Source organism: Oncorhynchus tshawytscha, linkage group LG01 (assembly GCF_018296145.1).
Source record: "Oncorhynchus tshawytscha isolate Ot180627B linkage group LG01, Otsh_v2.0, whole genome shotgun sequence".
In the NCBI taxonomy this organism is placed as follows: domain Eukaryota; kingdom Metazoa; phylum Chordata; class Actinopteri; order Salmoniformes; family Salmonidae; genus Oncorhynchus; species Oncorhynchus tshawytscha.
The window spans coordinates 78,088,813-78,160,216 of record NC_056429.1 but is presented as its reverse complement, the minus strand read 5'-3'; the positions used below and the strand labels follow the sequence as shown (position 1 = coordinate 78,160,216).

Genomic DNA, 71,404 nt, shown 5'->3' with positions numbered 1-71,404 from the left:
GGGGAGGATTGATCAGAGGTCCTTCAAAAGGGGGGTGGCCCACCCCTGGTGTAGATGAAGGGGAGGAGACCAGTTAAATAAGGATTTTTAAGCCTTGAGACATGGATTGTGTGTGTGTGTGCAATGTTTTGAGTGTGACGAACTGCGCCGCTGTTGGACTTTTCATGCGCAACAATTTCCTGTGTGTATCAAGAATGGTCCACCTCCCAAAGGTCATCCAGCCAACTTGACATAACTGTGGGAAGCAGTGGAGTGAACATGGGCCAGCATTCCTGTGGAACGCTTTCTATACATTGTAGAGTCCATGCCCTAATGCTGTTCTGAGGGCAAAAGGGGTGCAACAAAGTATTAGGAAGTTTTTCCAAATGTTTTGTACACTGTATATAACGGTGGCATATGAATGCATTTCTAATGGGTATAGAGTAGCCTTAACAATGCAATTATCACAACATAAGTTGTAATATGGCTTTTTTCCCCCTGGTTTGGTTCACCCATGATTTACACACACCGCTGCTGCAGCCCGAAGCACAGCTCAGGCCTGTTTTGATTTTGTCATAAAAAAAAAGATTTCTTCTCCTGTGCTAGAGTCTGCACTAGAATGGTCCGACTACACAATATTATGTCGGGCGCATTAAGTGATGCTCTGTATCAGTTGTTTTCATGATTTTGGATAGGAAGTATTAGAGAGAAAAAAATCTCAACTGAAGGCCTAAGTCCAATAGTCACGGTCCGCCACTTTCATTATTTTACCCAGATTTTAGTAGAGATGCAGAGAAGCATATTTAGTTCCTTTAAAAAAAATAACCACCCTCAGGAGGGTACAGACAGCTCGAGGTATGCTTAGATATGTAGAAAAATAGACATTTGTTTACATACATTATGGGTCTAGATTGCAGGAAAAGGCTGTTTTCAAGTGTTTGAAAAACGCTAAATTCTCAAACTTACGGTTGGGAGGCCTAGCACTCCTACAGACCACCCCCCAGCCATCCTCACGTACTTTGGGCCCCCTCAGATTTTTGGGGTGTATGACGCCCCTGCACACCCATGTCCACTTGTATGGAGTAAAGGTAAGCCTACATGCTTCATGTCATGTAGGACACTTGTGACAGTTTTCCAAAGTACCTCTGTAACAGTTTCTTGGTCCTCCAACATACATCCCATCAGGCCGTGGTACACCTGCAGCTACACACAGGGGTTCAGGTGCATTTCCTGTCCACCTGGAAGGATTTCTCTGACCACATTGCCATGGCAACCAAAGCAGTAGCTGAGGCCCCATTCAAGTGAGTGAGCTGCTGTGACAGATAAATGGTCAACTGTGTAATTTCAATATAGAACCACTCAATCAGTAAGTCATTAAAATATACACCTGTGCAGAGTTGTAAAGGAGTAACATCTCATATATTGTGTGTTTGTGTGTGTGTCTGTCTCCAGACGAGAGAGGGAGAAGACAGGCTTCTCGTTCTACCTGGAGAGTGAGTGGGCTGGAGGCCAGAAAGTGGACAAGGCTGGGAAAGGACTGCTGCAGGTCTGGAAGAGACAGATCCAGCAGCTGAACAGAGTCAGCCAAGATATGGCCTCTGCCATCCTCGCTGCCTACCCCTCTCCACAGCTACTCAACCAGGTAAAATCACACATAATACGTACACACACATACAGCATGTGTTTTCCCCACACTGAATCTCACAATTGCTCTCCGCATTGTGATGTCGTTGGCAGGCGTACAGTCAGTGCAAGTCAGAGCGTGAGAAACTGTCACTGCTATCGGACCTCCTGATTCGCAGAGGGGAGGGCGTGACTTCCACAACTCGCCGGGTTGGTCCTGAGCTCTCCAAGCGTCTCTGCCAGGTGATGACATCATCAGACCCCCAGCAGACCCTGGACTCCACGCTTTGACCCTTTTATGATGTCATGCATCTGACCAGTGACCTCAGTAGTGGAGGAGTGGAGTTGGACTGATGTTTTAAATCTGTGTTCTTCATCACTGGTCTTCAGCCCTGCCTCTGGGGACCTATATGATGTGTAGGCTTTTGCTCCAGCTCAGCACTAACGCACTTCATTCAACTAATCAAGGACTTTGTGATTGGCTAATCCATTGAGTCAGACATGTTAGTTCGGGGCTGGAACACATATGTGGGTCCTCAGGAACAGGTTTGAAATACACCCCGTGAACTATGGAGCACAGTGACATTTGGATTTCAATGTTGATTTGGATAGTGTCCCGTTTTATGACATCCACCTTGGTTTGTAATATACTTTTTATTTTATTAAAGCGTCTAATACAATCATGGGATTTTGACCAAAATAGATAGTCAATAATAGACACCACCTACATTACATAGCACACAAGTGGGTTAGAGAAACCTGTACTTTAAATAAGACTAGTGAGTTGTCTCTGCTGCTCTTTTTTTGCTGTTTCTAAACTTTTCCCTATCTTTGGATTAGGTATATTCAAACGTTTAGACAAGAGCACCACAATAACTCTAAATCAAACCAGAGTTTCTAAAAAAAAAATATTTAAAAAAAGGTGTTTTGTGGTTTATTTCCAAATGACAACAATGTTACAATGAACAGGGGAAATATCAGGGGAAAATATCAAATGTTCCTCATCTTGTACTTGCAAAAATATTAATTAACAGTACATGGTTTATTAGTGACTCCAGTGTGGAAAGTATGTGAGTATTTATCTGGTTGAGTAGAGTTGAGTTCACAGAAGATTGTGACTCTGAATACTCAGGTCAGGTGTTCCTCCAGGACACATGAGGCTACTCTAGTTTAAAGTTGTATGTACAGGATACAGATGGTGTATATACTGTCCAATGAAATTCTTACTTGCATGTTCCTTCTTGACAATGCAACAACTATAAGAATAATAAAAGATAAGGATATGAACATAAAGTAAATGGCTCCGTAGAATAGAATATATTGTGTAGCATGAGTATAATACAGGAAGGCACTATTTAAAATACCACATTTACACATGAATTGGGGGGGAGGGGGGAAGTGCCGTATTAAATTGTGCAGTATTGGCTACCTGGCACAAAGTCACTGAATCAACCACAAATGTTGGTTAGAGGGGCTCGAATGTGTACAGATGGGTCAGTGTGCCAGAGAAGACACTGTAGAAAGACAAAATGCCAGCTGTCCAGTCCAGATACTCTTACTCTGTTGGAGCTGGGGTAGAGTTCTGGGATGTGCGCATACTTGTTGTGCCTGACACTAACTACTAGTCAGAGACCAGGAGTTGTCATTGTTTCCAAGCACAGCTTAATTATTCCATCCCCACTGGCTGATTCCTTTTATATCAAACCAAATGAAATTTTATTGGTCACATACACATATTTAGCAGATGTCACAAACACATATTTAGCAGATGTCACAAACATATTTAGCAGCTTAATGCTTGTGTTCCTGGCTTCAACAGTGCAGTAGTATCTAACAATATACACAAATCTAAAAGTAAAAGAATGGAATTAAGAAATAAATATTAGGATGAGCAATGTCGGAGTGGCATTGACTAAAATACAGTATATACATATGAGATGAGTAAAGCAGTATGTAAACATTATTAAATTGACTAGTGTTCCATTATTAAAGTGACCAGTGATTCCATTTCTATAGTGCAGCAGGCTTTAAGGTCAAAAATCACATTTGTCACATACACATGGTTAGCTTGTGCTTCTACTTCCGACATTGCAGTAATAACCAACGAGTAATCTAACCTAACAATTCCAAAACTACTACCTTATACACACAAGTGTAAAGAGATAAAGAATATGTACATAAAGATATATGAATGAGTGATGGTACAGAACGGCATAGGCAAGATGCAGTAGATGGTATTGAGTACAGTATATACATATGAGATGAGTAATGTAGGGTATGTAAACAAAAGTGGCATAGTTTAAAGTGGCTAGTGATACATGTATTACATAAAGATGCAGTAGATTATATAGAGTACAGTATATACATATGAGATAAATAATGTTGGGTATGTAAACATTATATTAAGCAGCATTGTTTAAAGTGGCTAGTGATACATTTTCCATCAATTCCCATTATTAAAGTGGCTGGAGTTGAGTCAGTGTGTTGACAGCAGCCACTCAATGTTAGTGGGGGCTGTTTAACAGTCTGATGGCCTTGAGATAGAAGCTGTTTTTCAGTCTCTTGGTCCCTGCTTTAATGCACCTGTACTGACCTCGCCTTCTGGATGATAGCGGGATGAACAGGCAGTGGCTCGGGTGGTTGTTGTCCTTGATGATCTTTATGGCCTTCCTGTGACATCGGGTGGTGTAGGTGTCCTTGAGGGCAGGTAGTTTGCCCCCGGTGATGCGTTGTGCAGACCTCACCACCCTCTGGAGAGCCTTACGGTTGTGGGCGCTCTCAGGAAGGTGCCGGGTGTTAGCCGGCTAGAGATGGCCTTGAGATATAAGCTGTTTCAGTCTCTCGGTCCCAGCTTTGATACACCTGCACTGACCTCGCCTTCTGGATGATAGCGGGTTGAACAGGCCCTTGCTTGGGTGGTGGATGTCCTTGATGATCATTTCGGCCTTCCTGTTACATCAGGTGCTGTTGGTGTCCTGGAGGGCAGGGAGTGTGCCCCCGGTGATGCGTTGGGCAGACCGCACTACCCTCTGGAGAGCCCTGTGGTTGTGGGTGGTGCAGTTGCCGTACCAGGCGGTGATATAGCCCGACAGGATGCTCTCAATTGTGCATCATTAAAAGTTTCTTAGGGGCCAAGCCAAATTTCTTCAGCCTCCTGAGGTTGAAGAGGCGCTGTTGCGCCTTCTTCACCACAATGTATGGGTGGACCATTTCAGATTGTCAGTGATATGTACACCAAGGAACTTGAAGCTTTCCACCTCCACTGCGGTCCCATAGGGGTGTGCTCCTTCTGCTGTTTCCTGAAGTCCACAATCGGCTCCTTAATTTTGTTGACATTCAGGGAGAGGATATTTTCTTGGCACCACTCCGCCAGGGCCCTCACCACCTCCCTGTAGGCTGTCTCGTCACTGTTGGTAATCAGGCTTACTGTTGTCTGCAAACGTATATGTCACTGCCACGGTACATCTTCCCTCACTCCACTCTGCCTCCCAGTAACATCGGCTCACACAGCACCTGCCTCTTGTGGGTAAACCTGTGACCATACCATGGATGTGTTCTGCTTAATTAATTAATTACTTAAAAATCATACAATGTGATTTTCTGGATTTTTGTTTTAGATTCTGTCTCTCAGAGTTGAAGTGTACCTATGATAAAAATGACAGACCTCTACATGCTTTGTAATTAGGAAAACCTGCAAAATCGGCAGTGTATCAAATACTTGTTCTCCCCACTATATATATATATATATATATATATATATATATAATTGTTGATACACATTTTTTTTATTAGGATTCAATGGAGAAACTCATTTTTGATTTTGACAATTCAAATGTATCAATAATTGTAATTTTATTTATCAATATTTGGAATGGAATTATCTATATAAAAAACGGTTTGATATAAACATGTGATTTGTTTATATCGATAATTACATTTTATATATTTTTTTATCAATTGTCAAATCCACATGTGCTAATATTTTTGGCTTAAATTGTAAATATGCTAATCAGCTTCTAGTACCTTGAATGCCAATGAAGAGGGTGGTCTTCAACTACCTCTGGAGGTGGTCAGCAAGATCTAATCACAATCAGATCACAATATGTCTTTTGATTGTCTACACCTGTCGAAATGTGTACACAATCAGAATGTGGCCAACATCAGTACAATGGACGCATGTTAGAACCAGGTATAAATGGGGCTAGGTAGTATGCAATCAAATATTTATAAAAATAAAAAAAATCTTTCACTTTAGAAATGTGAAGTAGGTAGTCTAATTTAATAACTGTTTTGGCCGCTCTTCTTGTTCCCACGTCCAATGCCAACGCAAAATCTAATATTTGAAAACAGGCTACAAATAGGCCAGTAATAGCATAATTTAAACTACAAATGTGTTGGAGATGCATGCAGAGAAGGACTATGATGGAGTTGCAGCAGAAGAATGCAGTGCATGGCAAGGTATAATGTGTAGGCCTAATTCTCTGCTTCCATCTGGCCACTCTAGTGTAAAGGCCTGATTGGTGGAGTGCTGCAAAGATTGTTGTCCTTCTGGAAGGTTCTCCCATGTCCACAGAGGAACTCTGGAGCTCTGTCAGACTGACCATCGGGTTCTTGGTCACCGCCCTGACCAAGGCCCTTCTACTCTGATTGCTCAGTTTGGCCAGGCGGCCAGCTCTTGGAAGAATCTTGGTGGTTCCAAACTTCTTCCATTTAAGAATGATGGAGGCCGCTGTGTTCTTGGGGACCTTCCCCCAGATCTGTGCCTCGACACAATCCTGTCTCGGAGCTCTACGACAATTCCTTCAACTTCATGGCTTGGTTTAGCAGGACAGTTGACAGGTATGTGCCTTTCCAAATCATGTCCAATCAATATAATTTACTACAGGTGGACTTCAAGGATGATCAATGGAAACAGCATGCACCTGAGCTCAATTTTGAGTCTCACAGCAAAGGATATTTACTTACTTAAATAAGGTATTTCTGTCTATTATTTGTAATACATTTGCGGCTGCAGGGCGCCCTTATGTAGGCCTGGGACCAATTTATTTATTTTTTAGTTACTCAGTCGGGGTCTCAACTTACTGTTGAGAGTTAGAGTAATAGAATATGCAATGTGTAATTTTGAAATGTATCGACAATGTATGGACAGTCACTCAACTAGCCCATGTCAGCAATATTTTTTTTAAAAACATTGCGTGTTAGTCTACTGGCCAGCTATCTAAACTTCTAGTAAGCAGGGTCGATTTACCGACAACAGTGGTCCCCATTGATCATCAGTTATCATATTAAAAACCTCAAACATTTGCCTCCAAATATGGACCGTGGGGATTCCCCAAAGGGCATAAGGTGAGGGTAAGTGGACGAGGGTGTGTCTTTTATGACTTTGAAACACAACCTTAGGCTGCATTTCAAACTCAAGTCGACAGCCCTCGGCCCTAAACCCTCAGATCAGACGTGTCCACTTCATTTGAGGGCTGAGGGGATAGGGTATGTCTTTTAAGTGTTTGTAATGCAGCCCTGGAGTTTGGACTGCAACCATGATTGATCGCACACTCCAGAACAGTAGGTGGCGGCATGCACCTTAAACGTATGTTCGCGGACCGCCATGATATAATAGAAGAAGAATAAGGAAGTAGCTATTTTTTCAGAGGTAAGTAGCCAGTTAGTTAGCTAGCTAGCTAGAAAACTGACAACTGTAACGTTAGCTACTAAAACATGACAACATGGCACAGATTTCGTTATGGAAAGTCTCTCATGAAAGATCTCATCAACAGCATATCTAACAAATGCCAATGAGATTACGTCTAGTTAGCTAGTAAGTAGCTAGCTGCCTAGTTTTGCTGACATGAATGAATAGCTAGCTCGTGAAGTTGTCTCTAGCTAGCTGTTCCAACGAAAGAAAATCCAAATAAATGCTTTGTCAGCAAATAACATACAATTATCCATAGCAGACGGATAGTTAGCTAGATAACTAACGTTAGTTTATGTTTGTGTCGCCTGTCGTGTCAGTCAGGTAACACTCATCATGAGAATAAACGAAGATACCTTACTGGAGGGGAAAAGCGTCGTACTGGTGCCTTACAACGCAGATCATGTACCCAGGTAGGAAAACCTGTAATTTGTTCAATTCACTGTCATTGATTGTCCCGCTGTAATTGCTTATTCTAGTCGTGAAATGACGTATTCATTGTGTTTGTTTTGTTGCAGAATGTAATAACTAGCAGTAGTTTATTGTATATGCTTGCACTTATACATTATTTACCTGCATCTGTTTTTCACCATTTACCTTTTATCTACCTGTTTTCCCGCCTGTGTGGTTGCAGCTACTACCCGTGGATCAGCTCTCCTATCTTTATCTACCTGTCCCTTTCTGCACCCGTGACCTGTGCATGTATCTTATCTACCTCTCCATGACAGATACCACCAGTGGATGGGCTGTCCTGAGCTGCAGCAGCTGACTGCATCTGAGCCGCTGACTCTAGAGCAGGAGTATGACATGCAGAGGAGCTGGAGGGAGGATGATGACAGTGAGCCTTCGTCATACACTATCTCACACACACACAAGCTGTGGTATTTTAAGGCGCTCTTTAGGATGGTCTCTACACTTTAACGCCCTTATTGTAGTCACTCTGTCTTGCTCTCTCTCTCTCATGAATGTTTCATGTAATGTAGGGTCTTGACCCAGTAAAGGGGATTTTAAAATACATTTTTTAGTTTGTTTTGATTCCCAAACTCTGTTTTTCAGAGTGCACCTTCATCATCCTGGATAAACAACGGTGGGCGGACCCTGCCGTACAGGAAGAGCAGTGCATGGTGGGAGATGTCAACATCTTCCTGACGGACCCCAGTGACTCCTCCCTCGCTGAGCTGGAGATCATGATCGCAGGTCACACACACACACACCTATAATAAATGTGTAATAAACATGCTACAACAAGGGTGCACAATTTCACTTGTTCCTTGTTTGTACTCAGTTTGTCAATTAATATAATTGGTCACATACTCCTGGTTTTGTATCAGTCACACAGCTCTTGCATGTCCTGTGTAGAGCCCAGTTACAGAGGCAAAGGCCTGGGAAAAGAGGTCACACGGATGATGATCTGCTATGGTACGTACAGATATTTCACTATGACATAAATTTAGATTCATATTGAGATTTTAAAACGTTTGGAATTTAGAATCAGGGTTTTGGAACATTGTGATTTTGCTGCCATAGTAACAGCTGTGCTGTGTTCTGTTGTCAGGGGTGACCAAACTTGGGATCCGGAAGTTTGAGGCAAAGATCGGTCTGGACAACAAAGTCAGCATTGCCATGTTCAAAAGGTTCCACTTCCACGAGGTAAGCAGGGTTTTATATATGGTGTTAATCACATCCCCTACTAGGGGAAACCTTTATAAACAACTGCAATATGTTGGTCATCCTTACTTTAGTTATTTAAAGAGGGATTATTATAGCTCTGTATATCAGTTCAGTTTCCCCAACTCAAAGGCTACGTTGAAAACACTGAAATTGTTCAAGTGTATTTATTGTATATGCAGTCAGAGTACCTCATTTCTCTAGGTCTTTTCCAAAGTATGATACTCTTGTAGCTGTATATTCACCCTAACCCCTAGCCCTTGACTTCTGCCCCCTGCAGCTGTCAGTGAGCGAGGTGTTCCGGGAGGTCACCCTGGGCATGACGGTGGACCAGGCGGTGCGGACCCGGCTGCTGGGGGACATGGCCTTCATGCAGGAGAGAGAGTACAGGAAGGACCGGGACAGCCGGCAGGAAGTGACGTCGTCACACGCCACCCTGTGAACCACTGCTGCTACAGATTCGCTACCCTCCTTCCCGAAGTGTGCGTTCATTCACTCCCCCCTCATTTAGAAAGCATTGGATGGGTGTAATCATGGGTTAGACTAGAGGAACTTTAACACATTTCCTACATCTGTCCATTCCTTTTAAATCCATAGGGGGAAGGGGCAGTGTACAGGTGCACACTTCGAGGAGAAGAAACAGAATTTGGCTTTGGTAGAAGATGCGCTTAGGCACAGATCTAGGATCAGCACCCCCTCCCCCAATCTTAACCATTAGGGAGGGAACGTAAGACTGACCCTAGATCAGCGCTTAGGGGCAACTTCCTCCTGTCAGACAAAGGCATTCTGGGTACAGTCGAATACCTGGAATGGAGAGTTTAATTGGGCGAAGGACCCCATGGCCTGTGGCTGCTATAGGCTACCGTTGAACGGAACTTTGTGTTGTTTATACATGGCCGGGGAAAACTCCAGGCCTCAAATGTAATAACCATAATAATAGTTAATGGCTACTCGGTGGGTCTAAAAACGACTCCCTGAACTCTATTCACGCTTGCTATCTAGACTCCACAGAGCACAGTAGATTTTCTGATGGTGATACGCCCTGTCAGAAACACTGTTCATAGAAGTACAGTTTTCACCCATATAATGGGACAAAGTTATTTGTATTTTGCTTGGATGATAATGTATTGTAGAGCTTGTAGTCAGTAGTCATCTACCTATTCCAATCGTGTCAAGTGTCTTACGTCTTTTATTTTTACAGAAATGTATATTTGCCGTCCAAGGTTGTTTGTCAGTGTTTTGTAACTCTACAAATGTACTATGTAGATATTAAAATTGCCAAAGTGGTAAGAGGTTTTTCCCCCAATTATATTTATGGGTTTTCCATTGATTCAATCAACTGAGACATGCCATGATGCTCCATTCTCATGTACACGTCTCTAAACAAAGACCATTCTAAAGCTTATAGCCATTTATTAATGTTGACAGTCCTTGAGCAGAGATGATGCATTACAAAAGAGTGTAGCCAATTTACCCCAGATCTAAGATGCACAGGCGGGGCCTGTCACTATTGCCCAATCCCAAATCAACCCCCACCTTTTACACCCTGTGCACCAGTGTAGACTTGAAAGGAATAGGACAGGTATAAGAAGTATATAGTTGCTTCATCTTGCCCTCTATTAGGCAAGTGAATTTCAGTCATATTGAATGCCAGTACACCTATCCAGATCTACAGTGGCTGGGAGTTGACTTGGGAGTATGCATGTGTCACAGGGCAAGTCTCCAATCACACCCTATTCCTTTTTAATAGTGCACTATTTTGGACTAGAGTCACATACTGTAGGGAACTAGGGTGTAAGTGAATTTTGACGCAGACAGCCACTTGTTAAAAACAGAGCGCATACAAAGAGGGGAAACCAGGAGCAACGACAGGACAATTCCATAGGAATTTAAGCTGATCGTCAATTTTTCATTCTCGTCAGTTCATCCTCAGTTTTCTACCGTTTCCACGGGTTCCGTTGCCGTGGGTACGACTCCGAGCGGCTCCAGGAGTTGTGGCACCAGAGAGGACAGTTTCTGCAGCAGCTCTCTGGCTCTGATATCCACTTCCTCCACCAGCTTTCTGACTCTTACATCTACTTCCTGTTCCCGGACCCAGGAGAGGCCGTCATCCACAGCAACATTGATTGGCACACAGACTGCCTCCTCCTTTAGCCCCGTTAGTTGACACACCCCCACGACGCCAGCCAATCCCAGCAGGAGGAGCTTGAACAGCAGGCCAATAAGAGAGCGTCTTTGGGCTTTGGGGGCGGATTCAGCTGCTTTCTTATCTGGAAAGAGAGATGGGAGTAAGTGACGTGTGCTGTGTAGTCAACATGTGAGCTGCACGACTATATTAAGGACAACCTGGAACACGCCCATTGCATACCTGCTGCTATCTGTCCATTCCTCTTCTTCTTCTCCTCTTTTCTCTTATTCTTCTGTTCCTGGATGGCCAAATCAGCCATGTGAGCGTTGTACTCCTTCCTCTTCCTCTCCTTCTCCTCTGCCTTGTCTCGTTTACGCGCCTCCTTCTCTTTTGCCTCCCTCTCTCTCTGCTTCATCTCTTTCTTCTTCTCCAGTTCTGGAGGGATGGACGAAAGAAAACAGATTAAGTTACAAATGTGCCAATCAGTTTATATCCCGAACCCAAACTGTAACAAGATTGAAACTCTTAAGCTTTGATGTTCACTTTCTATCATGTTCAATGTACTGAGTGTACAAAACATTAGGAACACCTTCCTAATATTGAGTTGCACTCCCTGTTGCCCGCAGAACAGCCTCAATTCGTCGAGGCATGGACTCGAGGTGTCAAGCGTTCCACAGGGATGCTGGCCCATGTTGACTCCAATGCTTGTGTCAAGTTGACTGGATGTCCTTTGAGAGGTGAACCATTCTTGATATACACGAGAAACTATTGAGTATGAAAAACCCAGCAGCGTTGCAGTTCTTGACACACTCAAACTGGTGCGACTGGCACCTACTACCATACCCCGTTCAAAGGCACTTAAATATTTTGTCTTGCCCATTCACACAATATATGTCTCAATTCTCTCAAGGCTTAAAAATCCTTCTTTAACCTGTCTCTTCCCCTTCATCTACACTGAAGTGGATTTAACAGGTGACATCAATAAGAGATCGCTTTCACCTGGTCAGTCCATGTCATGGAAAGAGCAGGTGTTCCTGCCCCGTGGCTTCCGTTAAAGTTTTTTGTCTCATTCAATGATTACCCAGTGAGGAATAATAATGTTTTTTGAATTTAATCAAATTCCACACTATAAGCATGGAAAGCTATATAGTCAGTAATATCAGCTGCTCTGCGCTAACAATGTTAAAACACTATGAAATAACACAAGCGAACCCATAGCCACTAGGGCAGGAAATGGCAGCCTATTCCCTACATAGGGCTCTGGTCAAAAGTAGTGCACTATGCTTTGGTCATAAGTACTGCACAACATAAGGAATTGGGTGTCATTCTAGACACAGACCTAGGTTGACTGACCACTGGCACCTGCATTGTAATACCCACCTTTGTCCTTTAGGAAGCGCCGCTCCCTCTCTTTGTCCACCTCGTCCTGAAGGATCCTCATGTGCTGGAGAACCTACAATCACATTGTAGTCTAAATGATATTGCACCATGCTGGAACCAAATAACCCTAGTCTGTCCCAACATTTCCTTCCTCCCCATTCTCCCTTAATTTCTCATTTCTTCATCTCTACTTCCCTTCCTACCTCTTATTCTCTCCCTCAGTCCATATTTTCCTCCCTACCTCCCTCTGCTTCTTTTAACAATGAATAAGCTTTATTACCAACTTCCATTGTCCTCCAAGAGTTGTGGAATCTCCTCTACTTCTCTCTGCCTCCCTTCCCACCGCCTCCCTCCCAGTCTTACCCTGGCAGCACATTGTTTACACTGTTTCTCATCCAGACAGTCTCCAGCAGCTTTCGCCAGGTTGATTTCCAGAGGGTTGTCCTTTAGATCCAGCCACTTCAGGTTCTACACACACACAACAGCAAAAAATAAGCCTGAGATTGTGTGAATTGTTTTCTGTCTTCAACCTCTGTCCATATGCCACTGTGGTCATGTTGGAGTTTACTAAGTTTACAGAGTTCAAAGATAGCTGGCTTATCCTTATTGTGGAGTTGACTGTATAGTCTTGGACATGAAAGTATGACTCATTGTTTTTAAACCTGTTTGTAATGAACTAACAATAGAAATGTCTGATTGTTGTAAAATGTTATAATTGGCTGATTACAGTTAGCCTTTCCTACTGTTGATGGTCGGATTCAAAGTTTATTCCCAGGGCTTTACTAATGTTTCTGCCAAAAGGTTAAGTATCAGTAAATATGACTATATATTATAGAATTAAGCAGATTACTATACTAATGATGTTGTTAATGAATAATAGTGTTGAAAATGCCAGGAGAATAGAGGGACTTTAGGGACACGGGGCGAATGTTTTTCGGAGCAGCAGGGTAGCCTAGTGGTTAAATCGTTGGGCTAGGAACCAAAAGATAGCAAGTTCAAACCCCTGAGCTGACAAGGTACAAATCTGTCGTTCTGCCCCTGAACAGGCAGTTAACCCAATGTTCCTAGGCTGTCATTGAAAATAAGAATGTTCTTAACTGACTTGCCTAGTTAAATAAAGGTAAAATAAAAATAAAAATTTGAAGCTTGTTGGAGCATGGGAACACTATGCCCCTCTGGCTTGAGACATTACCACAATCAAATGGTTGCATAAACAGGTTCTCTGGGCTGTCTGTACACTGAGTGTGTCAAGGTCTATTTTTCCTCTTATTTAAAAATGTAAGTCATCACCAACTCATTTTGCCTAGTCAGCATTTCCACATACACAAATTATGCCCACTTAGTTGGAACTGGTGATTGCTTTGAGAAACATTCTCTCTAGTTCTTAGTCCAACTTATTTCCAGCAGAATTGCATCAATGAACATGGGCCTTACATTGTGCTGTAGTTTGCCTGCTATAACTATTACTCTAGAAGAGCTTGGTGCAGATATGTTTCATTATCTGTGTCTTTCTGTAACATGGGTTACAATGGTGAAACATGCTTCCCCATTAAAAATGTTATGTTCAGTGATTAGATACGGTTTAGTATTGTGAGGTCCCTGGCAATTCCCAGCCCTAGTTGGAGTTTGTTACCCACCTTGAGCTGGGAGAAGCTGACAGGCAGAATGGTCAGCTTGTTGTTGTACAGGTCCAGGTGTTGCAGGTTGCCAAGGCGACCCAGATCATCAGGTAGAACGGTCATGAGGTTCTTACTAAGGTCCACCTTGACCAAGTGACTCAGGCTGCAGAACTCCAGCTGGAGACACACACACACATACTGTTATGTACAGTGTAATAATAATCTCTCCACTCCTATTGCAATGATCCACTGACAGGAGACAGTGGAATATCTGCACAAGTTCAACACTCAAGGTACTGTACACTACTTCTGCTACCCCCTACACGTCTTCTCTCCTGCTCTACCCACATCTCTCCTCCTTTACTTCATTATAGTACAACTCCTTGACCATCCAGCTGGGTTGGCTACTATACATTAGTCAGTGACATTAGCCAGTTGTCTTCAGGTGGGAGCAACAGGGTGAGCAGGCTTTAGTTCCAGCCCAGCACTAATACAACTGACCGAACTGAAGGCTGTGGTGACAAGCATTTGGCTTTGGAGCTGGGTTCATTCTTGCCTAATAAATCAGAATGCAGTTTCCATCCAATTGGCGACAGATTTTCATGCAAATATTCTAAAATCTGCATAAAGTAAATATGCACATTTTCCCACCAGTGGTGTGTTGCCACCAAACTGACTTGTTGCGGATAAAAAGCAGTGTGTGATGACGTAGTGCACATAAAAGGTACTTTAAATCGCTTACATTTTCATGTACCAAATAAAAAGTTCAATGTGTTTCCAACTCTACTGATAATTTTGTCACAAACTGTTGCGTTAAATAGCAAATGTGCCCATTCTGGTCTTGGAAAGTGTGCATAGCCCACAGCTCGCAGATACAGTGCTGGTAGGCTAGCCTACAAAATGAGATTATAATGGATAAGAGATTATTTTTACTCGTCAAACGGCTGCCAAAGATAGATCGATCATGTCACCAGAATAAGACCCTCAATATTTATTGGAAAGGAGCAACAAACTCATCACCGTGCACTTTCACCATCCTGTGAAGTTGATCATCACATATTTTATCTGAAGCCTAATAAACTGCATGCTTCGTACTGGGAGGACAACACAAATGTCATCACGTGACTTCAAGTTTGCTTCTATATGATGGTTATTATATAAATATTTGGGTATTAAGGGGTTTCCACCGCCCTTTCTCGCATACATTGTTTTTTCTATGTAAATGTGTGTGGCTATGCTGTACACAATGGAAAGAATCACCACCTTTGGGACTAGGTTAACTCAAGGTTACTCACAGGCAGGGAGGTGATATTGTTGCAGGACAGGTCCAGGACTGTGACTTTAGGGAAGGCAGCCTGAAAACACACACAAGTGTATGACAACATGACTATTCCATACCAGTTGCGCCTTGTGGGAGGAGCTAAAGGAGGACAGGCTCATTGTAATGGATGGAATAAATGGAACGGTAATCAAACACATGGAAACCACACGTTTGACTCCATTCCATTGGTCATTCCAGCCATTATTATGAGCCTGTCCTCCTGTAGCTCATTCCACCAGCTTCCACTGTTGCCTACAATATGGCTTTATAAAGGTAACGTGTGTGTCGTTGTGGGCCTACTAGTTCTTTAACAGGAACTTCAGTGAGGTTACAGAGACTCAGATCCATCTCGTTGCCATCGATTTTGTCCTTCAGATTCAACACCTTGTTTTTACTCATCCTGAGTTTTGGCTGGGGGAGAATACACACGATGTTGTAAACAGAAACTTTCATAGCTAATAGACTAGCTAACTGACATGGTGATTATGGTTTGCTAGCTGCTGTAGCCCACCTAGCCAACAAGCTATTTAACGTAAACTACGTTGTTGCAATGTTATTATTTTACTGTCGTTGTAATCACTTCTTAGCTAAACTGAGTAACGTTAGTTAGCTGCAAATTGACTTTCTTTTGTTGGTCGCTACAGTGACACCACAGCAAAGTAACCTTTTCTTTGTAACGTTAGTCAAAGTACTCACATGTTTCACTGCGATAGCACAACTGTTTAAGAGTCTTAGACCTTCTATTCCTACTAATAAATACTTCACGAATCTCTACTTTAAAGACAGTTGGCAAAATATTCGTACAGTGCGATTAAATCGCTGACAAATATCATTTGTGTGGCGTTCGTTGTTACAATGAAAATTCCACGTCATTGATTGAACTCGTAGTCCAGTTGACGGTGGGGCAATGACGCGACATTTCAGAGCATTATCGTCACCTACAGCTTTGGAGGAGCAACTGGCAAGTCTCTCACACGAACACACACAGGAAGGTTTTTTTTTTTTGATGTTTAGCATAGTCTACAATACAATTATTTAGTTGAAAAATGACATGAAAAGCACACATTTTATTATAACCAGGAACAAAGTTGGGTAACATAAGTACTTTTTCTATAGTGCTTGAAAGGGAGATACCTTGTCCGTTGTACAGCTGAATGCCTTTAACTGAAATGTGTCTTCCGCATTTAACCCAATCCCTCTGAATCAGAGAGGTGCAGCGGGCTGCCTTAATCGACATCCACATCTTTGGCCTCCAGGGAACAGTGGGTTAACTGCCTTGCTCGGGGCAGAATGGCAGATTTTTACCTTGTCAGTTAGGGGATTCGATCCAGCAACCTTTTGGTTACTGGCCTGGTGCTCTAACTACTAGGCAGGGTACACTGATATCTTCTTAATTTGTATTTATTTAGCCAGGATAGTCCACTCAGTAACAATTGCCACTGTTTTCCAGGGAGTCTTGGGTTCCAAAGAATCAATTAAAAAACACCATACACAGAAGCATATACAGCACCGGAGGTTCGGGCACTGTAATTGGGGAGGACGGGCTTGTGGTAATGGCTGGAGTGGCAATTAGTGGAATGATATAAAAAACATACCATTTGCCATTCCATGGATGGGTGGAGACTCCCACCTGAACAGATCTGACGTATTCAGGCATATTCAGGCTGTTTGTGCCTTGAAAACAGTCACTAGGCTGTTGTAATGGATCCTGTCCGTCAGTGGTTGGATTATATCTTTTTGCAGAAGAACCTCTGTTTATATGTTTTCCTTCCATGAATGCCCAGTCTTGATACGAGCAGCCCTGTTCATGATACACTGTAGCTGGTTAAAACCTGTCTTATTGCATTGACGCCATACTGTGGTACAGTCACAAGAGATTGGTGGCACCTTAATTGTGGAGAACGGGCTCGTGGTAATGACTGGAGCAAAGTAGGTGGTAACAAATACAACAAACACATGGTTTCCAGGTGTTTGATGCCATTCCATTTGCTCTGTTCTGGTCATTATTGTCAGCTGTTCTCCCCTCAGCAGCCTCCTGTGAGCACAGTAGTCCAGGTGAGTTGTTATCATGCTGTGGTAGATTGTCAGGATGTCCTTGGAGATGAACAATACACACACTGATAATATATGCAGTTATTGACATCCTAAATTAGCTGTAGGGTCACCTATCTCTAACCCCAGGTAAGAAACGTTTGAAAGGTGATCCAGAACAAAAACAGCTCATGTCAGCTATACAGCAGTTTGGTTATCCACATCTGTGATGCATTATGGGATTATTATGGGCTCCTGAGTGGCGCAGTGGTCTAAGGCACCTCAGTGCAAGAGGCATTACTGCAGCCCTTGGTTCAAATCCAGGCTGCATCACATCTGGCTGTGATTGGGAGTCCAATTGCCCCAGTTTTTTCCGGGGTAGGCCGTCATTGTCAATAAGAATTTGTTCTTAACTGACTTGCATTGTTAAAATAAGTTAGGAGGAATAATGAACAGTCATGAATGCACTTAACATGATCTATAGAAGTAGTAGACATAGAGTACGTGTGTTGCTAAGTTAATCGAGGAGAGGAAAAGTGGGGGAAAAAACTGCTTGTATGAAATGAGGCTCTCCTTGTCCACAGAGGCGGTCTTACCGTTACGCAACCTAGGGAATTGCCTGGTGCCTCACCTCATCAGGGGGTCTCTTGAACTTGGCATCATTTTGTTAATTTTTGTTGTCTTGCCTTTCTCCTCTGCTGAAGGTCCTCCTCCACTCGTGAGTAACCTCTGATGTACACCATTAGCGGTTGTGACAAATGGAGTGGTTTCTGTTTTATTCCTCCAAATTTAGCTCTAGCTTTTGAACGATTGATACTATTAGTTATTATGACCCCATTCCTGAAAGCAAAGACTCTCAGGAACACACACATGTCTTCTATTTCCCTCACATGGCCACAAGACACATTAGAAGGGATTGTGAAAAAAATGCAATTGAAAACAATGCAGATATGTTTTTCTACACATACAATTATTACCTAAATGTTTTGCCAAACTTTTCAATACCTTTCTGATGCATTTCACTCACTTTTTGATGCAAATACAAAAACAATCCTGTAAATTGTACATATTTTCTTATTAGCCTTATGAACATATACACTGGGTTGCAGTTTGTATCTGTGCTAGAATGGTTAAAAAGGCCATAAAATGAGTATTGGCCCAGAACTTCAATATCAGTGCATCCCTAACTTGCATCCCTAAAAAAAACAGATAGAAAGAATGTAGAAATGATAATGGACCTATATATTTAAGCAATTGTCACGTTCGTCATATTGATGAGACCAAGGCACAGTGTGATAAGCATACATTCTTCTTTTAATGAAGAAACGAACACGAAACAAAACTAACAAAACAACAAAACGAACGTGAAGCTATGAGACACGAGTGCTGACAGGCAACTACACATAGACAATACAAAAACTAAACCAACCACCCTTGTCACACCCTGACCTAACCAAAATAATAAAGACAACAAAGATAACTAAGGTCAGGGCGTGACAGTACCCCCACCCAAAGGTGCGGACTCCCGGCCGCAAACCTAAACCTATATGGGAGCGTCTGGGTGGGCATCTAACCTCGGTGGCGGCTCTGGTTCTGGATGCCGCCCCCCTTCTTTACACTGAGTCCGCTCTTGTAGCACTGACTTGTGGATCATCGTCGGAGGCTCTGGACTGCGGATCCTCGCCGTAGGCCCCGGGCTGGGGACCCTTGCTGCGTGGATCATCGCCGGATGTTCTGAACTGGGGACCGTCGCTGGAGACCCCGGACTGGGGACCGTCGCTGGAGACCCCGGACTGGGGACCGTCGCTGGAGACGATGTTCCTCCTTTTCACGCTGCTTGGTCCTGGTTTGGTGGGTTATTCTGTCATGTTCGTCATATTGATGAGACCAAGGCACAGTGTGATAAGCATACATTCTTCTTTTAATGAAGAAACGAACACTGAACAAAACTAACAAAACAACAAAACGAATGTGAAGCTATGAGACACGAGTGCTGACAGGCAACACATAGACAATACAAAAACTAAACCAACCACCCTTGTCACACCCTGACCTAACCAAAATAATAAAGAAAACAAAGATAACGAAGGTCAGGGCATGACAGCAATAAGGCACAAGGGGGTGTGGTATATGACCAATAAACCACGGCTAAGGGCTGTTCTTAGCCCCGACGTCCCCACAGTGACCGTTTGTACATATCCCAACCAGAAGCCATGCATTACAGGCAACATCCACATTGAGCTAAAGGCTAGAGCTGCCGCTTTCAAGGAGCGGGACTAATCCAGTGACTCGAGCCTACCAGATGAGCTAAATGTTTATTATGCTCGCTTCAAGGGAAGCAACACTGAAGCATGCACGAGAACACCAGCTGTTCTGGATGACTGTGTGATAACGCTCTCGGTAGCTGATGTGAGCAAGACCTTTAAACAGGTCAACATTCAAAAAGCCACAGGGCCAGATGGATTACCAGGATGTGTACTCAAAGCATGCGTGGACCAACCGGCAAGTGTCTTCACTGACATTTTCAACCTCTCCCTGACTGAGTCTGTAATATCTACATGTTTCAAGCAGACCACCATAGTCCCTGTGCCCACAGAAGCGGAAGGTAACCGGCCTAAATGATTTCCGCCCCGTAGCACTCACGTCGGTAGCCATGAAGTGCTTTGAAAGGCTGGTTATGGCTGACATCAACAGCATCCTCCCGGATACCCTAGACCCACTCCAATTCGCATAGCGCCCCAACAGATCCACAGATGACACAATCTCAAATGCACTCCACACTGCCCTTTCCCACCTGGACAAAAGGAACACCTATGTGAGAATGCTGTTCATTGGCTACAACTCAGCGTTCAACACCATAGTGCCCACAAAGCTCATCACAAAGCTAATGACCCTGAGACTAAACACCTACCTGACAGGCCACCCCCAGCTGGTAAGGGTAGGCAACAACACGTCTGCCACGCTGACCCTCAACACTGGGGCCCCTCAGGGGTATGTACTTAGTCCCTTCCTGTACTCCCTGTTCACCCACGACTGCAGGGCCAAACACGACTCCAACACCATCATTAAGTTTGCTGACGACACAACAGTTGTAGGCCTGATAACTGACAACGATTAGACAGCCTATAGGGAGAAGGTCAGAGAACTGGCAGTGTGGTGCCAGGACAACAACCTCTCCATCAATGTGAGCAAGACAAAGGAGCTGATCGTGGACTACAGGAAAAGGTGGGCCAAACAGGCCTCCATTAACATCAACGGGGCTGTAGAGGAGAGAGTCAAGAGTTTCAAGTTCCTTGGTGTCCACATCACCAACAAGCCATCATGGTCCAAACACACCAAGACAGTTGTGAAGAGGGCATGACAAAAACTTGACCCCTTCAGGAGACTGAAAAGATCTGGCATGGGTCCCCAGATCCTCAAAAAGTTCTACAGCTGCACGATCGAGAGCATCCCGACCAGTTGCATCACCGCCTGGTACTTACGGTCATAAGGCGCTACAGAGGGTAGTGTGTACGGCCCAGTACATCACTAGGGCCAAGCTTCCTGCCATCCAGGACCTATATAATAGGCGGTGTCAGAGGAAAGCCCATAAAATTGTCAGAGACTCCAGTCACTCCAGTTTTCTCTGCTACCACACGGCAAGCGGTACCGGAGCACCAAGTCTCGGACCAAAAGGGTCCTTAAAAGCTTCTTCCCCCAAGCCATAAGACTGCTGAACAATTAATCAAATGGCCACTGGACTATTACATTGACCCCCCTCCATTTGTTTTGTACACTGCTGCTACTCGCTGTTTTATTATCTACGCATAGTCACTTCACCCCTACCTACTACATATATAAATTACCTAAACTAACCTGTACCCCGCACACCGACTCAGTACTGGTTCCCCCTGTATATAGCTTTGTTATTGTAATGTTATTGTGTTACTTTTAATATTTTTGTATCATTAAAAAAAATCATTTTTTGATATTTTGATATAGTTTGATATAGTTTATTTGGTAAATATTTTCTTAACTCTTCTTAAACTGCATTGTTGGTTAAGGGCTTGTAAGTAAGCATTAGGTAAGGTCTACACTTGTTGTATTCGGCGCATGTGACAAAGTTTGATTTGATGTGAAAGTGTGTCAAATAAGTTGAAAGCACTGTTTGTGGCTGTACCTAACCTTGACAACAGACAAAGAGCTGTGAATGGATCAATGGTCCACCAATCAGGGCCTTGATGGGCTTGGCAACAGTAACAAAGGGTGATGTGTTCAGGTTGGAATGTTCTTGCAATGTCACATGAAAGGTGTCTAGAACATAAATATCTTTATTCTGAGAACATGGCAACCATGTTCTGTTACGTTTGTTGTGATGTCGTTGGAATATTCTCCTTACTCTCATAAAACTGGACACATGAATGTTTTTGCAATGTCCCATTAAACATATCTAGAACATTAATATTGAATGTTCTCCTAACTCCAATGACAAAACATGCTAAATGGGTTCTCAGGAGGTTTTTGCTAACATACATAGAATGTTCTCCTAACTAACAGAAAATTGGACACTCAAACATCAGGGGAACATTACAAAAAGATTCTCTCTCCCTAGAATTGTTAGTTGGGCCAAAACTAAAATCTTGCTTATGTTTAAGTAGTCTGTCCACAAGAGATTAGATTTCTACTAATAGGACTTGGTGCTTCCAATGGCAATGTCCGCGATAGGAATGTCAGGAGCCCCTAGTGGATTTGACAGTTCCAACGCAGTTACACCTCCGACACCACCCTAACAAAATACATTATATACTATGAAGTAGTTTTTTTTTTGCTGAACTGACTGAATCTAGGCCTTACAGTAATGAAATGACTGCCCCTGGCAAAATCCCCCTCTAAACAAGACGTGTTTGTGTTCAGTCAACGAGACTGTGTGTTTGTGTATGTGTCGGTGTCTGTGCGTGTCTTTGTTGAGGGGATATTAATGTAGTAAATAATCGCTCTAATATTTAATGAATGTACATGTGCACGCCCGCACGCACGCACACACACACACAAAGACATTAACGTACTGTGGGAATAAAGATGACATATTGTCACGTTCTGACCTTTATTTCCTTTGTTTTGTATTTATTTAGTTGGTCAGGGCGTGAGTTGGGTGGGCAGTCTATGTTTGTTTTTCTATGTTTTGGGGCATTTCTATGTTTCAGCCTAGTATGGTTCTCAATCAGAGGCAGGTGTCATTAGTTGTCTCTGATTGAGAATCATACTTAGGTAGCCTGGGTTGCACTGTTTGTTTGTGGGTTCCTGTCTTTGTGTTTTGCACCAGATGGGACTGTTTTGAGTTTTCACATTTCTTGTTTTTGTTAGTTTGTTCATGTAAAGGGATTTATTAAAACATGAATCAAAACAACCACGCTGCGCTTTGGTCCGCCTCTCGTTCAGATGAAGAAAACCATTACAGAATCACCCACCCAACTCGGACCAAGCGGCGTGGTAAACAGCAGCGACGACAGCAGCAGCAGCAGCAACAACAGCTGCCAGCATCACAGGACTACACAACTTGGGAGGAGATAGACAGGTGGGCGGTCGACCCAGGGAGAGTGCCGGAACCCGCCTGGGATTCAATGGAGCAGTGCAAGGAGGGTTACAGGAGGATGAGGTTGGCGAAGCCAGCACGGCAGTGCGACAGGTACGAGAGGCAGCCCCAATTTTTTTTTGGGGTGGGGGCAGACGAGGTGTGGTACTAAGCCAGGTAGCAGACCTGAGCTCACTCCTCGTGCTTATGATAAGCAGCGCATTACTGGTCAGGCACCGTGTTATGCGGTTAAGCGCACGGTGTCGCCAGTGCGTGCCCATAGCCCGGTGCGCTATAGGGCAGCCCCGAAAGTGCCATGCGAGTGTGGGCATTGAGCCAGGGCGTATGGTGCCTGCTCAGCGGGTCTGGTCGCCGGTACGCAGTTTTGGTCCAGGTTATCCTGCGCCGGCTCTGCGTGCTGTGTCTCCGGGCGCTGGGAGGGTGCAGTGCGTCCTCTGCCTGCACTCCGCTCGTGCCGGGCAAATGTGGGAGTGGAGCCTAAGGGAGAGGTGCGTGTAGTAAGCACTAGATCTCCCGTGCTTACCCACAGCCCGGTTCAACCTGTGCCTGCACTCTGGAGGGTCCGGGCTAGAGTAGTTGTCCAGCCTGGGGAAGTGGTGCCAAGGTTGCGCACCAGAGCTCCAGTGCTCCCCCACAGCCCGGTCCTTCAGGTGCCTCCTAACACCAAGCCTCCTGAGGGTCTCCCCAGCCTGGTGGTTCCTGTGGCAGCCCCACGCACCAGGCTGTCTCTCTGTCTCCTCCCTGCAGGTGGTCCCGCCTGTCCGGCGCCGCTGCCGGAGTCTCCCGCCTGTCCGGCGCCGCTGCCGGAGTCTCCCGCCTGTCCGGCGCCGCTGCCGGAGCCTCCCGCCTGTCCGGCGCCGCTGCCGGAGCCTCCCGCCTGTCCGGCGCCGCTGCCGGAGCCTCCCGCCTGTCCGGCGCCGCTGCCGGAGCCTCCCGCCTGTCCGGAGCCTCCCGCCTGTCCGGCGCCGCTGCCGGAGCCTCCCGCCTGTCCGGCGCCGCTGCCGGAGTCTGAGGCGCCAGAGCCCGTCAGCCCAGAGGCGCCAGAGCCCGTCAGCCCAGAGGCGCCAGAGCCCGTCAGCCCAGAGGCGCCAGAGCCCGTCAGCCCAGAGGCGCCAGAGCCCGTCAGCCCAGAGGCGCCAGAGCCCGTCAGCCCAGAGGCGCCAGAGCCCGTCAGCCCAGAGGCGCCAGAGCCCGTCAGCCCAGAGGCGCCAGAGCCCGTCAGCCCAGAGGCGCCAGAGCCCGTCAGCCCAGAGGCGCCAGAGCCCGTCAGCCCAGAGGCGCCAGAGCCCGTCAGCCCAGAGGCGCCAGAGCCCGTCAGCCCAGAGGCGCCAGAGCCCGTCAGCCCAGAGGCGCCAGAGCCCGTCAGCCCAGAGGCGCCAGAGCCCATCAGCCCAGAGGCGCCAGAGCTTCTGCCCCTCTGTCCAGAGCTTCTGCCCCTCTGTCCAGAGCTTCTGCCCCTCTGTCCAGAGCTTCTGCCCCTCTGTCCAGTGGGGTCATTGAGAGGGGTGGCCATGGTGAGAAAGCCACGGAGGCGGACAATAAGGCGGACTAAGACAATGGTGAAGTGGGGTCCGCGTCCTGCGCCAGAGCCGCCACCGCGGACAGACGCCCACCCAGACCCTCCCCTATAGGTCAAGGTTTTGCGGCCGGAGTCCGCACCTTTGGGGGTACTGTCACGTTCTGACCTTTATTTCCTTTGTTTTGTATTTATTTAGTTGGTCAGGGCGTGAGTTGGGTGGGCAGTCTATGTTTGTTTTTCTATGTTTTGGGGCATTTCTATGTTTCGGCCTAGTATGGTTCTCAATCAGAGGCAGGTGTCATTAGTTGTCTCTGATTGAGAATCATACTTAGGTAGCCTGGGTTGCACTGTTTGTTTGTGGGTGATTGTCTATGTTGTAGCTTCACGGTCGTCATTTGTTTATTGTTTTGTATGCAGTGTCAGTACTTTCTTTATTAAAGATTTACCATGGACACTTACCACGCCGCATATTGGTCCTCTGATCCGTTTCGCCTCTCCTCTTCAGATGAAGAGGAGGAAATCCGTGACACATATACCATTAATTTGAAGGTGTACGTTTCCCATGAAACAGTACCTCTGGTTCCATTAAAGAGTTTTGTGTGTGAAAAGAGTATTAGAACCATGTGAAGAAATGACTAGTCAACATTCTGTCACCACTAGAGGTCGACCGATTATGATTTTTCAACGCCAATACCGATTATTGGAGTACCAAAAAAAGCCGATACCGATTAATCGGCCGATTTTTAAAAATGTATTTGTAATAATGACAATTACAACAATACTGAATGAACACTTATTTTAACTTAATATAATAAATCAATAAAATCAATTTAGCCTCAAATAAATAATGAAACATGTTCAATTTGGTTTAAATAATGAAAAAAAGTGTTGAAGAAGAAAGTAAAAGTGCAATATGTGCCATGTAAGAAAGCTAACGTTTAAGTTCCTTGCTCAGAATATGAGAACATATGAAAGCTGGTGGTTCCTACTAACATGAGACTTCAATATTCCAAGGTAAGAAGTTTTAGGTTGTAGTTATTATAGGAATTATAGGACTATTTCTCTCCATACGATTTGTATTTCATATACCTTTGACTATTGGATGTTCTTATAGGCACTTTAGTATTGCCAGTATAACAGTATAGCTTCCATCCCTATCCTCGCCCCTACCTGGGCTCGAATCAGGAACACATTGACAACAGCCACCCTCGAAGCAGCGTTACCCATGCAGAGCAATAACTACTCCAAGTCTCAGAGCGAGTGATGTTTGAAACGCTATTAGCGCTCACCCCGCTAACTAGCTAGCCATTTCACATCGGTTACACCAGCCTAATCTCGGGAGTTGACAGGCTTGAAGCATTGCGAAGAGCTGCTGGCAAAATGCACTAAAGTGCTGTTTGAATGAATGCTTACGAGCCTGCTGCTACTTACCATCGCTCAGTCAGACTGCTCTATCAAATCATAGACTTAATCATAACATAACACACAGAAATACGAGCTTTAGGTCATTAATATGGTAGAATCCGGAAACTATCATTTCGAAAACAAAACGTTTATTCTTTTAGTGAAATACGGAACCGTTCCGTATTTCATCTAACGGATGGCATCCCTAAGTCTAATTATTCCTGTTACATTGCCCAACCTTCAATGTTATGTCATAATTACGTAAAATTCTGGCAAATTAGTTCGCAATGAGCCAGGCGGGCCAAACTTGCATATACACTGACTCTGCATGCAATGAACGCAAGAGAAGTGACACAATTTCACCTGGTTAATATTGCCTGCTAACCTGGATTTCTTTTAGCTAAATATGCAGGTCTAAAAATATATACTTCTGTGTATTGATTTAAAAAAAGGCATTGATGTTTATGGTTAGGTACACATTGGAGCATTGACAGTCCTTTTTCGCGAATGAGCACCGCATCGATTATATGCAACGCAGGACACGCTAGATAAACTAGTAATATCATCAACCATGTATAGTTATAACTAGTGATTACGATTGATTGATTGATCGTTTTTTATAAGATAAGTTTAATGCTAGCTAGCAACTTACCTTGGCTTCTTACTGCATTCGTTCGCCTTAGCAATCTCACTAGGATAAAGACCTCCTCCATTCCTGCCATTATTGAAAGAGATCGTGATACCTCACATCTCAAAATAGGGCTACTTAATTTTAGATCCCTTACTTCAAAGGCAGTTATAGTCAATGAACTAATCACTGATCATAATCTTGATGTGATTGGCCTGACTGAAACATGGATTAAGCCTGATGAATTTACTGTGTTAAATGAGGTCTCATCTCCTGGTTACACTAGTGAACATATCCCCCGTGCATCCCGCAAAGGCGGAGGTGTTGCTAACATTTACAATAGCAAAATTCAATTTACAAAAAAAAAGATGTTTTCGTCTTTTGAGCTTCTAGTCATGAAATCTATGCAGCCTACTCAATCACTTTTTATAGCTACTGTTTACAGGCCTCCTGGGCCATATACAGCGTTCCTCATTGAGTTCCCTGAATTCCTATTTCTTGATGCCCTTCTAGACTCCCTCTGCCTACCCAAGAACGTCAGAGGACAAAAATCAGTTAACCACCTAACTGAGGAACTCAATTTAACCTTGCGCAATACCCTAGACGCAGTTGCATTTCTCACAAGAAACTAGCTCCATAGTATACAGAAAATACCCGAGCTCTGAAGCAAGCTTCCAGAAAATTGGAACGGAAATGGCGCCACACCAAACTGGAAGTCTTCCGACTAGCTTGGAAAGACAGTACCGTGCAGTATCGAAGAGCCCTCACTGCTGCTCAATCATCCTATTTTTCCAACTTAATTGAGGAAAATAAGAACAATCCGAAATTGATTTTTGATACTGTCGCAAAGCTAACTAAAAAGTAGCATTCCCCAAGTGAGGATGGCTTTCACTTCAGCAGTAATAAATTCATGAACTTCTTTGAGGAAAAGATCATGATTATTAGAAAGCAAATTACGGACTCCTCTTTAAATCTGCGTATTGCTTCAAAGCTCAGTTGTCCTGAGTCTGCACAACTCTGCCAGGACCTAGGATCAAGAGAGACACTCAAGTGTTTTAGTACTATATCTCTTGACACAATGATGAAAATAATCATGGCCTCTAAACCTTCAAGCTGCATACTGGACCCTATTCCAACTAAACTACTGAAAGACCTGCTTCCTGTGCTTGGGCCTCCTATGTTAAACATAATAAACGGCTCTCTATCCACTGGATGTGTACCAAACTCACTAAAAGTGGCAGTAATAAAGCCTCTCTTGAAAAAGCAAAACCTTGACCCAGAAAATATTTTAAAAACTATCGGCCTATATCGAATCTTCCATTCCTCTCAAATTTTTTATACAAGGATGTTGCGCAGCAACTCACTGCCTTCCTGAAGACAAACAATGTATACGAAATGCTTCAGTCTGGTTTTAGACCCCATCATAGCACTGAGACTGCACTTGTGAAGGTGGTAAATGACCTTTTAATGGCATCAGACCGAGGCTCTGCATCTGTCCTCGTGCTCCTAGACCTTAGTGCTGCTTTTGATACCATCGATCACCACATTCTTTTGGAGAGATTGGAAACCCAAATTGGTCTACACGGACAAGTTATGGCCTGGTTTAGATCTTATCTGTCGGAAAGATATCAGTTTGTCTCTGTGAATGGTTTGTCCTCTGACAAATCAACAGTAAATTTCAGTGTTCCTCAAGGTTCCGTTTTAGGACCACTATTGCTTTCACAATATATTTTACCTCTTGGGGATGTCATTCGAAAACATAATGTTAACTTTCACTGCTATGCGGATGACACACAGCTGTACATTTCAATGAAACATGGTGAAGCCCCAAAATTGCCCTTGCTTGAAGCCTGTGTTTCAGACATAAGGAAGTGGATGGCTGCAAACTTTCTACTTTTAAACTCGGACAAAACAGAGATGCTTGTTCGAGGTCCCAAGAAACAAAGAGATCTTCTGTTGAATCTGACAATTAATCTTAATGGTTGTACAGTCGTCTCAAATAAAACTGTGAAGGACATCGGCGTTACTCTGGACCCTGATCTCTCTTTTGACGAACATCACAAGACTGTTTCAAGGATAGCTTTTTTCCATCTACGTAACATTGCAAAAATCAGAAACTTTCTGTCCAAAAATTATGCCGAAAAATTAATCCATGCTTTTGTTACTTCTAGGTTTGTCACGTTCTGACCATAGTTCTTTTGTGTTTTTCTTGTTTTAGTGTTGGTCAGGACGTGAGCTGGGTGGGCATTCTATGTTTTGTGTGTCTAGGTTGTTTTTCTGTGTTCGGCCTAGTATGGTTCTCAATCAGAGGCAGGTGTCGTTAGTTGTCTCTGATTGAGAATCATACTTAGGTAGCCTGGGTTTCACTGCGTTTTTGTGGGTGATTGTTTCCGTGTCTGTGTTTTACACCACACGGTACTGTTTTCGGTTTTGGTTATTCAGGTTACGTTTTTGTATGGAGTGTTCAGTTTATGTGTTTAAATAAATACCATGGACACTTAACACGCTGCGCTTTGGTCCTCTCCTTCAACGGAAGAAAACCATTACAAGGTTAGACTACTGCAATACTCTACTTTCCGGCTACCCGGATAAAGCACTAAATAAACTTCAGTTAGTGCTAAATACGGCTGCTAGAATCCTGACTAGAACCAAAAAAATGGATCATATTACTCCAGTGCTAGCCTCCCTACACTGGCTTCCTGTTAAGGGAAGGGCTGATTTCAAGGTTTTACTGCTAACCTACAAAGCATTACATGGGCTTGCTCCTACCTATCTCTCTGATTTGGTCCTGCTGTACATACCTACACGTACGCTACGGTCACAAGACGCAGGCCTCCTAATTGTCCATAGAATTTCTAAGCAAACAGCTGGAGGCAGGGCTTTCTCCTATAGAGCTCCATTTTTATGGAATGGTCTGCCTACCTATGTGAGAGACGCAGACTCGGTCTCAACCTTTAAGTCTTTACTGAAGACTCATCTCTTCAGTGGGTTATATGATTGAGTGTAGTCTGGTCCAGGAGTGTGAAGGTGATTGGAAAGGCTCTGGAGCAACGAACCACCCTTGCTGTCTCTGCCTGACCGGTTCCCCTCTTTCCACTGGGATTCTCTGCCTCTAAACCTATTACAGGGGCTGAGTCACTGGCTTACTGGTGCTCTTTCATGCTGTCCCTAGGAGGGGTGCGTCACTTGAGTGGGTTGAGTAACTGATGTGATCTTCCTGTCTGGGTTGCCCCCCCCTTGGGTTGTGCCGTGGCGGAGATCTTTGTGGGCCATACTCGGCCTTGTCTCAGGATGGTAAGTTGGTGGTTGAAGATATCCCTCTAGTGGTGTGGGGGCTGTGCTTTGGCAAAGTGGGTGGGGTTATATCCTTCCTGTTTGGCCCTGTCCGGGGGTATCATTGGACGGGGCCACAGTGTCTCCTGACCCCTCCTGTCTCAGCCTCCAGTATGTATGCTGCTGTTCACCGGACGCGTTACCTGTCCCAGACGTGCTGTTCAACTCTCTAGAGACAGCAGGAGTGGTAGAGATACTCTTAATGATCGGCTATGAAAAGCCAACTGACATTTACTCCTGAGGTGCTGACTTGCTGCACCCTCGACAACTACTGTGATTATTATTATTTGACCATGCTGGTCATTTATGAACATTTGAACATCTTGACCATGTTCTGTTATAATCTCCACCCGGCACAGCCAGAAGAGGACTGGCCACCCCTCATAGCCTGTTTCCTCTCTAGGTTTCTTCCTAGGTTTTGGCCTTTCTAGCCACCGTGCTTCTACACCTGCATTGCTTGCTGTTTGGGGTTTTGGGTTGGGTTTCTGTACAGCACTTTGAGATATCAGCTGATGTACGAAGGGCTATATAAAAAAAAATTATTTGATTTCGTGTAACAGGCAGGCTCCTCGTGAGGCAGGTGGTTAGAGCCTTGGACTAGTTAACCTAACCGTAAGGTTGCAAGATTGAATCCCTGAGCTGACAAGGTAAAAATTTCTCGTTCTGCCCCTGAACAAGGCAGTTAACCCACCGTTCCTAGGCCATCATTGAAAATAAGAATGTGTTCTTAACTGACTTGCCCAGTTAAATAAAGGTGTAAAAAAATATATCCAAAAATACAGATTTCCGATTGTTATGAAAATTTGAAATCGGCCCTAATTAATCGGCCATTCCGATTAATCTGTCGACCTCTAGTCGCCACCATATAAATCTCCATTCTGGAATGTAAGTATGGCTTTTCTGTTCTATTCTAGAACCCTGACCAAGCTCCTCCACAATCTCAATGCATGAGACATTGCTCCCTTCATAAATCAATTGAGGGCACTAGATATGGAATAGGGTTACATTTTGGAAGCATCACATGCTTTCTCTGGTCTACAAAAGTGAACCACGGTCCATATACCGTAGATGAGAGGGATACAGGTAGGGGTGTTTGAGCTGACAGTGTGTAAACACTAGCTAACTGAGAGCTTTTGCCAGCTTGTAGTTGGGGATAAGGAAGAGGGCATCTATAGTGTGTCTTATTGACAATCTATGCATCTCAAATGGCTCCCTATTCCCCATATAGCTTACTACCTTTACTTAAAGGGGAATTGGGCTCTGGTCAAATGTAGTGCACTATATAGGGAATAGGGTGTCATTTGGAGATAATGGGAAGGTCTCAATTGCATACTCCTCACATACTCTCTCCTAATTTCCTTCTCAAAACCCATTGGATGAGAAAGCCAGAGGTCCCTCCACTCTGACCTCCTCCAATGGGTTTTGAGAAGACAAGGAGAGAAGATGCAAGGAGTATACAATTGAGATCGTCCCATAATGACAATACAGAAAGGTCAGAGGTGTGTACCACTGTGGGTACTCTACAGGGGTGTTGAGACTGACCTAGACTTTCATGTTTTACTCTACAATCGCCTCATGCACCGCAAAGTCTGTTGCCTAGGTAACAGCTAGAAGTGCATTCATTGTTGCACTTCAAAACAATTAATAATTTCACATACAGTACCAGTCAAAAGTTTGGACACTCCTATTCATTCAAAACTATGAAATAACACATATGGAATCATGTAGTAACCAATAAAGTGTTAAACAAATCAAATATCTGTTTTATATTTGAGATTCTTCAAAGTAGCCACCCTTTGCCTTCATGACAGCTTTGCACACTCTTGGCATTCTCTCAACCAGCTTCATGAGGTAGTCACCTGGAATACATTTCAATTAACAGGTGTGCCTTGTTAAAAGTTAATTTGTGGAATTTCTTCCCATCTTAATGCGTTTGAGCCAATCAGTTGTGTTGTGACAAGGTAGGGGTGGTATACAGAAGATGGCACTATTTGGTAAAATACCAAGTCCATTTTATGGCAGGAACAGCTCAAATAAGCAAAGAGAAACAACAGTTCATCATTACTTTAAGACATGAAGGTCAGTCAATACGGAACATTTCAAGAACTATGAACGTTTCTTCAAGTGCAGTCGCAAAAATCATCAATCGCTATGATGAAACTGTCTTTCATGAGAACCGCCACAGGAAAGGAAGCCCCAGAGTTACCTCTGCTGGAGAGGATATGTTTATTAGAGCTACCAGCCTCAGAAATAGCGGCCCAAATAAAAGCTTCAGAGTATAAGTAACAGACACATCTCAACATCAACTGTTCAGAGGAGACTGCGTGAATCAGGCCTTCATGGTTGAATTGCTGAAAAGAAACCACTACTAAAAGACTCCAATAAGAAGAAGAAACTTGCTTGGGCCAAGAAACATGAACAATGGACATTAGACCAGTGGAAATCTGTTGTTTGGTCTGATAAGTTAATATTTGAGATTTTTGGTTCCAACCGCCGTGTCTTTGTGAGACACAGAGTAGGTGAACGGATGTTCTCCGCATGTGTGGTTCCCACTGTGAAGCATGGAGGAGGAGGTGTGGGGGTGCTTTGCTGGGGACACTGTCTGTGATTTATTTAGAATTCAAGGCACACTTAACCAGCATGACTATCACAGCATTCTGCAGCGATACGCCATCCAGTCCTTTTTGTGCTTAGTGGGATTCCTCATTTGTTTTTCAACAGGACAATGACCCAACACACCTCCAGGCAGTGTAAGGGTTATTTGACCAAGAAGGAGAGTGAGGGAGTGCTGCATCAGATGACCTGGCCTTAACCCAATTGAGATCAAATCTAATTTTATTTGTCACATGCGCCGAATACAACAGGTGTAGTAGACCTTACAGTGAAATGTTTACTTACAAGCCCTAAACCAACAATGCTGTTTTAAGAAAATACCTAAGAGTGTGCAAAGCTGTCAAGGCAAAGGGTGGCTACTTTGAAGAATCTAAAATCTAAACTATATTTTGATTTGTTTAACAGTTCTTTTACGACATGATTCCATGTGTTATTTCATAGTTTACTATTATTCTAAAATGTAGAAAATAGTAAAAATAAAGAAACATCCTTGAATGAGTAGGTGTGTCAAAATTTTGACTGGTACTGTATAATCATCCACATAATAAACAACACATTTTTGTTTAAACAAATAAAACACAAGATCATGTGACAAAATTACCAGGAGAGCTTTACCCTAAAAACAACATAAATTAAACAAAATACAGGTTTTCACAAAATGAGGGGAAAAAGTTTCAGGTTTGTCTACCAAACAGCACATGTGTTTTTGTAGGGTGGTGTATGTGTTGGGAAAGGTGTGCAAGGGGTACATGGGGTAGTTCAAAGTTCAGAGGTCATTCTTCTATAGTTAATAATCCCAAAACAAATCATTACATTACATTCCCCTCTGAGTTACACATACTCCATCAGCATTGTACATTCTCCCGTCTCCTTTACAGTTCAGTATCTACCACCATTTTGGAGCAAATCAAGTCCTCCATTTTGGATCAAATCCTCCATTCACCACCACATACAGCACGTCCAGTTTCTTAGCTAACAAGGATAATCCCATTCAGACCAGGTAGTTGTGGGAGGACAGAACACTGCTGAGTACAGTAGGGCTGCTTGGAGACATCAGAGCGCTGCATACAAAACCACGGCCAGAGATTTCTGGTTCATGGACCGGAGTACACTGACTGGTTGGTTGTTAGAGGCAAGGGGAGGCATCTCAAAAGATGAACTCATGACAAAAAACACAAGAAAGACATTATGACACATTGAGGGGGGGTGGTCTAACTCTACCAGTCTCCTTCTTGGACTGTGGATTGGTTAAATCCTCGTCTTCAAAACTTCCCTTTTAGAATTAGCAACTGAGATAAACGCTCCTCCTCTTTAGTCCAGAGTGAAGAGAAGTGTGGGATGGTTGAGTGAGGACACTGCCTCAGGATGGATGAGGGACATGGGAGTTGGTTAATCAGGTGAGGAGATGCAGTAAGGAAGGTCTACTGCGCAATCATGAGGTTGCCTAAAATGAATCACATATCAGTGTGTGCTGTTAATTGGACGTGTGTGTGTGTGGTCAGCGGCGTAGTGTGGGAGGTATGTGTTTGGGACTCTGACTGTCCATTGTCTCCACCCTCTGCTCCTCCAGGTTGATATTACTGGTGGAGGCGTGGTGGGAGAGGGGCTCCAACACTGGCCTATATCCTCCCAGATACATCAGACCTGAGAGAGAGAGAGAGAGAGAGAGACAGAGACAGACAAAAGCGAGAAAGAAAAAAGGAAAAAGAGAGAGAAAAATAAAGGATGTAAAATAAAAACAACATGCAAGGCCCTTGTGTTGAGGACTGCTCGCTGTTCTCTCTCCACCTAGTGGGCGATAATGGTAGTCTGAAGTCTGTGGCTGGCCAGTCTAACATGCTGACCAGACCGCTTGCCCGTGCGCGCCCGCCATCGAGTGCATGTTAATTTTGTCCACCCACACCAGACGTGATCAGGACACGCAGGTTGAAATATCAAAACAAACTCTGAACTATATTAATTTGGGGACATGTCAAAAAATCCTTAAACATTTATGTCAATTTAGCTAACTAGCTTGCTATTGCAAGCTAATTTGTTCTGGGATATAAACATTGGGTTGTTATTTTACCTGAAAAGCACAAGGTCCTCTATTCTGTGATTTAATCCACAGATAAAAGGGTAAACCGAGTTTGTTTCGAGTAATCTCTACTCCTTAGGTTTCTTCTTTTTGTTTGGACTTTATATGGCGGTTGGCAACCAACTTTAAGGTGCATTACCACAACCAACTGGACTGGATTGTGGACCTCAGTTCATCTTTCAATCACCCACGTGGGTATATGCTCCTAAAAACCAATGATGAGATAGGGGAGGCGGGACTTGCAGCGCATCAAGTGTCACAAATAGAACCAAGTTCTATTTTAGCGCCTGGTTAAGCAGATGCTAGTTGACGCCCTCGAGCAGTGTGGGTGCAATGATTGAATAACATGTAGAGTGGCAAGAAAAAGTATGTGAACCCTTTATAAATACCTGGATTTCTGCATAAATTGGTCATGAAGATCAGATCAAAATGTATCGAGGTCACAACAATAGACAAACACATCCTGCTTAAACTAATAACACAAAAACAATGATACGTTTTCATGTCTTTATTGAACACACAGTGTAAACATTCAAAGTGCAGGGTGGAAAAAGTATGTGAACCCTTTGATTCAATAACTGGTTGACCCTCCTTTGGCAGCAATAACCTTAACCAAACGTTTTCTGTAGTTGCGGATCAGACCTGCACAACGGTCAGAAGGAATTTTGGACCATTCCTCTTTACAAAACTGTTTCAGTTCAGCAATATTCTTGTGATGTCTTGTGTGAACTGCTCTCTTGAGATCATGCCACAGCATCTCAATCGGGTTGAGGTCAGGACACTGACTGGGCCACTACAGAAGGTATATTTTCTTCTGTTGAAGCCATTCTGTTGTTGATCTACTTCTGTGTTTTTGGTCATTGTCCTGTTGCATCACACAACTTCTGTTGAGCTTCAATTGGCAGACAGGTAGCCTAACATTTTCCTGCAAAATGTCTTGATAAATTGGGAATACATTTTTCCGTCGATGATAGCAAGCTGTCCAGGCCCTGAGGCAGCAGAGCAACCCCAAATACTGAGGCTCCCTCCACCATACTTTACAGTTGGGATGAGGTTTTGATGTTGGTGTGCTGTGCCTTTTTCCTCCACACGTGTTGTGTGTTCCTTCCAAACAACTCAACTGTAGTTTCATCTGTACACATAATATTTTGTCAGTAGTAGCGCCTATCGACTACAGCTCGGCATTTAACACCATGGTACCCTCCAAGCTCGTCATCAAGCTCGAGACCCTGGGTCTCGACCCCGCCCTGTGCAACTAGGTACTGGACTTCCTGACGGGCCGCCCCCAGGTGGTGAGGGTAGGCAACAACATCTCCACCCCGCTGATCCTCAACACTGGGGCCCCACAAGTGTGCGTTCTGAGCCCTCTCCTGTACTCCCTGTTCACCCACGACTGCGTGGCCACGCACGCCTCCAACTCAATCATCAAGCACTCACAAACTTCTACAGATGCACAATCGAGAGCATTCTGGCGGGCTGTATCACCGCCTGGTACGGCAACTGCTCCGCCCACAACCGTAAGGCTCTCCAGAGGGTAGTGAGGTCTGCACAACGCATCACCGGGGGCAAACTACCTGCCCTCCAGGACACGTACACCACCCGATGTCACAGGAAGGCCATAAAGATCATCAAGGACAACAACCACCCGAGCCACTTCCTGTTCACCCCGCTATCATCCAGAAGGCGAGGTCAGTACAGGTGCATCAAAGCTGGGACCGAGGGACTGAAAAACAGCTTCTATCTCAAGGCCATCAGACTGTTAAACAGCCACCACTAACATTGAGTGGCTGCTACCAACACACTGACTCAACTCCAGCCACTTTAATAATGGGAATTGATGGGAAATGATGTAAAATATATCACTAGCCACTTTAAACAATGCTACCTAATATAATATTTACATACCCTACATTATTCATCTCATATGTATACGTATATACTGTACTCTATATCATCTACAGCATCTTTATGTAATACATGTATCACTAGCCACTTTAACTATGCCACTTTGTTTACATACTCATCTCATATGTATATACTGTACTCGATACCATCTACTGCATCTTGCCTATGCCGCTCTGTACCGTCACTCATTCATATATCTTTATGTACATATTCTTTATCCCCTTACACTTGTGTGTATAAGACAGTAGTTTTGGAATTGTTAGTTAGATTACTTGTTGGTTATTACTGCATTGTCGGAACTAGAAGCACAAGCATTTCGCTACACTCGCATTAACATCTGCTAACCATGTGTATGTGACAAATAAAAATTGATTTGATTTGATTGGACTCCAGGTTAGCTGACTCCTGACTCCAATTAGCTTTTGGAGATTAGCCCTCACCTCCTCCATGTAGGCTGTCTCGTCGATGTTGGTCAAGCCTACCACTGTAGTGTTGTCTGCAAACTTGATGATTAAGTTGGAGGCGTGCATGGCCATGCAGTCATGGGTGAACAGGGAGTACAGGAAAGGGCTGAGAACGCATCCTTGTGAGGCCCCAGTGTTGAGGATCAGCGGGATGGAGATGTTGTTTCCTACCTTCACCACCTGGGGGCGGCAAGGAGTCCAGGACCCAGTTGCACCCAGTTGAATTCCCAGTTGAATACTGAGCTGTAGTCAATGAACAGCATTCTTACATAGGTATTCCTCTTGTCCAGATGGGTTAGGGCAGTGTGATGACGATTGCATCGTCTGTGGACCTATTTGGGCGGTAAGCAAATTGGAGTGGGTCTAGGGTGTCAGGTAGGGTGGTGATATGATCCTTGAATAGTCTCTCAAAGCACTTCATGATGACAGAAGTGAGTGCTACCTGGCGATAGTCATTTAGTTCAGTTACCTTTGCTTTCTTGGGAACAGGAACAATGGTAGCCATCTTGAAAAATGTGAGGACAACAGACTGGGATAGGGATTGATTGAATATGTCCGTAAACACACCAGACAGCTGGTCTGCGCATGCTCTGTGGACGCGGCTAGGGCCATCTGGGCTGGCAGCCTTGCGAGGGTTAACACGTTTAAATGTTTTACTCACATCAGAGGAGAGCCCACAGTCATTGGTAGCAGGCCATGTCGGTGGCACTGTATTGTCATCAAAACAGGAAAATAAGTTTAATTTGTCTGGGAGCAAGACGTCGATGTCCGCGATGGGGCTGGTTTTCTTTTTGTAATCCATGATTTGAAGACCCTGCCACATACGTCTCGTGTTTGAGCCATTGAATTGTGACTCTACTTTGTCTCTATACTGACGCTTTGCTTGTTTGATTGCCTCCTTGCCATGATTAAATGCTGTGCTTCGCGCTTTCAGTTTTTCTGAAAGTGCGAAGTTTAGTGAACAATCTCTAACCTATCAGCTAGCCACAGCTATAGCCATACCTATTCCTCAATGTGCACAGGGCATGAGTCCACATCTGTCCATCCGAAAGAGAGATTGAGAGGAGGGGCATCGAAGAGGAGACAGAAAATATTAAATGATGGATAGAGAGAAACAAAGAGAGAGAATAGAACACATTTACGGCACAGAGAATTCATCTGACAACAACCACAGTAGGGGGAGCGAGGTGAGGGGGCAGTGGGGGAAATACGTTGGGAGTTACAGGAATGGGAGGAGCTAAGGCTTCGTCTGCAATTATTATTATATTTTTAAATTTAGGCAGAGTCCTTAAAGATTGACTTCCTTTTAAGACACATTTTTGAGAGTTAACGACGTGGTCTCTTCATTGAAAGAACAGACATCCTTTAAAATAGGGAATGCTCTCAAGTGGCCAGACCTCTAAATCTCTGCGTTCACTCTGCGGCCTGAGCTTTTTGATAAAAAGGCCGGAAAACAGGGACTAGTCGTTTCAGAGTTGGTGGCCACAGAAACTGCATCCATGTTAGAGTGCTACAGACTTAGAGAAACAAAGCTAAAGGGCAGTTTTTACACCTGTTTTTGGATACTAGTTGTTCTTGCCAAAACCAGCACCTGGATCTTGACAGACTGCACTGGGTTTTCTCTTGCTCTTTGCATAGAGAAAAAAGCCTTTCACTCCCCTTCCCTTACTGTAACTTGCTTCAGCACAGCAGAGAGAGGACATCAGGCAAGCAAGGGAGAAGCAAAGGAGAAGGAGAGATGGAGGGATGAGTCGCTGACGATAAGCAAAGCGGCTCAGAGCTGGCAGACACTGAACATGAACTTGGAACTCTGGGATGGAGCATAGAGAACAACCACACACCCACGCTCTCACACACACACATGCTCTCACATACATGCTCTCACACACAAATGTGAAGACACACACTTTGTCATACACACAGGAGCTTTTTGCTGGGAGGAGAGGAGGGAAGAGAATGCATAACTACCCACTACTGAGAAAAACAACAAGAACGAACAACAACCACGGCAGTGAAGGATGGGGGGATGATGAGAAGAAAGAAGCCTCCTGTTCTAACTGCTGAGAAAGATACACTGTCTTGTGTTTGATATGGATGGATCACAGCCTCATTTATTTTGGGTCAATATTTTCTTCCTTCAATGTCACGGAATCTGTTTCCTGAGCCATTTGAGATGAAACAACTCTAGTAGACCGACATTTTATGGGGTATATAATCCGAATATCTCGCCTCTTCACTTTCTCCATTTATAGTAATTAAAATCTCAGCTAGAAACATAGGAACCTCAGTTTTGACGAAAAACGGTCTCCCTCTCGCTCCACCCTCTCCATTGTCTCTCTACCCTGACTTCTGTTCCACTGTTTCTCCTCTCCATTGTCCCTCGCTCCCTTCTTATTTCCTTTCACTGACATCCCCCCTCTCTACCCCACCCCATGCCCAGTCTCAGCTTTGATTGGTCCATGTTCAGTAAGTTGCCACTCACCGGCGAATCGGCTGTCGGGAACCTGCTCATTGTCCAGCCACCCCAAACAGGGTGTGTCACAGAGGGCGTGATTGTTATTGGCCAACTCTGGACACCTGCTCCGCCTACCTGCAAGCGGGGGCAAAGGTCAAACAACAATAGCCAGGCACAGCAGGGGGGAGGGAGAGGGGGTGTAAATGGGGGTCAGTAGCTTTTCGATGACTCTGCTTGTGTGTGTGTGTGTGTGTGTGTGTGTGTGTGTGTGTGTGTGTGTGTGTGTGTGTGTGTGTGTGTGTGTGTGTGTGTGTGTGTGTGTGTGTGTGTGTGTGTGTGTGTGTAAAAGAGGGCATGGGTGAGATCATGTGATGATGGTTAGCATGTGGCTCAGGCTCAGAGGATGCACACAGAGAAGCAGTGACACAAGCGTGCAAACATACGTCACATGCACATGAACATATAGAGAGACAGGATTCCTTTGGTTTCCTTATTAACTCATTTATTCATTCATTGTTTGTTTATTGTTCACCACTCCACACATGCACACATCCACTACAACTGGACTGGAGAAAAATACATATTAAGAAGATGTATGGTGATTAAGATAATGTCACAAGCAAACACACACAAAAGACACACAAACATGCAGACATAGTATTTAAACACACATTCATAAATAACACGCACACACTGACACACACTCAAACTCTGGACAAACAAACACACACATTCACACACACACAAACTCTGAGTTCACGCACACGCACATTCATACACACTCAAACTCTGAGGACACTGAGAGGCAGGGTTAGAGATTCAATCCCAATGTATCTGACTTTTGAATGGTGGAATAGAGAAGGGAAAGCAGATGAGAAGGAGAGGTGGGGAAGCTATGACTCCAAACATATACACACAAAAAGAGAGAGGGAGAGACACACACACACACAAATATACTGTAAACACAATTGCATATCAGATTGTGGAATCTAAGCAGTGCATGCAGAGCACAGCAGGCAAACATACACAAGCATTGGCAAACCAACGACACACACACACACACACACTAAACCAAATGCATATGTGCAAACGGATGATAAGTGATGGTTTCACCGATGGTCAGTGTTGTAACACCTTTTCGGATAGTCCATATGTAGATGCTCTAACCCTAACCCTAGCTCTAACCCCAAACCTAACCCTAACCCTAGCTCTAACCCCAACCCTAACCCTAGCTCTAACCCTAACCCTAGCTCTAACCCTAACCCTAGCTCTAACCCTAACCCTAGCTCTAACCCTAACTCTAACCCTAGCTCTAACCCTAACCCTAGCTCTAACCCTAGCTCTAACCTTAACCCTAACTCTAACCCTAACTCTAACCCTAACCCTAGCTCTAACCCTAACCCTAACTCTAACCCTAGCTCTAACCCTAACTCTAACCCTAACCCTAGCTCTAACCCTAACTCTAACCCTAGCTCTAACCCTAACCATAACCCTAGCTCTAACCCTAACTCTAACCATAACCCTAGCTCTAACCCTAACCCTAACTCTAACTAACCCTAACCCTAGCTCTAACCCTAGCTCTAACTAACCCTAACTCTAACCCTAACTCTAACCCTAACCCTAGCTCTAACCCTAACCCTAACCCTAGCTCTAACCCTAGCTCTAACCCTAACCCTAGCTCTAACCCTAACTAACCCTAGCTCTAACTAACCTAACCCTAGCTCTAACCCTAACTCTAACCATAACCCTAGCTCTAACCCTAACCCTAACTCTAACCCTAACCCTAGCTCTAACCCTAACTCTAACCCTAACCCTAGCTCTAACCCTAACCCTAGCCTAACCCTAACCCTAGCTCTAACCCTAGCTCTAACCTTAACCCTAACTCTAACCCTAACTCTAACCCTAGCTCTAACCCTAACTCTAAAGCTCTAACCCTAACTCTAACCCTAACCCTAGCTAACCCTAACCCTAACCCTAAAGCTCTAACCCTAACCCTAACCTTAACCCTAACTCTAACCCTAACTCTAACCCTAGCTCTAACCCTAACCCTAACTCTAACCCTAACCCTAGCTCTAACCCTAACTCTAACCCTAACCCTAGCTCTAACCCTAACTCTAACCCTAACTCTAACCCTAACCATAACCCTAACTCTAACCCTAACCATAACCCTAGCTCTAACCCTAGCTCTAACCCTAACTCTAACCCTAAATCTAACCCTAACCCTAGCTCTAACCCTAACTCTAACCCTAACCCTAGCTCTAACCCTAGCTCTAACTCTAACCCTAACCCTAGCTCTAACCCTAACCGTAAGCTTAGCAAGCAATTGCTTATCAAAAGGTAGTTTGTTGATAGTGTGACCATTGTTCGAGCATCTACAGACGGAAATTCCGGACTAGCCAAATAAAGTGTGACCAGTATTTTAGCCCACATTATCATTTACAATAGAGAGAATCTAGCATGGCACCCCTTAAAACACCCTGCCATCTCACTAATAATGAGCTTTATATGGTAGTTTACAGGATAGGGTGCTGTAACAGGGTAGTCAGTCACTAAAAGGCCATGTTAGAAAGGACAAAAGTGGAAATATTGTAAGAAATGATGAGCGAGTAAACCCCGGGGCATTTTTTACTTAAATATTTATAGTAATTTGAATTCAAAGTCAATGAAAGGTAATTACTACTTAAAATGTATATGTGGTACTGACTCAAAACTAAATGAGAAGTATAATAACAAATTAACTTTTTCCCAGCATGCTCTACTGCAGGTATATTTTTTGGAATTGTTTTTAATATCTGTGTTTTTGCATGTACATTTTGTGATGACAGCACATTGGAGTTTACAGTGCAGTGTACAGGTGATATTTGTTCCCCAATGTAGGGCTTAGGCAAGGAGTTAGTAAGGGTGAGGCTTTAAGTTAGGATTAGTGGGTAACATTGTATTAGTGCTTAGACTGCCACGTACTTCTGTCCTTTCCAGCATGGCCAGATAGTGAGGAGGGTAAAGCAGAGAGAGGGGTCAGAGGTGAGAGGTCAATGAGAGGTCCTATTTACCCTGCTTGTGGAAAGGGGAGGGGCAGTGTTCCTCTGTGACATCATTTCCCTGTGAGAAGGAGAGAGACAGATTCATGTTGTGTTGTATTGTATTGTATATTTGATATGTTTAAATATGCCATTCCTATAGTTTAGGTACAATACGATATATGTAACTCTGAATCCTGCTCTTCTGACACAGCGACTGAGAAGTTATGTTCTTTTGGCTCTATGGGTAGTTCCTTCACTATGAGGAAACACTAAAACAGTACAGAAATGCACTAAGAAAAAATAAGGAACAGCATGTCAGAAAGCTCAATGTGAAGGATGAACCCATAGAATCAAATCCCTTCTGGGAAAATTGGAACACAAACAACAACACGAAGAGCTACCTATGGATAAAGATGCATGGATAAAATACTTCTCCAACCTTTTTGGCCATATAACAAAGAACCAAGAACAGAAATGTATACATGATAATTTATGAATCAGTTATTAATAAGTACTACCAGAACCCATTGGATTCTCCAATTACATTGGATAAGCTACAGGACTAAATACAAACCTTCCAACCCAAAAAGGCCTGTATATTGATGGTATACTGAACTAAATGATAAAATATACAGACCCCTGAATTCAAATTGGCTATTCTTAAACTCAATATTATCCTCAGCTCTGGCATCTTCACAATATTTGGAACCAATCCACAAAAGTGGAGACAAATTTGACCCCAATGATTACCGTGAAATCTGTGTCAACAGCAAAATCTTCTACAGTATCATCAATAGCAGTGAAAACAATGTCCCGAGACAATGTCAAATTGGCTTCTTACCAAAATACCGTACGACAGACCACGTATACACCCTGAAAATCCTTACAAATAAACAAAACAAAACCACATTTTTCTCATTTTGTTTAAAAAAAAAATAGTTTTGACTCAATTTGGCATGAGAATCTGATGTACAAATTGATGGAAACTGGTGTTGGAGGAAAAAAATATGACATTATATAATCAATGTACACAAACAACAAGTGTGTGTTAAAATTGGCAATAAACATACAGATTTCTTTCCTCAGGGCCATGAGGTGAGCCAGGGATGCAGCTTGAGCCCACCCTCTTCAACATTTATATCAATGAATTGGCGTGGGCTCTAGAACAGTCTGCAGCACCCGGCCTCACCCTACGGGACTCGGAAATAAAATGTCTACTGTTTGCTGATGATCTGGTGCTTCCGTCCCCAACCAAAGAAGGCCTACAGCAGCACCTACAGTCCTGTGAAAAAGTATATTTGAGATTCTTGAAAGTAGCCACCCTTTGCCTTGATGACAGCTCTGCACACTCTTCGCATTCTCTCAACCAGCTTCATGAGGTAGTCACCTGGAATGCATTTCAATTAACATGTGTGCCTTCTACAGGAGAATGTCAGGCCATCCGTCTGTGAGCTGAAGCTGAAGCACAGCTGGGTCAAGCAGCAAGACAATGATCCGAAACACAATCAAATCTGCATTTATTTCATTTATCAATGAAAATTGATAAAAAGCAACACATTTGAAGTTTTGGAATGGCCTAGTCAAAGTCCAGACCTAATACCAATTGAGATGTTGTGACAGGACTTGAAACGAACAGTTCATGCTTGAAAACCCACAAATGTCGCTGACTTAAAGCAGTTCTGCATGCATGAGTGGGCCAAAATTCCTCCACAGCGACGTGAGAGACGAATCAACAACTACAGGAACAATTTGGTTGCAGTCATTGCAGCTAAAAATGGCACAACCAGTTATTGAGTGTAAGGGGGCAATTACTTTCACACACAGGGGCATTGGGTGTTGCATAACTGTGTTTATGAAATAAATAAAATAGGTATCCATTTTTTGTTTGTTAAATGTAAACTCAGTTTCCCTTTATCTAATTATGGGTTTCGGTTGAAGATCTGATAACATTCAGTATCAAAAATGTGCAAAAGTAGAGAAAATCAGAAAGGAGTCAAATACTTTTTCACGGCACTGTAGATCTTCTGCACAGATTCTGTCAGACTTGGGCCCTGACAGTGAATCTCAGTAAGACAAAAATAATGGTGCCCCAAAAAAGGTCCTGGTACCAGGACAACAAATACAAATTCTATCTAGACACGGTTGCCCTAGCGCACACAAAGAATTATACCTACCTCAGCCTAGACATCAATAACACAGGTAACTTCCATAAGGTTGTGAATGATCTAAGAGACAAGGCAAGATGGGCCCCCTATGACATAAACTCGACATCCCAATTAGAATCTGGCCCAAAAATACTTCAATCAGTTATAGAATCCATTGCCCTTTAAGATTGTGAGGTCTGGGGTCCACTCGCCAACCAAGAATTCACAAAATGGGACAAACACCCAATTGACACTGCATGCAGACTTCTGAAAAAATATACTTTGTGTACAACGCAAAACCCCAAACAATGCATTCAGAGCAGAATTAGGACTATAGTCATCAAAATCTGGAAAAGAGCTGTTAAATTCCACGATCACCTAAAAGGAAGCAATACCCACACATTCCACATCAAAGCCCTCATCTACATATGAGAAGTTCTCATCTACCTAGAGAATTCCCCTCAGCCAGCTGGTTCTGGGGCTCTATTCACACACACAAACAGAACCCACAGAGCCCCAGGCCAGCAACACAATTAGACCTCAACCAAATTATGAGAAAGCAAAAAGATTACTATTTGACACACTGGAAAGAATCAACCAAATAACAGAGCAAATTAGAATGCTATCTGGCCCTAAACAGAGAGTACACAGTACACACTGAGACTGAAAATTATTGACTATGTACAGACCCAGTGAGCAGAGCCTTGCTATTGAGAGAGGTCGCCATAGTCAGACCTGGTTCTGAAGTGCCCACTATCCACAAAAGGAAACTGAGCTACACTTCCTAACCTCCTGCCAAATGTATGACCACATTACCACAGATCACACAGACCCACAAAGAATTTGAAAACAAATCCAACATTGATAAACTGCCATACCTATTAGGCGAAATACCACAATGTGCCATCACAGCAGCAAGATTTGTGGCCCATTGCCATGACAAAAGGGCAACCAGTGGAGCACATTCTAAATACCACCAATATTTATCTGTTTATTTATCTTCCCCCACTATTCGTACTACAACTATTTGCACATTGCTAAAACACTGTACATGGCTGATAAATATAACACTTGAAATGTCTTTATCTTTTTGAAACCTTTTTGAGTACAATGTTTACTGTAAATTTTGAATAATATTTTGTTTCTGTTTAAATGTGTTTCTTCTCACTTTTGTGTATTGTTTATTTCACTTGCTTTGGCGATGTAAACATACAGTGCGTTCAAACAGACCCCTTGACTTTTTCCACATTTTGTAATGTTACAGGCTTATTCTAAAATGTATTAATATTTTTTTCCCCTCATCAATCTACACATATCCCATAATGACAAAGAAAACAGGTTTATAGATTTGTTTGAGAATTTATTGGAAAAAAATGGGATATCACATTTACATAAGTATTCACTCTTTACTCAGTACATTGTTGAAGCACCTTTGGCAGTGATTATAGCCTTGAGTATTCTTGGGTATGACGCTACAAGCTTGGCACACCTGTATTTGGGGAGTTTCTCCCATTCTTCTCCGCAGATCCTCTCAAGCTCTGTCAGGTTGGATAGGGAGTGTTGCTGCACAGCTATTTTCAGGTCTCTCCAGAGATGTTCGATTGGGTTCAAGTCCGGGCTCTGGCTGGGCCACACAAGGACATTCAGAGACTTGTCCCGAAGCTACTCCTGCTTTGTCTTGGCTGTGTGCTTAGGGTCGTTTTTCTGTTTGAAGGTGAATCTTTGCCACAGTCTGAGGTCCTCAGAGCTCTGGAGCAGGTTTTCATCAAGGATCTCTCTGTACTTTGCACCGTTCATCTTTGCCTCGATCACGCTTAGTCTCCCAGTCCCTGACACTGAAAAACATCCCCACAGCATGATGCTGCCACCACCATGCTTCACTGTAGGGATGGTGCCAGGTTTCCTCCAGATGTGACACTTGGCATTCAGGCCAAAGAGTTCAATCTTAGTTTCATCAGACCAGAGAATCTTCTTTTTCATGGTCCGAGAGTTTTTAGGTGCCTTTTTGAAAACTCCAAGCGGGCTGTAATGTGCCGATTAATGAGGAGTGGCTTCCGTCTGGCCACTCTACCATAAAGGCCTGATTGGTGGAGTGCTGCAGAGATGGTTGTCTTTCTGGAACGTTCTCCCATCTCCACAGAGGAAATCTAGAGCTCTGTCAGAGTGACCATTGGGTTTTTTGGTCCCCTCCCTGACCAAGGCCGTGCAGCCAGCTCTAGGAAGAGTCTCGTGGTTCTAAACTTCTTCAATTTAATAATGATGGAGGCTACTGTGTTCTTGGGGACCTTCAATGCTGCAGAAATGTTTTGGTACCCTTCCGTAGATCTGTGCCTCGACACAATCCTGTCTCGGAGCTCTACGGACAATTCCTTCAACCTCATGGTTTAGTTTTTGCTCTGACATACACTCAAGTCTGGGACCTTATATAGACAGGAGTGTGCCTTTCCAAATAATGTCCAATCAATTTAATTTAACACAGGTGGACTCCAATCAAGTTGTAGAAACATCTCAAGGATGAGCAATGGAAACAGGAAGCATCTGAACTCAATTTCAAGTCTCATAGCAAAGGGTTGGAATACTTATCTAAATAAGGTTTTTCTGTTTTTTATTTTTAATACATTTGCAAAAATGTCTAAAAACCTGTTTTCACTTCGTCATTATAGGGTATTGTGTGTCAATTGCTGAGGAAAAACATTTATTTAATGATTTTTAGAATAAGGCTGTGACGTAACAAAATGTAGTAAAAGTCAAGGGGTCTGAATATTTCCGAAGGCACTGTACGTTTCCAATGCCAATACATCCCCATTGAATTGAATTGAGAGAGTGAGAGACAGAGCGAAAGAGAGAGGGGGGGTATTCTCTATATCACAACAAGCCATTTTTCTAGGAGTACCCCACTCTCTCCTCTCTCATCCCCCTGTTCCCCCTCATGTTTCTCACCTCCCCGTCCTGCTGTGAGGGTCCCCGGCTCTCCATGGGTGCGTCCTGGATCTTATCCCCCTCTGTGTCTCCCCCCTCCACCTCTCCCTCCGGTCCGGCCAGGTAGGAACCAGACATGGAGGACAGGGTGTCAGTGCTGATCTGAGAGTGCTGGCTGTGGGAGAAAGCCATGGACATGACTGACTGAGCCAGGCTACTGCTCACTGGGTCTGTGTGGGAGAGAGAGAGGAGGAGACAATTAACAGTGTTTTATAATTTGACACATTGGACACATTTTCCATTGCCCATCCCCTGACAGCCCCAGCAGGACTACCTTCGGGGGAGGTGATGGTGGAGGAGAAAGGTGTCCCAGTACAGGAGGACTGGTCTATGGCTCCAGACGAGGATAGAGTCAGGTTCTCACTCTCTGAAGTTACACCACTCTGGAACAGAGAGAGTAAGGTCAAACATACACCGGACACAGACAAACACGCATACACAAACTGTGTCAGAATGTCAGTGTACCTCAAGTTGTTGTTTCCGGCGGCAGGCCTGAACCTCTGATTCACTGTGTTGTGACTTCTTTCCCTCCTCCCCTGGCAGCACTGAAGAATTCTGAGAGATAGACCTGACACATCCCACAATGCAACAGTCAGAATCATAAACACCACAGCAAACACTCTAACAACTCTCCCTTTGTCCGGACATAAAAACACTACATGAATAGTAGCAGGTGTCCATCTGTGGACACATGCTCGTTGAACATCTCATTCCAAAATCATGTGCATTAATATGGAGTTGGTCCCCCCCTTTGCTGCTACAACAGCCTCCACTCTTCTGGGAGGTTTTCCACAAGATGTTGGAACATTGCTGCGGGGACTTGCTTCCATTCAGCCACAAGAGCATCAGTGAGGTTGGGCACAGATGTTGGGCGATTATGCCTGGCTTGCAGTCGGCGTTCCAATTCATACCAAAGTTGGTCAATGGGGATGAGATCAGGGCTCTGTGCAGGCCTGTCAAGTTCTTCCACACCGATCTCGACAAACCATTTCTGTATGGACCTCTGGTGATCTTAGGCTTGTGTGCAGCTGTTCAGCCTTGGAAACCCATTTCATGAAGCTCCCAACGAACAGTTCTTGGGCTGACGTTGCTTACAGAGGCAGTTTGGAACTCGGTAGTGAGTGTTGCAACTGAGGACGGAGACATTTTTTTCAGCACTCTGCGGTCACGTTCTGTGAGCTTGTGTGGCCTACCACTTCGTGTGGCCTAGCACTTCACCGCTGAGACATTGTTGCTCATAGACATTTCCACTTCACAATAACAGCACTTATAGTTCACCAGGGCAGCTCTAGCTGGGCAGAAAATTGACGAACTGACTTGTTGGAAAGGTGGCATCCTATGACGGTGCCACGATGAAAGTCACTGAGCTCTTCAGTAAGGCCATTCTACTGCCAATGTTTGACTATGGAGATTGCATGGCTGTGTGCTCGATTTTATACACCTGTCATTAATGGGTGTGGCTAAAATAGCCAAATCCACTAATTTGAAGGGGTGTCCATATACTTTTGAATATATAGTGTATTTTCTATTAGCTAAAACTTTAAAAGTCATAGGAAATTAATTCCTATTCAAATGTACAGTATGTTTGCATCCTAAATGGCACCTTTCTCCCCATGTAGTGCACAACTTTTGAACAGACTTCAGGTCAAAACTAATGAACTTTATAGGGAATATGGTGCCATTTGGGACACAACCCTATGTCTCCAGGTGTTTGCTCCACTTACTTGGAGCCACTCTTCTTCAGTTTGAGTCCCTGGCTTGAGGTGGAGTGGTCCAGGGGGGACATGGAGTGTGCCGGGGCGGGGTGGGTCTCACTGCTGTAGGGGGGTAGGGTCCCCGAGACGTGGCCACCAGAGAGGTCCTGCAGAGGGGGGGCAGAGGGAGACACACTCAGGGGCCCGTTCAGAGCCTCCAGGAGGGACACGACCTCATAACCTGGGGGAATGTGATCCGACATCTGGGCAAGGGTGGGGGGAAAGGAGAGAGAGGAAGGATGGGACAGGGTAGAGAGAACGAAAAAAAGAGATGAGCTGTTATGTTGCTATACGTCAGCGGTCACCAACTGGTCGATCACGACAAGTCGATTACCAAACGATTACATTTTTTCGTGTTGCTCTGTTGGCGGGAAGGTGCACTTCATTCAGAAGCCCTGCACACCGGGTAGGCAAAGTGTTCCCATTTTTAACCATTTCATCTGTCTGAAAAGACAAACTCCACCTACCCTGTGGACCGGGTGATCTGTGGATAAATCGAGTGCGCCTACTGCCCTGGCCAATCGGATAGCTAAAATCACCATGCCTACAGCTGTATATACAGTTGAAGTCGGAAGTTTACATACACATAGGTTGGAGAGCTAACCATGTCTTGCTCCCAGACAAACTAAACAACTTCTTTGCTCACTTTGAGGACAATGCTCGCTTTGAGGACAATAGAGTGCCACCGACACGGCCCGCTACCAAAACCTGCAGGCTCTCCTTCACCGCAGCCAACGTGAGTAAAACATTTAAACGTGTGAACCCTTGCAAGGCTGCCGGCCCAGACGACATCCCTAGCCGCATCCTCAGAGCATGTGCAGACCAGCTGGCTGGTGTGTTTACGGACATATTCAATCAATCCATATCCCAGTCTGCTGTTCCCACATGCTTTAAGAGGGCCGCCATTGTTCCTGTTCCCAAGAAAGCCAAGGTAACTGAGCTAAACGACTATCGCCCCGTAGCACTCACTTCTGTCATCATGAAGTGCTTTGAGAGACTAGTCAAGGATCATATCACCTCCACCTCCACCCTACCTGACACCCTAGACCCACTACAATTTGCTTACCGCCACAATAGGTCCACAGATGACGCAATCGCAATCACACTGCACACTGCCCTAACCCATCTGGACAAGAGGAATACTTATGTAAGAATGCTGTTCGTCGACTACAGCTCAGCATTTAACACCATAGTACCCTCCAAACTCATTAACCTCAAGACCCTGGGTCTCGACCTCGCCCTATGCAACTGGGTCCTGGATTTTCTGACGGGACGCCCCCAGGTGGTGAGGGTAGGAAACAACATCTCCACCCCGCTGATCCTCAACACTGGGGTCCCACAAGAGTGCGTTCTCAGCTCTCTCCTGTACTCACTGTTCACCCATGACTGCGTGGCCATGCACGCCTCCAACTCAATCGTCAAGTTTGCAGACAACACTACAGTGGTAGGCTTGATCACCAACAACGACGAGACGGACTACAGAGAGGAGGTGAGGGCCCTTGGAGTGTGGTGTCAGGAAAATAACCTCACACTCAACGTCAACAAAACAAAGCAGATGATTGTGAACTTAAGGAAACAGCAGAGGGAGCACCCCACTATCCACATCAACGGGACAGTAGTGGAGAAGGTGGAAAGTTTTAAGTTCCTCGGCGTACACATCACGGACAAACTGAAATGGTCCACAGACACAGACAGCGTGGTGAAGAAGGCGCAACAACGCCTCTTCAACCTCAGGAGGCTGAAGAAACTTGGCTTGTCACCAAAAACACTCACCAACTTTTACAGATGCACAATCGAGAGCATCCTGTCGGGCTGTATCACCGCCTGGTACGGCAACTGCTCCGCTCACAACCATAAGGCTCTCCAGAGGGTAGTGAGGTCTGCACAATGCATCACCGGGGGCAAACTACCTGCCCTCCAGGACAACTACAGCACCCGATGTCAAAGGAAGGCCAAAAAGATCATCAAGGACAACAACCACCCGAGCCACCGCCTGTTTACCCTGCTATCATCCAGAAGGCGAGGTCAGTAGAGGTGCATTAAAGCAGGGACCGAGACTGTAAAACAACTTCTATCTCAAGGCCATCAGACTGTTAAACAGCCACCACTAACATTGAGTGGCTGCTGCCAACATACTGAATCAAATCTCTAGCCACTTTAATAATTAAAAATGGGATGTAATAAATGTATCACTAGTCACTTTAAACAATGCCACTTTATATAATGGTTAGATACTCTACATTACTCATCCCATATGTAGATACTGTATACTATACCATCTACTGCATCTTGCCTATGCCATTCGGCCATCGCTCATCCATTTATTTATATGTACATATTCTTATTAATTCCTTTACACTTGTGTGTAAAAGGTAGTTATTGTGAAATTGTTAGATTACTTGTTAGATATTACTGCATGGTCGGAACTAGAAGCATAAGCATTTCGCTACACTCGCATTAACATCTGCTAACCATGTGTATGTGACCAATAAAATGTGATTTGATTTGAGTCATTAAACCTCGTTTTTCAACCACTCAACAAATTTCTCGTTAACAAACTACAGTTTTTGTAAGTCGGTTAGGACATCTACTTTGTGCATGACACAAATCATTTTTCCATCAATTGTTTACAGACAGATTATTTCACTTATACTTCACTGTATCACAATTCCAGTGGGTCAGACGTTTACATACACTAAGTTGACTGTGCCTTTAAACAGCTTGGAAAATTCCCAAAAATTATGTCATGGCTTTAGAAGCTTCTGATAGGCTAATCAACATAATTTGAGTCAATTGGAGGTGTACCTGTGGACGTATTTCAAGGCCTACCTTCAAACTCAGTGCCTCTTTGCTTGACATCATTTGAAAATCTAAAAAAATCAGCCAAAACCCCAGAAAACAAATTGTAGACCTCCACAAGTCTGGTTCATCCTTCGGTGCAATTTCTAAATGCCTGAAGGTACCACGCTCATCTGTACAAACAATTGTACGCAAGTATAAACACCATGGGACCAGACAGACGTCATACCGCTCAGGAAGGAGGCGCGTTCTGTTTCCTAGAGATAAACACACTTTGGTGTGAAAAGAGCAAATCACTCCCAGAACAACAGCAAAGGACCTTATCAAGATGCTGGAGGAAACAGGTACAAAAGTATCTATATCCACAGTGAAACGAGTCCTATATTGACATAACCTGAAAGGCCGCTCAGCAAGGAAGAAGCCACTGCTCCAAAACCCCCATAAAAAAGCCAGACTATGGTTCGCAACTGCAATTGGGAACTTTTTGGAGAAATGTACTCTAGTCTGATGAAACAAAAATAGAACTGTTTGGCCATAATGACCATTGTTACTTTTGGAGGAAAAAGGGGGAGGCTTGCAAGCCAAAGACCACCACCCCAACCGTGAAGCACAGGGGTGGCAGCAACATGTTGTGGGGGTGCATTGCTGCAGGAGGGGCTGATCCACTTCACAAAACAGATGGCATTATGAGGTAGAAAAATTACGTGGATATATTGAAGCAACAGCTCAAGACATCAGTCAGGAAGTTAAAGCTTGGTCGCAAATGAGTCTTCCAAATGGACAATGACCCCAAGCATACTTCCAAAGTTGTGGCAAAAGGGCTTAAGGACAACAAAGTCAAGGTATTGGAGTGGCCATCACAAAGCCCTGACCTGAATCCAATAGAAGATTTGTGGGTAGAACTGAAAAAGTGTGTTCGAGCAAGGAGGCCTTCAAACCTGACTCCGTTACACCAGCTCTGTCAGGATGAATGGGCCAAAATTCACCGAACTTATTGTGGGAAGCTTGTGAAAGGCTACCTGAAACGTTTGACCCATGTTAAACAATTTAAAAGCAATGCTACCAAATACTAATTGAGTGTATGTAAACTTCTGACCCACTGGGAATGTGATGAAAGAAATAAAAGCTGAAATAAATCATTCTCTCAACTATTATTCTGACATTTCACATTCTTAAAATAAAGTGATGATCCTAACTGACCTCAGACAGGGAATTTTTACTAGGATTAAATGTCAGGAACTGAGATTAAATGTATTTGGCTAAGGTGTATGTAAACTTCCGACTTCAACTGTATACAATACCAGTCAAAAGTTTGGACATACCTACTCATTCAAGGGTTTTTCTTTATTTTTACTATTTTCTACATTGTAGAATAATAGCAAATACATCAAAACTATGAAATAACACATATGGAATCATGTACTATCCAAAAAAGTGTTAAACAAATCCAAATATATTTTAGATTTTGTAGCTACCCTTTGCCTTGATGCCAGCTTTGCACACTCTTGGCATTCTCTCAGCCAGCTTCATGAGGTAGTCACCTGGAATGCATTTCAATTAACAGGTGTGCCTTGTTAAAAGTTAATTTGTGGAATTTATTTCCTTCTTAATGCATTTGAGCCAATCAGTTGTGTTGTGACAAGATAGGGGTGGTATACAGAAGATAGCACTATTTAGTAAAAGACTAAGTCCATATTATGTAAAGAACAGCTCAAATAAGCAAAGAGAAATGACAATACATTGTTACTTTAAGACATGAAGGTCAGTCAATGCTGAAAATGTCAAGACCATTGAAAGTGCAGTCGCAAAAACCATCAAGCGCTATGATGAAACTGACTCTCATGAGGACCGCCACAGGAAAGGAAGACCCAGAGTTACCTCTGCTGCAGAGGATACATTTATTAGAGTTAACTGCACCTCAGATTGCAGCCCAAATAAATGCTTCAGAGTTCAAGTAACAGACACATCTCAACATCAACTGTTCAGAGGAGCCTGCGTGAATCAGGCCTTCATGGTCAACTTGCAGCGAAGAAACCACTACCAGAACATACCAATAAGACGAAGAGACTTGCTTGGGCCAAGAAACACGAGCAATGGACATTAGACTGGTGGAAATGTGACCTTTGATATGATGAGTACACATTTGAGATTTTGATTCTGACACTGTCAGTGATTTATTTAGAATACAAGGCACACTTAACCAGCATGGCTGGTTTGCGCTTAGTGGGACTATCATTTGTTTCTCAACAGGACAATAACCCAACACACCCCAAGGCTGTGTAAGGGCTATTTGACCAAGAAGGAGAGTGATGGAGTGCTGCATCAGATGACCTGGCCTCCACAGTCACCCGACCTCAACCTGTCACGCCAGCTCCTGCTCCCCCTCCCCCTCTCTGGCGCTCGAGGGCGCCAGGCTGCCCATCACTACGCACACCTGTCACCATCATTATGTGCATCAGCACTTCACTGGACTCACCTGGACTCCTTCACTTTGTTGATTGCCTCCTCTACATCTGTCTGCTTCTCAGTTTGCTCCCCGTGTCAGCATTAATGTTGTTTTGTGTTCCCTGTCCAGACGCTGTCTGTGTTTTGTTTCATGTCCGTTATTTATTAAATGTTCACTCCCTTTACTTACTTTTGTCTCCCAGCATCTGTCCTTACAAAATGCTGACACCAATGTTGGAAGCATCAGGGAGTTTGTTTTGTTTTTTGTTTTGGTTGGTGCTGTCGGGTCCAGGAGCCGCTGCCGAAGGAACGTGTGCCCTTTGGTTTCCATTGGGCTGTCGTTTATTGTTACTATGTCCGTTGGTGCGTGTAAGTACCTGTGCTGTGTGTTTTGGCTTTTTTGCTTTTTTTTGTGGATTGTGCAGATGATTACAGGTCTCGTCCCGTGTGTTAATCATTGTGCGCAAGTGTTATTTGAGGTACTCCTCACTCTTTTGTTTTGGGTTTCTACCCTGTGTTTTGTTACGTGTTTGTATTGTATTTGTCCCCGTGCCTTTACACCGCACACCATACTTTGGGCTTAATTTAAATAAAATATTACGTATTCCTGTGCCTGTCTCCTGAATCTCTTCATACCAACGTGACACCTGGACTTCTTCACTTTGTTGATTGCCCCCTCTATATCTGTCTGCTCCTCAGTTTGTTCCCCATGTCAGCATTAATGTCGTTTTGTTGTCCCTGTCCGTGTTTTGTTTCATGTTCATTATTTATTAAATGTTCACTCCCTCTACTTCCTTCTCGTCTCCCAGCGTCTGTCCTTACACAACCCAATTGAGATGGTTTGGGATGAGTTGGACTGCAGAGTGAAGAAAAAGCAGCCAACAAGTGCTCAGCATATATGGGAACTCCTTCAAGACTGTTGGAAAAGCATTCCAGGTGAAGCTGGTTGAGAGAATGCCAAGAGTGTGCAAAGCTGTCATCAAGGCAAAGGGTGGCTACTTTGAAGAATCTCAAGTATATTTTTATTTGTTTAACCATTTTTTGGTTACTACATGATTCCATATGTGTTATTTCATAGTTGTGATGTCTTCACTATTATTTTACAATGTAGAAAATAGTAAAAATAAAGAAAAACACTTGAATGAGTAGTTGTGTCCAAACGTTTGGATGTTACTGTATGTATATACACTGCTCAAAAAAATAAAGGGAACACTAAAATAACACATCCTAGATCTGAATGAATGAAATATTCTTATTAAATACTTTTTTCTTTACATAGTTGAATGTGCTGACAACAAAATCACACAAAATTATCAATGGAAATAAAATTTATCAACCCAAGTGGAAAACCACACTACAGGCTGATTTAACTTTGATGTAATGTCCTTAAAACAAGTCCAAATGAGGCTCAGTAGTGTGTGTGGCCTCCATGTGCCTGTATGACCTCCCTACAATGCCTGGGCATACTCCTGATGAGGTGGCGGATGGTCTCCTGAGGGATCTCCTCCCAGACCTGGACTAAAGCATCCGCCAACTCCTGGACAGTCTGTGGTGCAACGTGGCGTTGGTGGATGGAGCGAGACATGATGTCCCAGATGTGCTCAATTGGATTCAGGTCTGGGGAACGGGCGGGCCAGTCCATAGCATCAATGCCTTCCTCTTGCAGGAACTGCTGACACACTCCAGCCACATGAGTTCTAGCATTGTCTTGCATTAGGAGGAACCCAGGGCTAACCGCACCAGCATATGGTCTCACAAGGGGTCTGAGGATCTCAACTCGGTACCTAATGGCAGTCAGGCTACCTCTGGCGAGCACATGGAGGGCTGTGCGGCCCCCCAAAGAAATGCCACCCCACACCATGACTGACCCACCGCCAAACCGGTCATGCTGGAGGATGTTGCAGGCAGCAGAACGTTCTCCACGGCGTCTCCAGACTGTCACATCTGTCACATGTGCTCAGTGTGAACCTGCTTTCATCTGTGAAGAGCACAGGGCGCCAGTTGTGAATTTGCCAATCTTGGTGTTCTCTGGCAAATGCCAAACGTCCTGCACGGTGTTGGGCTGTAAGCACAACCCCCACCTGTGGACGTCGGGCCCTCATACCACCCTCATGGAGTCTGTTTCTGACCATTTGAGCAGACACATGCACATTTGTGGCCTGCTGGAGGTCATTTTGCAGGGCTCTGGCAGTGCTCCTCCTGCTCCTCCTTGCACAAAGGCGGAGGTAGCGGTCCTGCTGCTGGGTTGTTTCCCTCCTACGGCCTCCTCCAAGTCTCCTGATGTACTGGCCTGTCTCCTGGTAGCGCCTCCATGCTCTGGACACTACGCTGACAGACACAGCAAACCTTCTTGCCACAGCTCGCATTGATGTTCCATCCTGGATGAGCTGCACTACCTGAGTCACTTGTGTGGGTTGTAGACTCCGTCTCATGCTACCACTAGAGTGAAAGCACCGTCAGCATTCAAAAGTGACCAAAACATCAGCCAGGAAGCATAGGAACTGAGAAGTGGTCTGTGGTCACCACCTGCAGAACCACTCCTTTATTGGGGGTGTGTTGCTAATTGCCTATAATTTCCACCTGTTGTCTATTCCGTTTGCACAACAGCATGTGAAATTTATTGTCAATCAGTGTTGCTTCCTAAGTGGACAGTTTGATTTCACAGAAGTGTGATTGACTTTTAGTTACATTGGGTTGTTTAAGTGTTCCCTTTATTTTTTTGAGCAGTGTATATAATTTTTTTAAAGTGAGTGTATGTGTACATATTACCGAGTGTTCCTCTGAGTCAGAGGTCTGGCAGGTGATGACGGGTTTAAATCTGGCAGGAGAGAGAGGACTCAGCTTCTTCTTCAGGGCTCGGATCTGCAGCAGCGCCCGGAACGCTGAAGATGCATTATAACATGCTTAAGTATTGATGTGAAGGTCTTATGCAGCATTATAGACTCACACAGTCTGCAGATAGGGCAGCAGTTAGCCTGATAACTGAGCATGTATTACTGTAGGTATTGCTATGAAGGTCCTAAGCATCTAAAAACTATTGCTATGAAGGTATTAGGAATGCCAACATATGGCTTACAAAGGTCTTATGTAGCATCATAGACATAAACTCACGCAGTCTGCAGATGGGGCAGCAGTTGGCCTGGTAGCGGAGTGTGTCTGCGCAGGCATTGCAGAGACACAGGTGTCTGCAGGGCAGGATGAGTGTGTCGCGGACATCCGACAGACACACCACACACTCCGCACTGTTATCACTGATCTCATCATCCACAACCTGGGGCCAACATAGTCAATCATTCAATCAATACATAAATCAATCAATACATAATTTACATTCACAAAGCAGTATGGTAGCTTGAGCAAGCAATATTGTAAAAATAATTAAATTCCTTTGCATATTCATAGGAAACAACTTTGCCAGCATTATCATGTCATAAAATAGCCAGATGGAAATGTCATTAGCTAGCAAAGTTTGTCAAAAATAGCTAGCAATGCTAACGTTAGCTAGCTAAAATCCGGTGGCCTCAGCTCAATCTTAGCAAGCTAGCTAATGTTATACTGCATATAAAGTCAATCTGGAGACATCAAAATGATGACAAAGGGGTTTCCTACTAGTTATTTGCCTTCCTTTGAATGTCATTGTATTTCAAAGCCACTGTAATGCACTTTTGATGAAATCTTCTTCAGCGCTAATTGACAATGTATTGAGTAGAATGCTCAGTCGGGCATCAGTACAAAACAAATGTTCAAAACAATATTGTGACAAAACATGCAATTTATGAATACTCTAACCAATTCTACAGAGAGTGATTTGGAAAGTTTTTAACAAAAAGCATTGTGATCACTACACTGTAACGTAAAACTGTAAATTATACGGTAATTTTGGGTATAATCAACAGTAAAATACTCTGAAACGTTTTAGTACAGCATACTGTAAATTATGGTGCATTGTGGGAAGATTTTGTGGAATTGCTGTATTTCGATTGGTACTCTAATTCTACCCCACAGAAGACAGTACTGTACCATATCTTTGGAATGACAAAAATCGTTTGACCACTAGTGGATACATGATATAGTTTCTGGCTCATTAACATATTTTGAGGGGCACCTTGTAAAGAGGCTATATTTATTGCACCCGTGAGAGAGAATGCAGTTCGAATTGAACTCCTATGTGGTTATAATGCCCCATCTAATGTTGTAGGGGGAAGAGTTACAGGGTTTGTTGAGTGGTGGTGTCCTGTCCTCCCAGGCTGTTGGTCTGGTGTAGGACCAGATATAATTAAATTAGGGTGGTGGTTTTTAATGATGGCAGGGTACGTTTTTTCCTTATTTTGTGTCATAAAGTTTAATGAATTTATACACCTGTCCTGTTGGTGGTGGTAATGAGAAGAAGAAGAAGGGCATGGGTTCCCAAACCTTTTCACTTAGGCCCCCCCTTCCAGCACTGGGGAACATCCCACCCCCCTGTGCTGGTGTGTGCAAAGTCTATTTCTATGGGCACAAGCACTGTTCTTGACTCAAGTTGTTCACATCCCTCTTGCTGGCGGGAATAAAGGGTTAAATGCTTATTTTTGCTGTTTTAAAGCAAATTTTCTTATAATGCTATACATTTTGCCATGTCTAATGTGTATTCATGTGATATTTGAGTGACAGGAACATTACTACAAAATCTATGGCCTACAAAAACTAGCTAAAAAACGTTAGCTGACATGGGCTAGTTGATCGGAACATTTCTGACAAGTTATAAATAGCTCTCTAAGGTACGCAATGACCGACATGATAAGAGGAAAACTGATGATGCACTACTCATGAGTATGATGCACCCCCGAATCCCCCTGCCGCCCCCTCGCCCCTCCTAGGAGGCATGCCCCATAGTTTAGGAACCACTGGTATAGGGGAAAATTGGAGTGGCAACAAGTCTTAAACCTTAAATGGTTGAGCATTTTGCCATGTCCTTTTGGTCTGTTTTGCCCTGTAGTCACTACCAGTTTGGAAGCCTTTGTGAATGCCTCTAGAAGTGCAAGTGATATAAACACCAAATATTCATGAATAAACCTGCTGTAATGTGTAAACACTTCACCTAGCAGCCAACCTGCTTGCACCAATCCCTTGTAATTACAGTAAAATACTGTGAAAAGCAAACTCCTCCCCTCCGTTCATTCATTCATTTATTCCGATGTACTTCTTTTTTTTACAGTAAGATAAGGTCAATTTTACAGTATTGTACTGTGCTTTGATATCCTATTTATATTACAGTAGGTGAACTGTAATATGACACACATCATTTTACTTGCCACTGAGCTGCCTGTAAGCTACTGTCAAATTCACAGGAACCTCTTTACAGTGTAGTCCCTAAACAACCAAATTCTCAGCTGTGTACCTTTGATTCTTGGCTGTTGTACTTGTTCTCGATGCCATAGATCTCCTGAAGAAGGTAACTCACTCCATCTACCTGGAGAGGACAGGAAACATGTTGGGGATAAGAGAGAAGATTTCAGTATAAAACATACCAGGAATGATAGTGAAAGGGGGAGCGAGAGATTGGAAGAGAGAGGGGAAAGAGAGGTAAGCAAGGCAGGAAAAAGGGATGGTAAGGTACAGTTCAGAGTGAGATGAGATGAGAGCAGGAGGAGAGAGAGAGAAGAGGAGAACTTGGTGGAAACAAACTCACCACTTGTTTCTGCTTCAGAGGTTTGACACAGTAGCTTCCGTCCATGTGCTGTGGAACAAACAGTAGATACTTAGCCAATGCTTAAACCAATCCAGTCCCACTGGACAAAGACATCAGTTCAACGTCTAGTTTTGATTGACATTTTATTGGGTTGTCAACCAACATGAATTCAACGTGAAATCAACATAAAATTTAACCACGTCACTGGGTTTTAAAAGTTGAATGAAAAAAAGACAAACATTCCCCAAATTCCTTTACGTTGATGACACCACTCAGTTTATTTATTTACAGTATTCGGCCCTCTTGAACTTTGCGACCTTTTGCCACATTTCAGGCTTCAAACATAAAGATATAAAACTGTATTTTTTTGTGAAGAATCAACAACAAGTGGGACACAATCATGAAGTGGAACGACATTTATTGGATATTTCAAACTTTTTTAACAAATCAAAAACTGAAAAATTGGGCGTGCAAAATTATTCAGCCCCTTCACTTTCAGTGCAGCAAACTCTCTCCAGAAGTTCAGTGAGGATCTCTGAATGATCCAATGTTGACCTAAATGACTAATGATGATAAATACAATCCACCTGTGTGTAATCAAGTCTCCGTATAAATGCACCTGCACTGTGATAGTCTCAGAGGTCCGTTAAAAGCGCAGAGAGCATCATGAAGAACAAGGAACACACCAGGCAGGTCCGAGATACTGTTGTGAAGAAGTTTAAAGCCGGATTTGGATACAAAAAGATTTCCCAAGCTTTAAACATCCCAAGGAGCACTGTGCAAGCGATAATATTGAAATGGAAGGAGTATCAGACCACTGCAAATCTACCAAGACCTGGCCGTCCCTCTAAACTTTCAGCTCATACAAGGAGAAGACTGATCAGAGATGCAGCCAAGAGGCCCATGATCACTCTGGATGAACTGCAGAGATCTACAGCTGAGGTGGGAGACTCTGTCCATAGGACAACAATCAGTCGTATATTGCACAAATCTGGCCTTTATGGAAGAGTGGCAAGAAGAAAGCCATTTCTTAAAGATATCCATAAAAAGTGTTGTTTAAAGTTTGCCACAAGCCACCTGGGAGACACACCAAACATGTGGAAGAAGGTGCTCTGATCAGATGAAACCAAAATTGAACTTTTTGGCAACAATGCAAAACGTTATGTTTGGCGTAAAAGCAACACAGCACATCACCCTGAACACACCATCCCCACTGTCAAACATGGTGGTGGCAGCATCATGGTTTGGGCCTGCTTTTCTTCAGCAGGGACAGGGAAGATGGTTAAAATTGATGGGAAGATTGATGGAGCCAAATACAGGACCATTCTGGAAGAAAACCTGATGGAGTCTGCAAAAGACCTGAGACTGGGACGGAGATTTGTCTTCCAACAAGACAATGATCCAAAACATAAAGCAAAATCTACAATGGAATGGTTCAAAAATAAACATATCCAGGTGTTAGAATGGCCAAGTCAAAGTCCAGACCTGAATCCAATCGAGAATCTGTGGAAAGAACCGAAAACTGCTGTTCACAAATGCTCTCCATCCAACCTCACTGAGCTCGAGCTGTTTTGCAAGGAGGAATGGGAAAAATGTTCAGTCTCTCGATGTGCAAAACTGATAGAGACATACCCCAAGCGACTTACAGCTGCGACTTGCAGCAAAAGGTGGCGCTACAAAGTATTAACTTAAGGGGGCTGAATAATTTTGCACGCCCAATTTTTTCAGTTTTTGATTTGTTAAAAAAGTTTGAAATATCCAATAAATGTCGTTCCACTTCATGATTGTGTCCCACTTGTTGATTCTTCACAAAAAAATACAGTTTTATATCTTTATGTTTGAAGCCTGAAATGTGGCAAAAGGTCGCAAAGTTCAAGGGGGCCGAATACTTTCGCAAGGCACTGTATGTGTTGAAATGATGTGGAAACAACATTCATTCAACCAGTTTATGCCCAGTGGGATGCTTTTAAATCCAGAGTCAACTGCATCTCAAAACATGATAGACAAACTTTAAATGAATTGAACACACATCCGACTCCAAGCTCCTTACTTTTTCAAAGGTGGCCAGGAGGACATGGGAGTGACCCATGTGATCTCCCCCCTCGTCTACTGTCGCTTGAATGACCATGGGAAACACATCCTTATCCATGTCAAACAGCAACTTTTAAGACGGAGGGAGAGAGAGAGAGAGGGAGAGAGAGAGGGTGGAGGAAGAGAGAGAAAATAGGGAGATAAAGATAGGTTATACACTGAAACACACACACACACATACTTCCTACTAATATGAATAAACACACTCACACGCTCACACACACACAGCCCATACCTCCTCATCGGCCCACTCTGACAGGTTGACGGAGTGCGAGGGCAGACAGAACTGCTGACAGACTCCTCTCTTAAAGTGCACCATTTCTGACTGGAGAGAGCTGTCCTGGGGAAGGTAACTATAGGAGATACACACTCTTAGAAAAAGAAGATGATATCTAGAACCTTAAAGTGTTCTTCAGCTGTCCCCATCAAATAACCCTTTGAAGAACCCTTTTTGGATGCAGGTAGAACGCTTATGGTTCCAGGTAGAACACTTTTGGGTTCCAAGTATAACCCATTCTACATGTTACCCAAAATGGTTCTACCTGGATCTAAAAAGGGTTCTCCTATGGGGACAGAGGAAGAACCCCTTTGGAAGCCTTTTTTTCTCAGAGTGCAGAAAGATAAACACACAAGCATGCACACACACACACAGAGACTTACATTGGCACTCCGTTGTGGAACTCCTCTATAGCTTGATAGTAGATGGTGATGGCCACCTGTGTGTCAGCATCGAAGGTGAACTCTATGTTGTAACAGGCTTTGCTTTTCCCTGCCACTTCCTCCCCTGGCAGCTTCAGGCCGTCAATACACCTGCCATACCACACCGAAACACAGCTAGCATCATCTACACACCGTTACAATTAGCACAGTAAGAGTAAAGGGAGTAATCACAGGACCCAGAACAAAGCTTGCGAAAGCCTCCGGCCAGCTACTCGACTTGGTTCTGGGGGGATAAGTGGAGATGTTGGACTAGTGCAATAAAACACAGACTAAGCATAACTGAAATAATAATAGTAAAAGGGCTATAAATTACAAATCAATTGTGTGTTTTGTGAGAGATACTCACCGTACAAGCCTCAGCGTATCCTTACGGATGTTTATAAGGCTTCGTAGCGTCTTCACTGGCTCCTGAGGTGGCGGGGCTGCATAGGGGAACTGTAAAGGAACCAAACACAAAAGGGCACATCAACAACCATATCAACAACAACAAAAGGGTCACATGATCTGATTTACTAATCCCCAAGCCCTTGATCAGTTGAATCAGGTGTGTTGGTGCTGGAAAGCTTGCACACTATCTGCACACCCTATCTGCATACCCACTTAAAACATTAGATATCTTTTCTTTCCACAATTGTTTTACTGTACTTTGCACAATCTTTGCACAAACCATGTTTTTGTTGCTGACTCTGTGTAAGAAGAAAGTTGAGTGGGTCTAAAAATGTTTTTTATGTCAGACGCTTAACTATTTAATTGACATTATTCTTTATTCTTACTGGCACTGATCTTCCTGATACCGGGCTATTAAAAAAAAAGATTTTAAAGTGCGGTGATCTGGATCTGTGGTTGTTATACTGTACCTGTTTTAGAATAATACACTTACTGTGCACTTAAGTCATTTTGGATAAGAGTCTGCTAAATGACTGAATGCACTGTAAAAATGTGTATAGAAGAACCTTTGAAACCCTATTGAACATGCCGTCTAGTAGGAATGGAGATGTGGTTAGATACCTCCACACCCCTCTTCTGGGACTAAGGGGAGGTGTGTGTGTGTGTGTGTGTGTGTGTGTGTGTGTGTGTGTGTGTGTGTGTGTGTGTGTGTGTGTGTGTGTGTGTGTGTGTGTGTGTGTGTGTGTGTGTGTGTGTGTGTGTGTGTGTGTGTGTGTGTGTGTGTGTGTGTGTGTGTGTGTGTGGTTTACAGGAAAGGCTCCTGATGGGCCCAGATGTGTTATTATACTGAATACTGTGCCATACATTAAAACACACACACACCAGGAAAATTCTGCTATGGGATCTGTAGAGTAGGAACGACAAGGCTGTTTTTCAGTACAGGGAAGACACACGCATTCATGCACACACTCACATAAACACTCCCTTCCCTCTCTCTTTGCAGTCTGAATATGACTTTATTACAGCAGTCAACTGCTGTTAAATCGCCAATATATTAGGCCTGAGTGTTTATAGCTGTCGAGGTCCAGCCACACACACGGGCACACATAATATAGGCTATACATATCTAGTGCAGGGAGACTAGACCTATGCTGCAGATCACAGTTAACAACTCATTGACAGATGAGAGAAATGTACTGAGTGGGGTAGGGAGATGTGGTTCTGCATTGCCATCTGCTTAGAGAGGGCGTATGACTTATATAGCAGGATATGACAGAGAGAGAGAGAGAGAGAGAGAGAGAGAGAGAGAAAGAAAGAAAGAGAGAGCGTTTGAACTGCTTTGGCTGTAAGCTATTATGACCCCACTCCTGAAAGCTAAGATCCTCTGGAGCATGGATGTGCTTTCTGTTCCCCTCATAAGAATATAGTTGAACGGCCCTGTCATAGCCCTTCTATGGATAGCCTTTCCACTCCCTATTTAATCTTGCGACTGGCTGGGTTCGAACCAGGTCTTCTGCATGTCACAAGACTGTCAGTCCACTATGTTAGCCCATATGGATTAGTTCAGGAAGCTAACAGAAGTCTTCAAAACTCCAGCAAGGTTCATCGAACCCCCTCGGTTACAATTCACCCCCCTTTGACCTCCCACTCAGAGATCACGGCACCAATATAACTGACTGGGTTCTAAATCAGGCCTACTGCACAACAACACTTACAGTGGTAGACAGAAGCAGAAGGATCTGTGCACCCCATTTAATGGAGTGCAACAGAGGTGGTTTGGTGATCCGTCCATGTGATGAGTAGTCTCGTAAATACCAGACTGATTATCACGTGTAGTGAACCATTCATGTAAGCTCGGGGGATTAGGCCGCTCGCAAGGCTATGAGATGAGCAACCTTGGCTGAGACATGTAGACGTGTTAGTTTGGCTAATGAGGGTCTAACCCAGGTCTCCTGTGCACCAGATAATGCAACTTTTCAGGTCTTTTCAGACAAGTTACTCATCACATGAATGTGGTTACCGAACTACCTGTTACACTTCTCCCCCCTTTTACCTCCTCCTTGAAGAGACCAAACCTAACAAGGCGAGACCCAAATGCAGACACATGAGGCAGATGGTTGGAGTCTTACAATGTTTATTAATCCAAAGGGGTAGGCAAAAGAATGGTCGTGGACAGGCAAAAACCATATCAGAGTCCCAGAGGTACAGAGTGGCAGACAGGCTTGTGGTCAAGGCAGGCAGAATGGTCAGGCAGGCAGGTACAAAGTCCAGTATCAGGCAAGGGTCAAAACCGGTAGGACTAGAAAAAGGAGACTGCAAAAAGCAGGAGAACGGGAAAACCGCTGGTTGACTTAGAAACATACAAGACGAACTGGCACAGAGGAACAGGAAACACAGGGATAAATACACTGGGGAAAATAAGCGACACCTGGAGGGGGTGGAGACAATCACAAGGACAGGTGAAACAGATCAGGGCGTGACAAAACGAAGTCAAAGGACCAATGTTTAGGGTTTTAGCTCAAAAGGCTAACACATTCTTAAGCCAGTCAGTCACATATTAACCTTTTAATATCTACAATAAATCAGCCCATTCCGGCCCATTCTTTACCTTGAGGCCCCCATACCGGCTATTTTCCTCCAGGCCCCCACACTGGCCCATTCTTTTCCTTGAGAACCCCATTATTAGCCAGATAATTTAAATTTTGCGCGAAAAACTATAAGTTAGACAGGCCCACTGGGCTAAAAATGGACCAGCCTACATGTCCATGTCCTCCCCTGCTTAAAACTAGACTGTGTAACACAAACTAACACGTTTTCAGGTCTTAGGCAAGGCTTGAAGACTTGCATTAGTGTAGCAGATGGGGATCCGTGAAACTCACTCCTCAGCCTGAAGTGTCGCCCCTTGCGCAATTGAAGAAAGCCTTTTTTAATAGTAGGATGAGTTGGAATGCTTCAGGAGGGTGTTTTCGAGGAAGAAGTCCTTAGTTCGAGTCTATATATGAGCTGAATAAGGGGGAAGCGGTACTTGTTAAGCAAGCTGCATGCCGTCCTTTACATGAACTTCCTGAATGTATCCCTCCCTATCGGCTTTAGCTAAGTGTACTAACACAATCTTGTGAGATACAGGAGACCTAGTTCAAACCCAGATCAAAGTTAAATAGGGAGTGGAAAGGCTATCATTAGAAGGGCTATGACAGGGCATTTAAACTATATTATAATGGGGGTCAAATTTAGTTTTTGTGTGAAACTCTCTTCTAACGCATCCTGCCATCATCATAGAGGGAAACAGAAGGCATGTCCATGTTCCGGAGAGTCTTAGCTTTCAGGAATGGGGTCATAGTAGTTCATATCCAAAACATTTCAAATGCTAGAGCCAAATTCATTGGAAGAGCATTTATTCAACATGCCACATTGGCTTCAGAAACCGCCATCAGTTTCTGTTTACCAAAGGAAACGTTTGATTCTATGTGCTGTTCTCTACCTTTCCTGGCTGGTAAAGTACCAGGTGTTGTCTCTGGTCTTGAACCTGAATTTAAAGAACTGAATTTGAAAACTGAATCTGAATCCATCTGAGAAGTTGAATGTATGAAACTCTGATAAACTTGAAATTATAGTTTGTAAACTTAATACACAGACAATTAATGCAATATCTACCATAATGAAATTGAACAGGCCTATATAAATATATATAAATGGAATATGAATATTCAATTGAATTTATATATAATTTTTAAATGAATGCAATATTCATTCAATTCCACTTCAATTCATGAAATACAAGTTCAATTTACAAATTCAATGATTAAATTTGTACATTAAAAATTTAAAAACATGACATTTAAATTCAATTTCCTAGTACAAATTCAAAATGATTAAATTCAAATACAATTCCTGTTGTCACTGAAATCGCTCCATACCACACCCCCAGTCACAGAATTCTATGGTATTCCCCATGTCCATACAGCAGAGATGATGAGAATTGCGATCGGAGGTATTTGGAACAAAACCTAACGCCCAAATGGTACCCTATTCTCTATATTGTGCAATACTTTTAAACAGGGCCCATAGGGCCCATAATTAGACAGACAGTATTGTAGCTGGAGACTTAGAAGCTAGTGTAGTGTAGTGTAGTGTCGTGTACTGTACTATAGTGTACTGTAGAGTACTGCAGTGTACTGTGTAGTGTAGTGCAGTGTAATGTAGTGTAGTGTATTGTACTGTACGGTACTGTGTAGAGTCCTGTGTAGTGTAGTGTACTGTGACGATCCGTACCACCACTGGTCTGGTTCCCAGAAAGTTGAGGTCGGTGTTCTCTCCGAACAGGTATCCCTCGGGGTGGGTGGAGTCAAACTTCTCCCCGCCCATGATGAAGTGGCTGGCAAAGTAACTTCCTGTGGGGAACAGGAAGAGGAATTGAGCAAACCTGATCCTAAAGATTCCACCTCCTCATATACACAGAAGCCCAATTCTGTTTCTCCCCTTTTACATGAACAGAGGACAGTTACAGGAGCTCATTGAGCTAGGTCAAGGTGTTCCAACCCTGGTTCCGGGGAATAGGTTGAGAAGACATTGCCTCTAACCACTGATCTTAGATCAGAAATATCTTAACCACATATTTTTGAAAATATGCATATAATACATTCTCCAAATGCAACGTCTGCCTACGCCCACACACATTGTCTCAATTATTTATTTTTATTTTTAATTCCCTCAAACACCAAATTAGGGTTAGCCAATCATTTGATCTCCATCAGTTTCGTGGGAATATGCATTTAGATATTCTTGAATGATCTCAGCCTACAGTGTAGGCCTAACCAGTGGCAGGCGCTGATTGGCTGAATACCCATGGTGGATGGAGTTGTCAAGAAAGCATTAGGACAGAAATATGATGCCAAGTTTTCAAACTACCAGTAGTTTCTTTTAGAAGATGTATAAAGCAATCTGTGCATTTGAACAGCAGCATGAATACTCATATTTCACTTTTGGATGTCATAAACCGAATGACCATTTCTGCACATGCTGCCACTGTTTTGAACAGATTAGAACATACTATTTACCATTTAGAAAGAGCAGCCAGCTCATGAACGCATGCAGATGCAATAAATGAAAACACATTATCTTACTGGGAATAGCTAACACAATGTCACAAAGCATGATGCGCTAGCCAGTTCACTTTCATTCTGGAATAACTTCATATTTCCGAGTTAGAACGATATTAGTTTAGATAGACTTGAAATTGCTGCTTATCAAAGGTAGATAACTAGTTCATTTCACCCAGAAAATGTACAAAACTACCTCTCAATGTTTCTCAAAATTACTGCAGCTCGCTAATTAATTTGATCATGCTTTGTGATTACACCCGATTTTATGCTGTTTTAACCCACACAACACGTCGCCATGTCACCTACAATAGAACATGATGAACACCATGGCATGGTAGAAACAATAAAATTGGCCAGCCACAGTCATGCTTTTTTGTCCTACCAGATCAGCGATGAGAAGGTTCTAGCTTGTGTATCCCTCTGTCATTCAACTCTTGTTGGATGTAGATGTCCAGTTTATCAGGTCCCAGACTCACATAACTGTTATGATGATTTATTTACAAGTTCATTACAATTCGTTTTTTGCTTTAGCGCCATCTGTAGCTGAATGAGCAGATCTAGTTTCATGTGCGGAAGAAAGCCGTCTGGAGCGAAAGACTCATTGGGAGACAATTGAGCGCTCCAGTACAGTCCATTTACCTTGTGCTGTTGAAATGTATGCTATGAAATCCTGCGATTTCATTGAGGCAATTCCCCCTCTTAGCAAGTCACTGAGGGGCACAATAGTACGTTTGTTTTTATCAACTGACTGTACAAAACATTAAGAACACCTTCTTCATATTGAGTTGCACCCCCCGTCCCCGTCTGAATCATTGTACCATCTCAACCGCTGTGAAATATATTTTACGTAACCAAAAATATTATATTTTCAGCTGTTTGAAGCTGGTGTACACAACTAAAAGTAAAAGATGCAAAAATTTAAGAACGAGAAGCATAAAAATAGTGCACATGAAACAAATCTACCGCTTCTAAGATTTGCTTCAATGCGAATGATATGTATATAACACATTCTAATGTGAATTTGGTCGGGTCACTCAAAAAGTTACATATTGCAGCTTTACATTTTGGCGCATATTTTTTTTCACTCAAGTAATCAACCTAAATCTCAAAAGAAATTAGGTGGTGTTTTTGGTTCAACAGTAACATTGTACTATGCTATTCTATTCGGTTGTGTTATGTAGAATACAAATAAAACATTATGTGACTTTACAGACATTGATTCAGCTTTGATCTAGACCTAATGGAGCACCATAGTGAGAGGTGTCTGAGCGACGCTTGTGTGCGCTGCAGCAGCAGTACACCCCTGCACACTGCAATCTTCAGTTTGCTCCTTTTTCCTATTTTAATTGGAATTGTAAAAAATGAATGTGGTATAATGCTTTTCAGCGTCATTCTGCTGGGAGGCTGGTGGTCAGGCTGATACTGACCGACCAACATCACATAGGCCTCGTGTTTTTCCATGTGTTTCAAACATGACAATTATATGATTGGCACTCGATGTCTGGTAAACATCCACATTTAGCCACCCTAGCACTGAGGCCTATAGTTGCGGACAGGATGCAGGGCATACGGGGTATCGGACAACTTGTCCTCTGATGTAATGACTGTGATTCATCATTATATTTAAATAATAGATCATACAAATAAGTCATAGGCCTATAATTATCTGAATATTAATAAATAGGCCTTATAATATCCTAATAACATATCCCTATGTATTTTTTCCCAAACCGAGAAGGCAGATATAGGCTGTCCTGGAATATGCTGTGGGTTGAGTGGGATCGCTCCTGTTAGGCTACTGTCGTCTATGGGGAACAGGCACCTACCAGATTTTGGTGGATAGCGGTACACCGAGGTGGACGGTATATCGACCTCTTCCACTCCTGCGTTCTGTCTGCTGGTCAAAGCTCCCATTTCCACAGAAAACAAAAGCTCAAATTAACGAACATAACAAGAAAACATTCGCTATTCTCTAAAACCCCTTTACCCCCTTTCATTTAATCCAGTTCGTGCTGCCATTTCGATGTTTTAAATCTCGGTTTATATCCTTGGTTCCCTGCCGGTGGCAGCTATAGCCTGGTTGTGCTCGTTCTGGGATTAGTTGTTGTTCTTGTCTGCTTTATCCAAAGCCCAGTGGGGTCGGTGCTGTCGCCAAAACCGATCGATAGTTTGTTTTCCGACAGAAAAGCAGTAGTATGCACCCCTTTAATAGCAAAGCAATTTATCCATTCACTTCGTGACGCATTCTTCGCTCCAATTCAGCGCGTTTCGGGGGAAAACGAGGTCTCTCACTATGTATCACTGTCAGGGCCGGCCCAAGCCTTTTGGAGGCCCTAGGGTCCCTCACATCACAGGCAAAACATTTTAGTGGCCCCTCTTGACAGAGGAGAGAAATAATTGAAGGTTCCTGATATAATTAGGCGTAGAGAAATTTCGGCAGTTTTTAAGCTAATTTATTTTACAGTACAGCTACTGGAGGGAAGAGCCAGGATGAAAGTACCATGCCCATTTTCACAAATTACAAGAAAGTAGAATTTTGTATTGAGGCATGCATGTGCCTAATACAGAAGTTGACCTCCCTGCAAGATATCAGCACGCTGTGTCAACATTTGAAGGTTGTTTAAGCGAGGTAAAGTAAAAAGAATGACCCGGAATTGTTTTTCAGTTGTAGAGTTGTGTTTCTTTTTTTACGTTTCCAAACATATGTTATTTTCTTAACCCATCTAGTGACTTAATGTCAGCATAGGTTTGAACTATTGTGCTAGATAGTCTTGGATGCTTGCAAGGAGAAGTTTCACAGTGAGAGGGGTGGGACGGAAGTAACAGGACGTTACTTTTGCCCCGCAATACCTTAGAATGTGTTTTCATTTGTGTTTCACTTGTTTAT

The 71,404-nt window shown here is 43.6% G+C and overlaps 4 protein-coding genes across 9 annotated transcripts in view; 2 read left to right on the top strand and 2 right to left on the bottom strand.

Moving 5' to 3' along the window:
• The window catches only part of eme1 (essential meiotic structure-specific endonuclease 1), a 14,885-nt gene extending 12,603 nt beyond the window's left edge, over positions 1–2,282 (top strand). Inside the window, exons 7-9 of the mRNA XM_042325949.1 lie at positions 1,165–1,280; positions 1,432–1,621; positions 1,717–2,282. Coding sequence (XP_042181883.1) covers positions 1,165–1,280; positions 1,432–1,621; positions 1,717–1,893 — 483 coding nt within the window. The 3' untranslated portion in view covers positions 1,894–2,282. The remainder of the gene's footprint in view (positions 1–1,164; positions 1,281–1,431; positions 1,622–1,716) is intronic.
• Positions 2,283–7,158: 4,876 nt separating this feature from the next.
• On the top strand, positions 7,159–10,270 carry nat9 (N-acetyltransferase 9 (GCN5-related, putative)). Of its 3 annotated transcripts, none has more exons than XM_024431133.2 (7): positions 7,159–7,252; positions 7,612–7,704; positions 8,020–8,129; positions 8,348–8,488; positions 8,651–8,710; positions 8,847–8,941; positions 9,240–10,270. In XM_024431133.2, the coding sequence occupies exons 2-7, from the start codon at positions 7,628–7,630 to the stop codon at positions 9,399–9,401; spliced, it is 645 nt and encodes a 214-aa protein (XP_024286901.1). In that variant the 5' UTR covers positions 7,159–7,252; positions 7,612–7,627; the 3' UTR covers positions 9,402–10,270. The 3 variants fall into 3 exon arrangements, with proteins under 3 accessions (XP_024286901.1, XP_024286891.1, XP_024286909.1); XM_024431123.1 differs by lacking the exon at positions 7,159–7,252 and adding an exon at positions 7,260–7,417; XM_024431141.2 differs by lacking the exon at positions 7,159–7,252 and adding an exon at positions 7,313–7,417 and having other exon boundaries at positions 7,616–7,704.
• Positions 10,271–10,355: 85 nt separating this feature from the next.
• LOC112257497 (leucine-rich repeat-containing protein 59) lies at positions 10,356–16,314 on the bottom strand. Its single transcript, XM_024431111.2, has 8 exons — positions 16,104–16,314; positions 15,708–15,818; positions 15,382–15,441; positions 14,105–14,263; positions 12,831–12,935; positions 12,468–12,540; positions 11,328–11,522; positions 10,356–11,229 (listed from the first exon to the last, which is right to left on the bottom strand). The coding sequence occupies exons 2-8, from the start codon at positions 15,804–15,806 to the stop codon at positions 10,889–10,891; spliced, it is 1,032 nt and encodes a 343-aa protein (XP_024286879.1). The 5' UTR covers positions 15,807–15,818; positions 16,104–16,314; the 3' UTR covers positions 10,356–10,888.
• Positions 16,315–33,099: 16,785 nt separating this feature from the next.
• rnf157 (ring finger protein 157) lies at positions 33,100–70,860 on the bottom strand. 4 transcript variants are annotated; one of them, XM_024431090.2, is made up of 18 exons: positions 70,344–70,860; positions 67,688–67,806; positions 63,375–63,463; positions 62,969–63,118; positions 62,544–62,661; positions 62,268–62,378; positions 60,218–60,265; positions 59,927–59,998; positions 57,661–57,820; positions 57,319–57,431; positions 49,276–49,508; positions 48,017–48,119; positions 47,826–47,934; positions 47,513–47,721; positions 42,459–42,507; positions 39,436–39,543; positions 37,956–37,990; positions 34,057–34,151 (listed from the first exon to the last, which is right to left on the bottom strand). In XM_024431090.2, the coding sequence occupies exons 1-17, from the start codon at positions 70,429–70,431 to the stop codon at positions 37,956–37,958; spliced, it is 1,914 nt and encodes a 637-aa protein (XP_024286858.1). In that variant the 5' UTR covers positions 70,432–70,860; the 3' UTR covers positions 34,057–34,151. The 4 variants fall into 4 exon arrangements, with proteins under 4 accessions (XP_024286839.1, XP_024286849.1, XP_024286858.1 ...); XM_024431071.2 differs by lacking the exon at positions 37,956–37,990 and having other exon boundaries at positions 33,100–34,151; XM_024431081.2 differs by lacking the exon at positions 37,956–37,990 and having other exon boundaries at positions 33,100–34,151; positions 49,276–49,412.
• Positions 70,861–71,404: the final 544 nt, after the last annotated feature.

Bases quoted from the DNA above. Each gene is read 5' to 3' on its own strand.
- nat9 (XM_024431123.1), top strand. From the start codon at position 7,389: ATGCCAATGAGATTACGTCTAGTTAGCTA. The intron at 7,418-7,611 runs GTAAGTAGCTAG...CTGTCGTGTCAG, and splicing joins AGATTACGTCTAGTTAGCTA to TCAGGTAACACTCATCATGA. The intron at 8,130-8,347 runs GTGAGCCTTCGT...TCTGTTTTTCAG, and splicing joins CTGGAGGGAGGATGATGACA to AGTGCACCTTCATCATCCTG.
- LOC112257497 (XM_024431111.2), bottom strand. From the start codon at position 15,806: ATGAGTAAAAACAAGGTGTTGAATCTGAAGGACAAAATCGATGGCAAC. The intron at 14,264-15,381 runs GTGAGTAACCTT...GTGTGTCTCCAG, and splicing joins ACAATATCACCTCCCTGCCT to CTGGAGTTCTGCAGCCTGAG. The intron at 12,936-14,104 runs GTGGGTAACAAA...GTGTGTGTGTAG, and splicing joins TCAGCTTCTCCCAGCTCAAG to AACCTGAAGTGGCTGGATCT.
- rnf157 (XM_024431071.2), bottom strand. From the start codon at position 70,431: ATGGGAGCTTTGACCAGCAGACAGAACGCAGGAGTGGAAGAGGTCGAT. The intron at 63,119-63,374 runs GTGAGTATCTCT...GTGGTATGGCAG, and splicing joins GATACGCTGAGGCTTGTACG to GTGTATTGACGGCCTGAAGC. The intron at 62,662-62,968 runs GTAAGTCTCTGT...TATCTCCTATAG, and splicing joins TTCCACAACGGAGTGCCAAT to TTACCTTCCCCAGGACAGCT.